This window comes from Gouania willdenowi, chromosome 8 (genome assembly GCF_900634775.1).
Source record: "Gouania willdenowi chromosome 8, fGouWil2.1, whole genome shotgun sequence".
Taxonomy (NCBI): Eukaryota; Metazoa; Chordata; class Actinopteri; order Blenniiformes; family Gobiesocidae; genus Gouania; species Gouania willdenowi.
In genome coordinates, this window is record NC_041051.1 from 19,295,744 (window position 1) to 19,367,832 (window position 72,089).

The following is a 72,089-nucleotide window of genomic DNA, read 5'->3' on the forward strand; positions in this document are numbered from 1 at the left end:
TATGTATATGTGTGTATGTTTGTTTATATATGTCTGCCTATATGTATGAATTTTATGTGTAGGGCTGAACAATTTTGGAAAATAATCTAATTGCAATTTTTTTCCCTCAATGTTGCGATTGGCGAAACCATACCGTTACCTTTAGCGCGAAAAACCGTGATGCATACCGAACCGTGGGAAAACTGCACCGTTGCGTCCCTAAACACTACGCAGAAGGTCAGCGCAGCAATAGCTACATATAGAAAATGTTTTCGATCTTTGAGTTCAGCTCATGTTTTTGCTCAGTGTATATTTCTATATCAATCTAAAAACACCTTTCTGACCCGAGTGGACACACGTGTTACATAACAAAGCAGTTTTGTGCATTTCATTCATAACCTCACAGTTGCCTGCAGAACAAGCTTGAAGACCTTAAGAGACTATACAGTTAAGTGGGAAACAACAACAACTACAACACACGATAATGGCTGCTGTGAATCCTGTCACTGCAGTCAGAAGTGTGAATCTGCGGTGGGAAAAAAAAGCAGCTTTGGTGTTAATTTGCAGTTTTATTCATCTGACTGACGGTGTGATCTTGGATCTGGATTTCTATTCCAAGTCCCGTGTCTTTTGCATGAATCTTTACTTTACCCTCTTTATAATCATTTTTAATCAATTCATTAAACTTCACGACACACTTTGAACACCATAAACTGAGCACTGAAATTCAGTTTGAAGAGGGGGGGGAAAAACAACATTTTAAATCAACATATTTTAACGGGCAAACATTCTTTAAAGAAAATCAAAACTTGACAGAATTGGATTTCAATCTGAAGACGATCTGCCTTGAGTGGATTCCACATAAGAGGAAACATTTGCCCTAAAGGTTTTAGTATACAGTACACAGATTTCAAGGGTGATACTGTAACACAGCGTCAGCTTTCTCACTCTTGTGATGTGAAACTGCATCATCAAATTAGACCTGTTTCATGGTTTAAAGTGAAGCTATTGTTGACAGTGGCGGTGGAAATAGTTCAGCTGTTAAACGTCTGAAAAATGCCTCAAGCTTTAACTCAGATCTGAAGCAATAATTTACATGTTTCCTATTTTCATAATGATTTAATCCTGATCATTTTAATAGGGTAAAGTGTTAAAATGACACTTTTTTTGTAATGTTTTATTCATTTTTTTTTTTTTTGGCATTTTATGTTAGTATATAACCTCATTTTTGATGAAGGATGAGCTTGTTCTTGATATATCGATGTGATAAAGCAATAAAGAGAATTAATTAGTTGTCTAATCTCTTATCTTCCAAATGAGTTCATGTTTTGTCAATATTTATTACACCTAAAACAACAGTTTAATGTCCTCATTGCATCATTCCTAGTAGGACTGAAGGCTGCCACACAGAAAAGAAAAGCAATAATTCCCTGCAGACACTGTGTCATCCTGTAAGCGCAGTGTTTGAAAATCTCCTCGTCATTGATATTACAATCACACATTCTGCGGCAGGTTGTTTGAAAAGTTTCAGGAAAGCCTGAAGCATGAATATTCTTTTGAAACACTAAAGATCAATTGTCTGCAGCGATCAAAAACTACAGTACGGCGCTCATTGCCTTTGAAGTGGAAGGCAGAGCCGCTGAAGGCCCCAGATTTCAAACACTGCTGATTCGGTGACATTTCCTCTCTCCTGCAGTGCATTTATTACGCTCCAATCAACTAGAAATAAAACAAGAATGAAGGACACGGTCTGGTTTATCACATATTGCCGTAAACCAACGTTTATTTATTTTTGAAGTTGTATCGGTATTGAATCTGTGTTTCCTTCGCTCTTTGCTAATTCCATTTTAAAACCAAATCAAAATAACAAACAACACTGTGGTTATTTTGTTTTACTGACTTAAAACCTAAACAGAAATACAGAAAATAAAAAAAAAACAGACAAGCAGCGTTTTTCTGTTTTAAAATTAAATCTTGCTATTGTTTGTGAGATATTTTTATAATTACTGGAAAACTATGAACGAGAGTTTTGTGTTTTAGGATCATCACACACAGTGGACCCACAGACGGGGGGAAGACTTTTATATGCTGCGTTTGATGAAAATGATCTTGTAGCATGTTGTCCACCTCACACCAATGACAGAGAGGCGTAATTTGTGTGTCGATGAGGTTTCGTTAAAGAGTTATTGATGCTGGAAGTCTGAATCTGTGCCAACTTTACCGAACAGTGTTACGTTCCAAATAGTATCCAAATAAACTGGTGATTGACTACCGACTGTGAGGCTGGTGATGTTAGAACTTCTACCATTTGACGCTTTTGCGAAACAATTACAGCTTATTTGAGGGCAGTAAAAATATATTTTTTAGCACGTTTTGATACCGCTAGCCACTAACGGCATCCGTCAACACAGACGGAAGTTGATCACAAGAAACAAAGAGCACCATTAGAGTCATTACACTGCCTCTGGTGCCTTTTACGTAACATCCTTTTTTGTTTTGATTTATTTATGTATTAAAAACGTTTCAATTCACCAGTTCATCACTAATGTGACTTACAGTATGTGTTGCTTCTTTCTTTTGTCCGGGAGTAAAAGTCCGCCCCCGTCTATGGTTCTGTCTGTGTGGTGAGCTTAAAACATGAAGCTTTCGTCCATAGTTTTCCTGTAAATATCCAAATATCACAGAAACAAAGCAAGATTTAATTTTTAAACAGAAAAACACTTCTAGATTTCTGTTTTGGTTTTAAGTCAGTAAAACAAAATAACCCATGATTTGTAATTTGGATTTGGTTTTAAAACAGATCAACCAAAGAATTGTATTGAAATGGCCTTGTCATTAACATTAATTAGTAAAACTCTACAATAAATTACAGTTATAAGTAACACCACTATTTTAAAGTGTGAAGTAAGAATTTGAAACTGTGTAAATATATATTTTTCCCTTACTGCGACACTCCAGTCAGTCTCACTCGTTTTATTTGAATGCCTATCAGGCCTTCCGTGCAGCGATATGTGCGACCTTTACATGATGAACCGTGTGGGCCTACAGATGTGACATATCGTTTTGTCTTGGGACTCTTTGGAGGAGAGGCTCACCTCTCCTCCAAAGCGAGAATGCATGACAGAGTTCTGCACTTTTGGAAAGGCCACTATCTCCTCCTCCGAGCATTTACCAAGCATCCAGGGCACTCCGTGTCTGTGTGGCCCCATGAATCACATCAGCTCACCCACATCATCACCTTTTATTTGCTCTAATGTGTTTTTAGCTTGAGGAAAGAGACACAACACTGGAGATGTCACTGTGACAACTTATTGTTGTTGAGTTTAGTTGAAATACTCTCTGTTACATCTCTGTTTGTGGATTTAAAGCTTTATAGGTGTAGCTAAGGTCATATGCAGGTCATCACATCTGCAATCACTGTTAAAGTGATACACAACCTAACACATGGATGCACTAATTTGAATGTCTTTGGCATCCATATTGCGCATTTCATTGAGATTTTTTTTTTTTTTTAAATGGGGTTGCATATACAGTACATTTGGACCTACTGTATGGTTATTAATGAGAATATACATTTCTTCCAAGCCTTTAAAGTGTGAATGATCATGGTACCATGATCAAGACCACTGATCCAAAATACATATTTGGTGCTTGACACAGATTTGTGCTCTCTTAGTGCTCACGTTTTTGCTGTTTTGTGTGTTTTCAGAGTAACTTTTGTGCTTTTTCTTTTTTTTTGTCATTTTTTTTGTGCTTTTATGACTTTTTTTTTGTCATTTTGTGTATATTTGAACTCATTTTGTGCATGTACTTTGGAAGACTCGCATAACTAAACCTGTTGCCCATATCTGGTTTACAGGGTGAAATAGCATTTTAATCTGATGTTTTAGTGCTTAGATGCACATCGTCCAGTCCCATGGATGTTATGTAGTTATTCCTAAGAAGACCAGGTACATCACAGTGGATGGATTTAAACATTGCAATTAACAGGAAATGAGGATCCATGCATGCAAATGTTCCTATATCTCCCAATGGCATATGCATGAAACATGTCCTCTGAGATACTCTGAGCGAAATAACAAATCAATAAAATAATTTCTTTATGTCCAAAGTATATGTTTAATATTTATTTGATTACTTAATAATTACTGGGCTGCTCTGCCTCCGCTCAGTGCAGACATTATAGTTTCATATCCTGCTGTAGCTCTGAGATAAACTGCCTCCCCTTCAGAGGTCTTTACCTTGCCTTGTGGAAAAATAAGCTCTGGCTACCCTTGTAACTCTGTTCAGGATATGCAGGTAGGAAAGATAAGACAACACATTTAAAATCACAGCTCAAAGGATTGTGCCACACTTTATCCCTTGCAAAGTTGCATATGTGAATTATGACCTGCAGATGAAAGAGACAATAAAGGATCGAAAACTGATATTTATTTAATACATAACTTCTTTACCAGGATTTGACTTCATGCAAAAGAAGAAAAAAAAAATCTACAGCACAAAATTAATTCACCCACAGGCCTTTGATTTGTGTCCGTGTCGCCTAATATCTTAATGCGAATCATTTTTCTTAAGGCTAGTAGTTCTACGTGTTTTTAATGCTTTTCTAGTTTTTTTTTTACACCTGATCACAAGCAGAACATTCTGCTTTTATTTCGTTTGTAGAAGAAAAGCTAAACATGCTGAACTCTGTGGACACTGCAAGACCCCTGGTGTAGATGCTGCATTATTATGCATATGCTGTGTAATATCATTTATTCTATGGAATAAATATGAATGTTCCTTTTTCATTTATATTTTTTAAAAAGCCTAAAATGAAGTGAAACTCTGCTGCAGTGCACACTTATGCATTCTTTGGTGTATATATCTATATATATTTGACTGGAGTGATACATCTTTAATTTGTAATTCCTTGACCTAAAAATATGCAAAGCCTCGTTTATTCATAAGTTTTAAGGCTGCCTGACGCATTTTCAAGTTCGACTTCTTGCTGTGAGACGGCAGCGATGTCATTTATCTTACGGCTGAGAAAAAACACATTTGGAAACCTTCAGCTTCTTACAGAAGTGCGTTGGCGTGTGGGAAAAGTCTAGCACTGATTTCCGTTTGTGTTTGAGCAGAAGTACAACTTCCCCAAACCAGAAAATAAAATCAGCTGCAAACTTAAGCATGCATACTTATTTTGACATCGTTAAACTTAATGCTAATTCGGAAAGTTTCTTTTCTTAATTTCGAGTGGTGTTCTAGCAGTCCAAACTTTCAGTGCAAAGCTTCACTCTGCCTGTTTCCTTTATTCATGCAGCAGATCAGAAAGGTGTCTGGATAGCCTCCAATCATTCTAAAGACAAAAAATAAACCAAAACATAATAATCCATTTCATCATTAAAACTTTTTGTTGACAATGTTTAGACATCTGTCAGGTTTGTTCTTTTGAATTCTCTTGAGTTTGATAACCTTCTAAGACAACTTGACGCATATTTAAAGGGATCCTCCACTGCTTTTACAAATGTGACCTTTAAAATGTCCTTATTAGAACAAAACGCATTATTTTTAGAAGAAGAGCAAAAAAAATCCAGATAATGAAACCACACCTTCAACCATTTCTGACAAGAACGTCGGTTCTTTGCAGCAGACAGATTCTTCTTGGGTCGACATTAATGAGCAGCAGTTGATCCTGGTTGCCTGTATTTACATGCAACCGGAGCTCTTCTTCTTTTCTTCATGTTGTCCACGAAACAGCAGATTTGGAACTGTCGCTGCCTGTGGTCACAGATTTTTTTTTGGGTCACGGATTTTGTTTATCAAATTTTGGTAAACAAGAGGTTTCCATCAACTTTTTTTTTTTACTTTTTACTGATTTTTAGAGCAACCCAAAGCAGCACAAGTTGTCATTTTGACCGAAACAGCTGCTAAATGATCCTGAATGCTTCACTCCTATAGAACTCAATGGATTGAGGGGTTGATTTGCAACATTAATGACGTCATTTCAACATGGCGGCGCACAGGCTCTAAAATGGTAAAGTAGTCCCATTTTTAAATGTTAATAAAATAAATATGGTGCAAAATAATGTGTTTTTTTAGTCATAGATCTTCAACTGAGTCCATTTCAAAGGTTTTAGGCCACATTTGTAAAAACAGTGGAGGATCCCTAATAAAATATAATAAAAAATGTGCAACTTAAAGCTGATATCTGGACTTTCAGAGGAACGTCTCGATGTCCCGCCCTAAACGGCTCCACTTCCTGCCACTGCCTCTGCCAAACTACCAGAAACCACATCTCGTCTTTTCTGCAAGGTCACATCAGGTTTCACTGATATAGATCTATGGGTCAGGTAAGAGCCAAAATCATATCTACTTGTTTGCTGTTGTGACACACGGCCTTGTTTCCGTGCACAGTTCCGCATTCACTTTGATTGACAGTCAAAACAGTCCAAAACAGGAAGTTGAAGCCTATTGGCTGGGCGCACTCGCCGATCGTTTCCATTTGTATAGGGGTCTATAGGACGAAGGAGGGACTTATGTACATTAATGTATATAAATGACCACCGGCAGTAGACCATAGTAAAAGACTAGTTAGGTATTTTTTCACATTTCAAAAGAATCATACATAAACATGGATTTCTCAGAAACTCCGGATATCAGCTTTAAGCAACCCTATTGCAATTGGTTTCTTTTAGTTATAATAACCCAGAATGCACATCCATAGGTGAAAACTGGAATATTTTTTTTTTAAAGTTACTCTTTGTACTTTTAACCAGGAATCAATTTGATTATCATTTCCCTGGTGCAGGCGACTCGTGTATTGAACTTCAAATGATTGTATGCATAGATTTTTTTTCCCCCCATCCTCCTGAAAATGTATTTCAGACTTAAAAAGCGGATGCATTTGAGCAATCAGTTCACAACGCAGCAAGCAACTACCCACAAGTAATGAATATTGGAGTTTAAGAGCCTCCTAAAGTGTAGATGGGAACACAACATCAGTGGAGAAGTGCTGAAATCGACAGATTGAGAAACCTTTTTTTTCTAAAATCAATGGCACAATACAAATGCTCCAATGAGTGACATTACACACAGTCAGTAATATTTTGTGTTTTTTTTTTTTTTTCTTTTACAACAATGACAGTTTGTTGGCCGATATACTTTAGTTTTCTAGCTTGTGTTTAATTACAGTGAAATATACTAAAGTGTTGCCCATTTTCCTCTCCAGAATACTCTAAGAAAGAGTCGAGAGTGGCTCATCCTCCCTCTGGCATTTTACTCACACCATGAAAACAATCACGACAGCCTCTAATTATCATGCCTTTGTAGCTCAGACAAAGCAGATTCAAATATCCAAACACAGGGATAGAGTTTTTTTTTTTTTTTTTAGCTTATTTTAGCACATTTTAACATAAAAAAAAGTGAAACGTGTCCATGTTCAAATCAATCTCCCACCTGAAGGGTTTCATGATTCCACAGCTGAGCCTATCTGCTTAGCAGGACACAAGTACTGAAAGTTTGGGTAACTGCTGATCATTTGGCAGAAGTCTTTATTGCACTTTATTTCCACTCTGGAGCACGCTGCCAGGCTTGTCCTCTGAGTTGAATAAGGACTTAATTATCTATGTAACAGACTCAGACTGACTGCATTTATCAGCCATGCAGGAGTGTGTGTCTTTATCAGCGTGCTCCCTTTTCTTTCCCTTTGGGAGTCCCTTGAGTTCAGTCCCGTACATGAAATTGACTTTCAGTGGCATTTTCACATTTAAATGGAATAGCTGTGGACTTGGAACAGTCCTCTACAAACGCTATGTTTCATATCTCAGGTTGTGCCTGACAAAATAGTGCTGACAGAAAATGTATTTTGTTTTGATCCTTTTCAACAAGTTAATGGTTTTGTTGTGTTCATCTGCTGCATGTAAGATACAGTACCTTCAAACAGTATATCAATGACAAAAAACATACATTTAACAAAAAACAAGCATGTATTTTTAAATATTATACATAGAATTGATGTACAATGCAAAAATAATTCCTTTCAGATGGCAAAGCTGTTATTTATATTTGTGTCACATCCACCACAATGTTAAAAAATCTACCTTAGTCCTGCTTAATTGTGACAGCAGATTTTGATTTAGTTTTATTCACAGTCTTTTGACTAAAATGCAATTTAGTCTTAGTAAAAATGTTGTCATCAGGATTATTTCAGTTTCAGTCAACTAAATGACATTAGTATTTTAGTTGACTACATTTGTTAAAGATATAGTAAAAATCAGCACAGGTAATGGTGTTTGCATCTTCACTGAATTTCTATGGTTTTCTTTCATTTTTGATCAAGTACTGCACAACCGTTACACAAACACACTACAACTGCCATGTTAAACACTTTTGTCATGTCTTGTTTATGCTGGGTTGATCTATTACAGTGTTTCTCAAATGGGGGTACGTGTACCCCAGGTGTACGCAATGGCATTCAATGGGGTACTTGAGAGAGAAAGAGAGAGGAATATTAACAAATGAAAGCATTAAAAATATGGGGTTTTATAACATTTTAAAAATTACTTTTTCACCTTAATAAGTCCTTCTCATAGTCCCTGTGAGGGTAATACAAGGGTTTATGGGGTGATTGGGGGGTCTAACATCCCCCCCTGCTGTCTCTGGCAAGAAAACCACACTTTCCTGCCTCCGACACGGTGGCAAGACGTACTGCTTTACGGCAGCCCAATACAAACACACTGCCGTCACGGCAACAGGAATGCACACACACTCGCAACCCAGCGCTTCGTCAGGCAGCACACACACAAATATCTATCCATCCATCCATCCATTTCAGAGTCTCTTTGTCAGCGCACAAACAAACACATCACACACATTTCCACACTCCCTTCCTTATTACTTCCACATCATTCATTTATTTTACTTGTCTCTCTTCCTCATATTGTTCACATGGTCACATGGGACTATATGTGTCAAAGCACCCTTAGTGTCACTGTTGTATTAGGATTTTTCAGTGATCGCGGGGAGAGCTAAGATACTTAAGTTACTTAGTTCTGCTTTAAAGCAATAACTGAAAATGCAAGGGTCGGCCTTGGTCCCACACCAGGCGGGAGTGAGCAGAAATGATCTATTCAGGAGGCACTAAATACCGTTTCATTTTACTTATTTACAAAGTGAGATTCTTTATAATGTGTGTTAACATAATTATGCTCTATAGTACAGAATACAGAAAGGGGGTATTTTGGCCAAAAAGGTTGGCTATATATATATATATATATATATACTGTATATTCATATTATTACTAAATTGACTGAAATCTTAAATAAACTCATTGTTTCCTGAATCACTTTAAATTAGAACAGCTTTTATTTTCCTTGAATGAAACAAACATTGCAAACAGGAATGTTTCTAGTGATATTTTCACTGGTGGCCTTTCAATCAACCATCTTGCTGTTTATTTCAGGTCCCATAAATAGTTGTTTTTTTTTAATTCACACAAGAAACATTTCATGGTATATGACACAAATACATTTCCTTGTCTTCCTTGATTGTGAAACAATGTGTTCGCTGCCCCTGAGGGTAGAAACCAACCTCAGCATTGTCCCAGGAGCCGCTACGCACCTTCACCACTGCTGCTTAATTAGTCGACTGTGTGCCTGGAGAGCTGTTCTGCACTTGACCTTTGTGAAGGCAAGGCAGCCAGTACATGTTCAGTAGACCAAAGGAAGTAAGGTGAGGGGAAAGGTTTTCATATTGGTTCGAAGGCTGTGTAGTGTGTGTGTGCTTGAGCGTGTGTGCGGCTATACATGAAATGTGCAGCGGTGTTGTGTTATCCTTGTAACACATTTGCCTCCTTTAATGGAAAGCTTTGCATTAGTGCGACATGGAGCTTGTCAGCCGAACCTCATCGAGCATGAAGAAAATGCAGAGACACTGAGAAAATGCCAACATACATCTGCAGATGAAATCCTTGTATGTTTGATCGTTCAGAGGTAACAGCTTAAAATACTTAGAGAAGCATGCTGATAGAAAATGTTCTGGTAGAAAAACCTTTTGGGAATGATTGCATATTCAAAAAGGTGCATCGATGCAGGTGGGGGGATTTGTCGCATTCCATTTCAGTATTTAATGAGATTTCTTCTGGATAGGGTGTTAAACAGCCAAGTTTCAAATCATCTTAAGGAAAGAAAGTCGGCTTCTCTCATTGTCCATCCGAGAAAAGGAACATCCTCATTATCCTCCATGGGTTTGGCTCATTAGGGGGATAAGGAGATGTCTCCATATGAATTGTTCACTGACTGTTGCTGCTCTCTAGCACCTAACTATTTTTCTCACCAATGAAACCGCCAAGTAAAATAAAAAACGGATAGATTGCACATTACAGAACTATAAGTGTTTTCCCTGCGAACATCCTTTTATGTTGTATTCAGTGCAATCGGCCAATAGCAGCGGTGCGTTCTGGAGTGTATTTTGTTGTGTTTTATTTTGGTATTCTCCTCCGAAACAAAGCTTTCAGCAGTAGGCTTGTAAACTTTGCAAAGTTTCAAGGTTGCAGTCTCAGCGTAGCATCAATAGGTTATTATATGAGCAGGTTTACAAGCTCTCTTATGTTTCAGAGTTCACAGGAGGTGACAGCAAACACATTTGAATGCTTCATCAGTATTTCTATTCCTTTTTTTTTTTTTTCCCCCACAAAGAAAAGTAAATGAGTTCACTCGTAATGGATTTGGGTGTACACTGTCAGACATTTCTGTTGAATGGCAGAGGTGTGTTTTATCTTTGAGGCTTTTCAAAGTTCATGACATTTATTAACAACTTCTTTGGTATTTATTCTGAAGGTTAGAATGGTCAGTCAGACCTTTGTTTCCCCATAATGAGGAGCCGAGACAATGTATACATCAATGACTGCGTGGTGATCCAAAACGCAGACGCTGCTGCTGAATGTTGCGTCTGCATCTGTGAAATGCGAGAGAGCAAAATCCCCTTACAGAGAATCGATCAGCAATTTTGTGCAAGTAAGCATTCCCTATAAAAAGCAGACAGAACGGAGATACGTCTTAGCAAAATGACATTAAAGCCACATTATTGGTGACAAGACAAAATGCCAGTGAAGTAAATACCAAGCCTTTATTAGAAAAAATAAAATAAAAATCAACCTCAAGTATGAATAAATAAGCATATATATGTATTTAGTATAATGACACATTTCATACTAAACCTTTAATTATTGAAGATGCATAGCAGCCGCACTTTTTTTTCTTTCTTTACTAGATTTTTTGCCGATAATGGGAGTCCAAATTTATCCAATTTTTACCAACTTGGAAACCCTGTCTTACAGAATACTGAGTAAAGTTTTTTGATTAATAGCCTAAAATAAATTGAAATTTTCCTATTCAAACCTATTGGAACGTGACATCTGATCCCTTGACAAAGAGGAGTTATACTTGATGGGTCCACATTATCACATGTCTACGGCACAGGGCGAAACATTTAAAACAATAAATAGTGAGCACAAACAATATCATTCAATTGCTCCCTGCCACGTCACTTGCATTCTGCATGCAGTTTGTTTGTTGTCCTTGAGTGGACAAATGTTTAAATCCCTCACAAAATAAAATACAATACATGCATGATAGTCCCTAAATGTATTATTGGAGGAAAACGGTTCACCAAAAAAAATGCCTCTCTCTGTGTGAATCCTGCCTTTTTTCCAGAGTAAGATGGGCTAGGCTACAGCACACACACAGGCATTTCCTAAGGCTTTGTATGCAGACATGGATACATTCAGTGTTAATAATCAATGAATAAAATTTGTCTGTCAAAGACAGACTTGAAAGCTTTTTCTTTAGAGATATTAGCAAGAAACTAAATTCGGAAATGTGTTCATGTTTATTTTGAAACAATATCTCTCTATAAAAGCAAGTCTGTCAACAGCTTGCACATAGTCCGAGTGTGTGCATTCATTATTTTGGACTTATTTGCTGTTGCAAAACGTTTATTTTAATTTTATTTCAAGATTACGGCTCCCAATTTCGATCACGTTGCGGTACTTCTGGTTCCATCACTGTGTTGCAGTTTGTTTGCAGGTTTAAAAACGAAGGTCAGTATTAAAATCATTTTGTACTGCTAAAAGTTACTTAAGTGTGTTGCAAAACCTTTATTTTCATTTCATTTTGAACGCAGGTTAGACCGGACAGGAGCACACAATAGTTCCCAGAAGTCATTGGCGGGTCAGGCAATTTGAATCCATTGATTCCGAGTGACATAACTGGGATTTTAGCTACTTTGTCATCAATAACTGCTTTGATTTACGGACGGGACATGAGAGGGGGAGGGGTGTCTGAGCCACACACACACAGAGCCATTTAGAGAGAGAGCTGCAACAACGGAAGTTCGAAATAGACTCAAATAGTTCCTGGAGGTTATTGGTGGGAAATGGCAGCGACTGTGCTTAAAGCGAACAGCGAAACATGCACATTTTTCCGGGAACACACCATTATAAACGCTGACATTTTCACCACATTTATTATCCATTTGCTTAAGTCCAGCGAACATTGGCGCACACTTTATTTATCAATTTGTCATGCGCATGTCCCATAGAATTAAACCAAGGAAATTGCACACGCTATTTTATTTTGCACCCGCAAATATACCCCTTTATAACATTACAGAGTACAGAGTATGTACACCTCTTTGTACATCCAACCTTTAAACACATACTAATTTGGCCATAATTCACAACTCTACTTAAGCTCCCACTATATGAACACATACTTCCGACGGGCACTGTACTAGTATAAATATAAAATATAAAAACCTCTCTCAACATATGTGCTTTAGATCTTGATTTTGTGTGCAAGTAAGAAGTAAAACCTTTCTAAAGTGGGTAAAATTCTTGTCCCAAACTTCTTGTGGTATAAAATTCTGTTTCCTCACTTAAATATAATGAATGACTTCAAATCAAAAGTTTTATTGGATCTCTGCAAGCTTGGAATTCCTATTATTCAAACATGAACAATTCCTGACAGTTGTGCTTGAAGGTACTGCAGAACAAGTACAACATAAAAAGGTTTCCGTATTGAACCATCAAGTTATAGATGTATGCTTCTTTCAAAATGTTATCAAAACTCATAATATATGCTGATTAAATTCCGTGGTATTTATTTGACCTATATTGAGGATATTTTGTCTAGGTTTCCCACTGGAAAATGTGGCTCCCTTTGATGTGATTGATGTTGTGTGGGCCCCTAAAGACTTTGTAGTTTTTAAATTGGGCTGTGACATTCTCAGGTTTGGGAGTAACTGGTTTAGCCACTGGCTAAAGTCAGAGTCTGATCCAATGAAATTATATGTGGTGATCACTGAGGGAAGGTCTAACAGGTCAGATTAACAATAATTAATATTCAACACCTGATGGTTTTATACAGTGTTGTAGGATTAATTTGTTGTTGCCTGTTAAAGCTCACTGGACAGGATGCTAGTCAGTCCCACTACATTTTGGAGACTTCATGGATATGGATGGAGTGAAGTAGTAAGAAACTGATCTATTTTTGAAATTTTTTTTTGGAGCGATGAGTTTAAGTTAAATTTTCGTTGGATTGACTTGAAATCATTGCTGACAACTTTAATTGGATGCTTAGCATAGAGATGTACTTTCATGTGGTCCTAAATCCGATACGTATCAGATTTTTTGCAATGCGACTGCATTCTGGACCGCCAAAGCGCTTTCCATTCGACTCATACGTCACCACAATTCAAACACTCCATTGTAAAGATGTATCAGCCATTAGAGCAAACGGCTATGGAGAGCAATAAACCTGGCTCTCTTTCCTTAAAGTTATGAAGTGCTGACTTCTGTTGGTCAGAAAACTTTCTCAGCGTGACACACAGTCCTACACTTGACACCTCCATATTTACGTTGTTACAGCAAATTTGCGGTTGACCTCATTTGGAGGCATGATTTATTGCTCTGGTTGAATGATGGAGTCCAGTCGGAGCATTGATGATTTTATAAAAAAGATTTATTATAAAACAAAATAAAAAGGAATAAAAAAGAAGCTTCCATCCTGATAGAATGAAAGGCAAAAGGCTCGTGGCAGAGCAAAAAGGCAAGACCCACTCTAACTAACAGTTTCACAGCTTAAGCTTTTATACAGATAACAGAAAAGTTCCCACCTGAGGTGAGGAGAAGGAGGGAGTCAGATGCCCAACAGTGGAAACATTTGAGGAAGATGAAGACGTGTATATTTTGAGGAAGATTGGGCGCCACTCTTATCTATCCTTGATAGTGTGTGTGTGCGTGCATATCTGCACGTGAGTTTGAGTTTTGGCCTTCAGCAGAGACTCTGTGTTGCACTGAGTACAATACGATCTGTACTGTTTAATCTAACATGATTCAGCTGTTCAAAAGTGCAAAGAGTAATGGAGTCATCATGTATTAAAACATGACAAATTGTACACATGAACACACATTTGACGATATTATGATGAATATAAAAATTGCCATAACATTCCCCACTTTTGGTCGCCATCAACGACCAAATCAAGAAACGAAATTATTATATTCCACCTTTGCTGTCTGTCAGGATTAACCATTAGCATCGTTATTGTCATACATTGGATATATTCTTCTTTTGTGAGGCACAGATATATCAAGAAAAATGTGGAAATAAACCTTAAAAAACTTCATCATTATTATCAATGGCATGAATCATCAAAAATCATCCTCTATTACCATCTAGATAAGCAAAAATCATCATTTACATCAAGGACATCACTCGTCTTCATTGACTGAGTTCAGTGGTGACTGGGGTCACCAATAGCTAGAAGAATAGTGGAACCATGGTTAGAATCACCGCACTTGATTGGCGGCATCATGAGTGAAGAACCTTGAGTGTTTTCCTCAATCGCAGCAGAAGGGTTTATGACTGTATTCCTGCAGCTAGGTGTGAGGTTGTCCACCCTCCACCTAGCTATAAGCCTTTGGTGTGGCTTATAAACAAAGCAAAGGAAGAACAAAATCCCACGTCGGCGGGGTCCTCAGGGCTTGGTCGAGGCTCTTGTTCTGGAGCGTTTTTTCAACAGAGTGTGTGTCTCGTGAAAAAGAAAATCAGCTCCTGTGATCCCACAAGGCAAAGGAACGCTTCTTTGTGCACCGCCAGCTTAGACGGTGTAGTTGTTATTACGCCGTCTCACTCAGTGGCCTTGTCGGTTCCCCCTTCGTTGTTCGGTCAGCCTCCGTCTCAGCATCAGCTGGTGTCGGCAATCATCTGCTTGGATCCATGTGGCCCGCTCCGCGACCTTCACTGCCGTGTGGGTCGTCAGCTGAATTTGGAAAGTGTCGGTCCACCTTCGGTCATTCATTTCCGGTCGGCGTGTAGATGATCGGTTGTTGTCTGAGGAAGGGTAGTCTCCACACACCTGGCAACCTCTCTTGGGATTGGTTGGTACCTGAACAGAAGAAAAGAGGGGGGGGGGGGGGAAAAAACCCAAAATAAAATAAAATAAAATAAAATAAATTTTAAAGAGTAGGGGTGTTAGGGTTAGTTAACTAACTAAATGAATAGTTAGTATGGCTCTGGTGCTCGGTTATAGCTTCCAGGAAGGCAGAAACAGGTCAGAGGTCAGGATCTGAGAGCTTTTCAGATCCTAAAAGGTGCTGCTGCACAATCACACAATGGTTAGGTGTGGGTTAGTGAGCTTTTAGCCATGCTAGCTCAATGTTATCTGTAGCCCATTCACACGTGAGTGGGAAAATATGAGGCTGAAAGAAAAGCAGGAAGTATTAATTCAATTCTCCTTTCCTGGAGCAAGGAGAAGCATAGCTGGAGTTTCAGTGATTCTCAAACTGTGGTACGTCTACTACCAGTGGTACGCTGATACCTGGTGAGAAGCAACAATTTGAGAACCACTGTTTACAAGGACATGCAAGTCAGACGGAGAAGTGTGGAGTCTTCTCAAGATGAACGCATACAATTGGGAGACATGGAGATGTGAGAAAGCTAAATAAGTTTAATCAAATAAATAAATAATGTTATTTATTTAAATTGTTTTATGAAGGAGAAATCTTATTCTATCCTTTATTTATTCTGAATAATGTTAACACTCCACACCTAATAACAAAACCTAATTATTTTATAGCGCTGAATTTGTCAGTTCATTTATTTCGTTATTTTCCCCCATAATTGTTATTTAAGAAGTAATTTACTTAATTTTTAAGCTAAATTGGTGGCAAAAGTGTCTCTTATTCTGTGTCTGAACCAGAGTTAAGCAAGATTATTGGCCCTTTAAGGTTAGACAGAATTAAAGTTAAGTTGAGTCAAACAATCATATTGTCTTTTTCTCTCTGTATTTATCCCATTCGTAGGAGTGACGAGCCATAGCACGGTTTGGAGAGCTTCCTTAAATGCTTGGAAGTTACTTAACATTAAACTATCTCTTATATCAATCAATTATCAAGAATTTCAGGAGGACCCTTTTTAAATCTCAGGCGACCCAGATTGGGCCACCAACCCAATGTTCAGAACAAATAATTTTTCCTTTAAAAGTGTCTAAACCCAGTGAAAGTGTTTTATGGTCTTGCATGCTAAGTGCTGGCGGAACAAGAAGAAAATGGTTGGAGGGTTTTGAGGTATATCATTTTCCCATGATAAAATATAAATCAAAAATCAGAGGGACGTTGGCCCTCTCCCTTCCATTTTTACATAAGAATACTTTTGGATTCTTAAAATCATATGATAAATATCATTGGAAAATCACTTATCTGATCATTTTGGATGTGTATGTCTTTTCCTCTCTCTTGTGTCCTTCTGCTTTTGTGCCCTCCAGCCTCCTCGACCTCCTCCTCCTCAGCCATAAAGGTCAAAGCTAGGGTCAACTGTACGCTCCTTTTGGAAATTTGAAGATCCGTCCCCACTTTCTCAGTTGGATTGGAAGTCTCTCTCTGGAATAGATATTATGTTAGAACATCCACAATATGTCATATTGTCACGTGTCTATTTCAATCTATTTCCCCTTTGCTTCCCAGTTATTGTTATGGACAATACTTCCCTTTAATTCTCATCCTTCATCAAAGAAGCAGTGACCAGGCATGACGGCTGTAGGAGGCAGGATCGGAGTCGAAAAGGCGGTGGCATTTTCTGTTCGGAAACACTCAGAAACAGAAAGAGAGGAAAACATTAAGACTTAAATGAATAATTTAAAATATCCCTTTTCTTTAGTTGGATTTGATTCGTCTCCTTTGAGTATACAGCCAGCGTCCTGTATATTGGAAAAAACAACACAAAAACAACAACTAAGACGAAGACATAGACAAGTGCACACAACAACGAGTATACACATACAACAACAAAAACATGGACACTAAGGTCAGTCAAGGTCAAAGCCAGTCATTCCACTGAAAGTGGTATTATATATTAAAAACGTCGTTTGGTGTTTTTAAACACCCAGAAAAATAAACTTTAAAACCTGGTAAACTTTTTAGAAGGCCCAAGGCCTAAAACCATAGTTCTTTTAACAAGCAGCAGTGAGATCTGAACACCCCACTACATGATTGGCAAAAACAGGGAGAAGATCTAGTGCATCAAAACCCAGGAGGAAAGGAAGGTGAAACAGAGGAACATGTGTAGTCAAACAGTCATTCATCGGTCAATCACTCAATGACACGTCCACGGCACATTCGCACTCACAACGCGGTTCTCTAAGGCATACGTAACGTGTCATCATTCAGTCATTCATGCGCCACACACGTTCATGCCTCAATTTTCACGTCCATGCATTCACAAGGTTTCGCTGCATAGTGTCTAAGTAGAATATAGGCCTCATCTAACCCACCAGCGGCGATAGCCAGTCCACCTCCTCTCTCGGGGTCAATGAGCTCTTATTGTCCCCCCATGCTTGGCAACCTTTTAGCGTTAATTAATTGCTTTTCACTGGTATCATCTGATTAATAAGAAGTACGCTCCTTTTTACTTCCGCCTTGGCGGAGTCTACACTTAGATTATTGCCCATGGTAGTACTGACAGTCTGCTATCTGCTGATCAGGCAGGAATGGCACGGCCGTGCACTAATAACCAAACTCAATCCCGGTCTGCAACCGGGGGAAAACTCGACCGCTGTTAGTGTCCAGAAATTTAAGAAAAAAACCTCTGAATCAGCAGGAACCTCAACCACCACTCTTGAAAATTAAGAGCTTGGGAAATTAACTCAACCACCATTAATTCCAGAAATTTAAGAAAAACCTCTGAATCAGCAGGAACCTCAACCACCACTTTTGAAAATTAAGAGCTTGGGAAATTAACTCAACCCCGGTCTGCAACTGGGGGAAAACTTTGCACAACTGCCAGGACTTTTGGGCACTTCTAATATTATTCAACATTGAACGGAGCACGCAACCTCTAATAACCCTCACTCTAAGAGAACGTAGAAATTTGTTCAGAACGGTATTCGGTTATCAAGCATGTATCAAATCAGGTGGGCCGCCATCCCCTGGCAAGACAGTATGACGCATGTTCAGCGAGTCAAGGATGGTGTCCAGGAGAGAGAAGCATTCCCCAGGAATTGTTCCGCCTATCAGAAAAGAAAAAACCCCCAAAGAGCGCTTCCCCTAGCAAGGTTTATCTTTTTTCTGCACATTAAACCAGGACTTCTTGTTTGAAGAGTAATTGTCCATGTACTCATAGCAACTAATGGGACAGTTTTCTCAGGAAAAATTTGGTACCCCCCCTGCTGTCGAGTGGCTTTGAGCCGGCAAGACAGTCCGACACGGTATGGAGGAGGCACGCAAAATAAAAACGATGAATGTTGAACTACAGGTAAAAGCCAGTAAATTAGAATATTTAGAAAAACTTGATTTATTTCAGTAATTGCATTCAAAAGGTGTAACTTGTACATTATATTTATTCATTGCACACAGACTGATGCATTCAAATGTTTATTTCATTTAATTTTGATGATTTGAAGTGGCAACAAATGAAAATCCAAAATTCCGTGTGTCACAAAATTAGAATATTACTTAAGGCTGATACAAAAAAGGGATTTTTAGAAATGTTGGCCAACTGAAAAGTATGAAAATGAAAAATATGAGCATGTACAATACTCAATACTTGGTTGGAGCTCCTTTTGCCTCAATTACTGCGTTAATGCGGCGTGGCATGGAGTCCATGAGTTTCTGGCACTGCTCGGGTGTTATGAGAGCCCAGGTTGCCCTGATAGTGGCCTTCAACTCTTCTGCGTTTTTGGGTCTGGCATTCTGCATCTTCCTTTTCACAATACCCCACAGATTTTCTATGGGGCTAAGGTCAGGGGAGTTGGCTGGCCAATTTAGAACAGAAATACCATGGTCCGTAAACCAGGCACGGGTAGATTTTGCGCTGTGTGCAGGCGCCAAGTCCTGTTGGAACTTGAAATCTCCATCTCCATAGAGCAGGTCAGCAGCAGGAAGCATGAAGTGCTCTAAAACTTGCTGGTATACGGCTGCGTTGACCCTGGATCTCAGGAAACAGAGTGGACCGACACCAGCAGATGACATGGCACCCCAAACCATCACTGATGGTGGAAACTTTACACTAGACTTCAGGCAACGTGGATCCTGTGCCTCTCCTGTCCTCCTCCAGACTCTGGGACCTCGATTTCCAAAGGAAATGCAAAATTTGCTTTCGTCAGAAAACATGACTTTGGACCACTCAGCAGCAGTCCAGCTCTTTTTTTCCTTAGCCCAGGTGAGACGCTTTTCGCGCTGTTTCTTGGTCAACAGTGGCTTGACACGAGGTATGCGGCAGTTGAAACCCATGTCTTTCAAGCGTCTCTTGGTGGTGGATCTTGAAGCACTGGCTCCAGCAGCTGTCCACTCCTTGTGAATCTCCCCCACATTCTTGAATGGGTTTTTTTTCACAATCCTGACCAGGGCGCGGTGATCCCTATTGCTTGTACACTTTTTCTGACCACAGTTGTTCCTTCCCTTTGCCTCTCCATTAATGTGTTTGGACACAGAGCTCTGAGAACAGCCAGCCTCTTCAGCAATAACCTTTTGTGTCTTTCCCTCCTTGTGCAATGTGTCGATGGTCGCCTTTTGGACAGCTGTCAAATCTGAAGTCTTCCCCATGTTTGTGTAGGCTTCAGGACTGGACTGAGAGACCATTTAAAGCCCTTTGCAGGTGTTTTGAGTTAATCAGCTGATTAGTTTGTGGCACCAGGTATCTTCAAAATTTAACCCTAACACAATATTCTAATTTTGTGACACACGGAATTTTGGATTTTCATTTGTTGCCACTTCAAATCATCAAAATTAAATGAAATAAACATTTGAATGCATCAGTCTGTGTGCAATGAATAAATATAATGTACAAGTTACACCTTTTGAATGCAATTACTGAAATAAATCAAGTTTTTCTAAATATTCTAATTTACTGGCTTTTACCTGTAGGCTGTCTGTCGCAAGCAGCTTCAAAAGGGTAAGGTACAGATTGTTTACGAGGGTATCGGTCAAAAATGTCAAGATGTAAACTTGGTTGAGGCTGCAGTCCTCAATCTCTGTCTCAATTTTCCTGAACTTGAGTAAAAACAAAAGAGTAAAAGAAGAATCGTTCAGAAATAACAAAGAACAAAAAACGTGTGAGCTCAAAAAAATCATGGCCAATAAAAGAATAAAAAATAAAAACTTCAGCTCCAAAAGCTGAAGAGGGCTCTTTCTTCAACGGATGTAACCATATCTTGCATTGTGGGGGGGTCTCCCCTCAACAAGAAAATAAAAGGAAAGAAAAGCAAACAAAAACAAACCTATTAGTAACACTATTTTCCTCCCTTTTGTTTGTTTTTTCTCATAAAGGCAAAAGCAGTGTAAATAAATGAGCAACATAATGAATAAAAGCAAAGATAAATGATGGGCACACATGGTCTCATGTGGCAAACAGAAGGGTTCTGTGTGAAGTTACGGTGGTCCTGTGTTTCAGCTCATAGTTATGAATGTGAGTGTGTGACTGTATGTCTGGTTTGTCTGCTTAGAGCACACCTTCTTTGAAGTGTATCTCAAAGCGTGTGAGAGAATAAATGAAAACAAAATAATCTAGCGTACAGTCAGAAAATAGAGGGGTTAGTATTGTCTTATCGAAGGAGAAGCTTGTTGGCTATTTGCTAGTTGTCCCCCCCCATGCCAAAGTTCAAGGCTAAAGTGATATAGCACTACCACCAAAGGCTGTGGTGGACTTCTTATGGCTTGGTATCCTCGTGGCTTTTGAAACAGTGTCTTTTTTTGGTGAAGATGTTCCAGCAGACGTGTGATCAGTCTGCAGTTGCTGCCCATCATTCAGGCAGTAATCGTGGCGTTTAACCCGCAACTCATTGGTGGGGGAGTGTCCAACCAACTCCGACGCACACAGGTTCTCAGTCTTTGATGATGGGGCAGGATGTGTTAATCCCAGGATTGGCATGCGGCCCATTCCATAGATGATGAACAGTTGACTTGGGACTGAGCGAGTTATTTCGTTGCAGCATTGCTTTGCTGAATGGGAGAGTTGAGTCCTTTGATATTCGATTTCCTTCTGAAGCTTGGTCCTTTGATTAGCATAAGGGTTGAAGGTGATTTCATTCATTAAGAGCTTTCATTGAAGATGTCGTTTCTTCAGGGACAACCGCAAAGCCAACAGAAACTAACAATAAAATAATAAAAAAAATGATAATGATGATAACAGTAATATTAAAATAAAATAAAATGAAATACTGTATTCATCTGTGTGTGTTTGAGTGTGTGTTGCTCATAGTCATTTTAGAGTGGACCCCAGATATATCAAACATGAAATTAAATGAAATTTAAAATAAAAATAAAAATAGTGTCTGTGTTGCAATGGCTTAGCACTATTCTGTAGGCAGAGGGAAAGGTGAGAAACCACAACGTTGTGTCTCTCTCTCTGTGTGTGTGTGCGTGTGGGTGTGCCTCCCTCTCTGTGTGTGTGTGTGGCTCTCTCTCTCTGTGTGTGTGTGTGTGTGTGCCTCCCCGTGCCCCACGTCCGCACGTTCAGCTGAGAAAAAAAAAAAAAAAAAAAACGCACAGAAAACACAGCAGCCGACTCTCGTCCAAAATGAAAGCATTAAAGCCAAACAACCAAAGGGAGAAATCTGATTCCATTTACACGTTTAAACAAAATAAAAACAAAGATAAAAAAGAAGTAAAACTCACCGAAAGCTTGCCGGTTCCATGGTCTGAGTTCACATCATACCAAGATTGTATATGCGAATGCATATATTATTTGTTTATTGGATTCTTCATCTGTTTGATTCCCATTATTAGTGTTTTCCTCCCTGTAGTCTTCACTACAGTTTAGGTTAGGGTTGGGGTTTTAGTCTATTTTTATATCGGTACAGAGGTGAACTCAGTACATGGCATCGGGGTGTTTTGGAAACTTTGGTTGCTTGTCTATCCTATGGTCAGGACCTCACAGGCTGTCTGTGGAGGTGCCTGAACAAAACCAAAGTAAATAATGACCAGCCGTCCTAGATGCCTGAACAAAAATATCCGAGCCCGAAGAAAAATATAGGGAACTTATAATATTAAAAAGCAAAGAACTTCAACCATTTGACCCTCTCTCATGGCAGTCTCCAGAATGATGAAAATCAATACAGTGCTCGACTGGTTGCCTTTCTATCAACACAGAGCGAATATATATATGTAAATGAAAATTTATATATATATATATATATATATAAAAAAGGCAGCTTTACCTTAATAGTCCGAATTGGTGTTTGAGGATCAACCGATGGTTCGTGGTCCAGTCTCTGTCCGAGGGGCAGACCACCGTGGGGCAGACTCGGAAGTCTCATGCCATAAAAAAACTGGCTTTGGGGTTTTAAGTGCATCCACTCTCCGGTGCTGGTCCACGGCAGAAGCCCCCCAGAGTAGAAGATGGATCCTGTTCGTGATCACCAATTTGTTACGGCAAATTTGCGGTTGACCTCATTTGGAGGCATGATTTATTGCTCTGGTTGAATGATGGAGTCCAGTCGGAGCATTGATGATTTTATAAAAAAGATTTATTATAAAATAAAATAAAAAGGAGTAAAAAAGAAGCTTCTATCCTGATAGAATGAAAGGCAAAAGGCTCGTGGCAGAGCAAAAAGGCAAGACTCACTCTAACTAACAGTTTCACAGCTTAAGCTTTTATACAGATAACAGAAAAGTTCCACCCTGAGGTGAGGAGAAGGAGGGAGTCAGATGCCCAACAGTGGAAACATTTGAGGATGATGAAGATGTGTATATTATGAGGAAGATTGGGCGCCACTCTTATCTATCCTTGATAGTGTGTGTGTGCCTGCATATCTGCACGTGAGTTTGAGTTTTGGCCTTCAGCAGAGACTCTGTGTTGCACTGAGTACAATACGATCTGTACTGTTTAATCTAACATGATTCAGCTGTTCAAAAGTGCAAAGAGTAATGGAGTCATCATGTATTAAAACATGACAAATTGTACACATGAACACATATTTGACGATATTATGATGAATATAAAAATTGCCATAACAACGTCCATAAACACCATACGTGCCTGCGGGGTCATGTGACACCTTAGATCTCTTCTTTGCAGGCGGGTCACTTCAGGGTCGCAATCCGTTCATATTTGAAAAAAATCGGAATTCTGCTTTAAAGATGCAGTCTGCAACTGTTATAAAAGTGACTCTTTTTCATACTTGATAAAACAGTCACTATGTAGACAGCTTTACATCAAACTAGTAGTTTGTGTGAAAAAAAGACATCGTGTCCCCCCTGCTGCACCTGTTGCCTTTGACAGATTGCCAGAATGCACCAAGACCGAGCAAAAAGAACCAATCAGAGCTAGGATTGTGTTTGATGGGCTGTCTGACAGCTGTTGCTCACAGTCCCCGCCCCTTTACCGGAGCCCAAGCGCAGTCTTTTTTGTAGTGTATGGTCTGGAGAAGTAGAAGATGGAATTGGTGACTTTTCTGCTTGAAAGGTAATTACTGCTGCTTGATTTACATTATGTTTGATTTGTAATTGTTACACTAGAACTCTGTGGTGCGTGTGTTGTTTGTGTGAGCGCAGCAGCCTCCGTTTGAGCTGCTGTAAGTGACACTGTGTTGTTGCTGCTGCTGCTAGGTTGGTGTACTGTCTTCACATTGAGAGAGAGAAGCACTGCAGTAATATGCTTTTAACAGAGCATTTTATATTACTGTGATGTTGCTGTCGGACTAACGTTAACTTGTTGGCTCCTCTGAGGGAGGGACTTTGGAAAGTTTGGAGGCAGGGCAAGAGAGCAGCAGGGAGAGAGGGATCTGAGAGTTGCAGACTGCACCTTTAAGACCTTTGGTGTGAACATAGCTGTAGGCTTTGCTATGTGTTTATTCATATAAATAAACAAACCCTAATTTATGTGTTTTTGTCATCATGATACATTAAAATTAAGACGGTATTTTTCCTTTTTTTGTATGATTATTCAAAGAACAAAAATACACATGAGAATTACGTTTTGTGAAATAACCTTAGATTTTTATCTTCATCCGTAAGCAGCTTTAGGTCTCAATTTTTCCAGTGTTGAAGTAGGGATCAGAAAAATGGGATAAAGCTCCTAACGATTAATAACATACAGGATGATATGTTTATGTAGTGTAGATGTAAGTGGAGAATTTAAGTAATTAAGTTATTCATAATATTTTCAAGATTTTGTACATGAAAGAGTCTCAGAAACGTTGCTAAATGTAAGACTTCTGCTCTTTATTGTGATGGTCACAACATAAACACAAATGAAGCTGCTTTTCTTTGTTTTATTTACAGCATGTTTATTTTTTTCAAATAGATTATGGCTGCCCTAGGGCATTTTCCCCCCAAGAAAATGGCAGGTTTGTATTGTTGTTGTTTTTTGAATGCAAGATAAGTTTCTTTTAAGCAAAATTTAAATGAAAATGGACACGAGGTTCTATGAAAATTACACCAAATAGTTTTTTTATTCTACACCTGCCAGTTGTCAAACAATAAATTATAAGATATGATATGATCATCGGGTGGAATGTTTCTGTTCTTTGAAATTTAAATACATTTGTAATTCAATTTAAAGTAAATCACATTCAAATGTTGTGACTGTTTCTGAAATCAGAGTTGATCAGTTTTGTGATGTTTTTTTAGCTTTAATCATAACATTTTCTTAAGATAGGCTTTCTCATTCTTCTGTGTGCCGAGGTAGCCATTTTTTTCTAAAGACCATATAGTCCAGGTGGTACATTTAGTCCCACTTAAAATCATGTCCCACAATTTCAAAGAATTTGATGTTAAATGGTCTATAAAACTCCTGCAGCTGCTCTATGACTTCCTGGTCGATCTGTACGTGAGTCCTGCCCTTGGATTTACCCAGGCATCGCGGCTGGCTGCTGCTCTCCGGTTTCTTCAGGCAGGGGAAACCTTTGGTTCGGTTAAAGTAAAAGTGCTTGTCTGTAATGATTCGTTTCAGTCCTAAAAAGTCCTGAACACGGCCCATTTCACCTGCTGGATCCGTGATCAGCCGCTCTCCGCTCACAAAGTGCATCTGCGACGGGCGAAAGTACTGGAGCCAGTTCTCCAGGTGCAGAATATACATCCCGATTCGGATTGCGTTCCAGGAAGTATCCACAATCCCCAAACTTCTGTTCTTAAAGGCCAGCTCTTCAAACGTAGGGATCTCTGGTTTTTTGGAAAGAGTCTGAGTATAGTCGGAGATGGCTCTGGTGACGGGGTTTCGCACCACAACAATCAGCTTGGTCTCATGGGACATACTGGAGATGCGTCTGGGGGCCTCTCTGGTGACAAAGTAGCTTGGAGTCTTCTCCAAAGTGATCTGGCTGTCGAGCGTACGTGGCATTAAGCTTCTGTGGAAGAAACATAAAGAAATAAAACACATGGATGAGTCAGCAAGAAGTTTTATTTCTCTGTTCAGGAACATTCCTGCAAGTCTAAAAGGCTATATGAGCAACATATGCGTTTCCCTGGCCCTGCGGGCTTGGCCCCCTAACAAACTACAGGAATCACAATTTAAGTCTAGCACTAAAAGAAGTACATAATAAATAACTAAAGAACTGAAATGTGAAATCTATGGTGGAAGGATACACTGAGTTCATGAAACAATAGAGCAAAGGTTCTCAAAGTTTTACTGTTGATGACATTTTTTTTTTTTATCTTCAGACCATCCAGCACCATACTACTCGTATCATCGACAATACATCTTGTGGCCATTTAATATCGCAATATCTTGCTGCACAATACTGTCTTCCCTTTAGCAATGAATTAAGCTTAGGGTTATTGGTTGAAGGGCGCACGGTGGCTTAGTGGTTAGCACGTCTGCCTCACAGCAAGAAGGTCCTGGGTTCAAGCCCTGGGTTTCCTCCGGGTACTCCGGCTTCCTCCCACAATCCAAAAACATGACTGTAAGGTTGATTAGAGTCTCTAAATTGCCCATAGGAGTGAATGAGAGAGTGAATGGTTGTCTGTGTCTGTGTTGCCCTGTGATGGACTGGCGCCCTGTCCAGGGTGTACCCCCGCCCAGCGCCCTATGAGAGCCGTAGATTGGCACCGGCAGACCCCCGCGACCCTGTTAAACGGGAATAAGCGGGTATGAAGATGGATGGATGGATGGGTTATTGGTTAATGGTTTTAATTTTACTTTGTTTTATTTCATTTTGCATTATTTTAACTTTGTTTTTAATTTCTCGCTTTATTTCCTCATTCATTGTCTTCTTTTATTGTCATCTGTAACACACTTTGTAAGCTATATTTTCTCTCTTTTTTGCCTTTTGTTGTCTCCAAGATCTGTAAAGCACTTTGTTTTTGAAAAGTGCTATATACAAAAACATTATTAATATTAAGTGCTAAATGTTTTGACGTTATAAAAACTATAATTTTATTCATTTTTTTAATTTTATTTAAAATAAAAGTTGTATTTTTTCAATTGATCGCACAAAAAGTTGCATCTATTGTCACAACTCCTGCTCCCAGCTTTGCTCTGGTAATTAACTAAACTCAGTTCACCTGTGTCTCACAGCTGCAACTAATCTTGTCCACTCAGGTGTATTTCAGCTTTGTCCCTCCTTCTATCAACCAGTTTACCCGTGTTTTCACAGGGATCTCTGCTTTTCCACTCACTCGTAGGGCTGAGTGATGTATGAAGATTCAAGATATATCAAGTATTCTATTTTGGCGATATAGAAAATTACGATTGCTTATATCGATATTAGTGATCGACCGATTCATCGGCCGATGTTCGTGGTTCCACGTGTTGTTGTTGCTGTTGTATTTAACGAGCAGCTGGCTCGAGGTTTGGCACGCGTGTGTGTATGTGTTTATCTCTCTCTCTGCTTCTCTCTCAGCGCTGCACTGAGAAGAAGTTTTTAAAATTTTGAGAAGCACTTTACTACTTGTTTGAATATTTATTCCTGTTAATGTTGATGCAATTTAGAACAGAAACTTGAACCGTTTGTTGCTTAATTCGCATCTGACATCACGTTATTTTCCTCTCCTAATAATTTGCATACCATTACAGTATGCTAGGGCATTATAAATGATGTGTAATTGTGTGTTTTTTTTTTTTTTATTCAGCCCCACCATCCAGCCCCCCAAGGGTTGGGTATGTGAGTGTGGTGCATTATAATTTTAAGATGACTTGTGACTGAGTAAACCTTTACATCAGCTACACTAAAAATGTATATGAATTTACTTAAATATTAGTACCGATGCAGCATTTATTAAATGGACTAAATGGACTTGATTTATATAGCGCTATATCACCACACTGAAGCAGTCTCAAAGCGCTTTACATAACAGCTCATTCACCCAATCACTCTCACATTCTCACACCAGTGGGACAGGACTGTCATGCAAGGCGCTAGTCGACCACTGGGAGCAACTTAGGGTTCAGTGTCTTACCCAAGGACACTTCGACACATAGTCAGGTACTGGGATCGAACCCCCAACCTCTCAATCAGAAGACGACCCTCAACCACCTGATCCACGGTCGTTATTACATGCAAAGCAATTCCTGTTGAGCCTTGTAAATAAAAAAAAAATCGCTTCATGTCACTTTTATGATTGCTTTGCTGCGGCAGACAAGCCCAATTTGAAGATATACAAAAGGCTTATACAGGAAGCTGCTCAGGTCTTTATAAAATATATTGGTTAGGCTGTGACAAACAATCCAGATAAACAAAGAGTGAATGCATTTATTGCACATTTCATGACAACGGGACAGCTTGTACTGCTAAAATCTGCATAACAATTATTATAATTCTGCTGCCAACATCACAGCTTTGAAGAGCACAAGCAAGTGATTGTGTTTGTCATATTTATCACAGGAGTTTTCTTTCCCAGAGTAATATGTCATTCTGCTTTGACACTTTGGTTCAATAGAAGTTGATTAATGGCCGTCTGCTGTTGGCTGTTGTTACAATAAATGCTTCATTCACCATTCTGAGATAGGCCATATTTCACACTTCTAGTACTCTCCTTTGGAAAGAGAAGTGACTCTGCTATGGTGTTGGCACAATAACTAAAATCTAAAATAGATCTTTAGAAATGATCTTTTTAATTCATGGTTAAACATGATATAGTGCCTGAACCTTTAGAGCATGTACTCACAACAACGGTGTGACTTCACTGATTTCCATTCTCATGATAAATACCAAACACTTTTTTTTATGATTACTGCAGGAAGACTTCGATTAAACCCTAACCTTTATAAAGCTTTCTCTGCCGCAGGACGGGGTGGCTATAGGTTACTTCAAAAGTCTTGGGATTATTGATTCATTTAGCTTTACTTATGAATCGTGAGTTGTTGGTTTGCTTGCCTCCGGGCCACCGGTGAACTATTAATCTTTTATGAGCGCAGCACCTTTTCAAGCAAACAGCTTGGTTTCACACACTGAAAAAAAAAAAAAATCTGGTGTGAATTCTTAAGGGAGTGCAAAATCTGAAAAGATCCATATTTGCCGGCTAAAGCTAGAACCGAAGCATGCTGTACATCAGTGTTTCTCAAATGGTGGTACGTGTACCCCTTTGGGTTCGCGATGGAAATGCAGGGGGCACTTGAGAGAGAGAGTGGAAAATTAACAAATAAAGTATTGATCCCACCCCAGGTGTGAGATGACTGTAAATTATAAAAACTATAGCAATAAATCTATTCAGGAGCCACTAAATCAATGTTTTTCAACCTTTGGGTCGCCTGAAATGTTTTAATTCATCAAAAAAATTAACCCTTAATTATTTATTCAATTTTTTTTTTTAAATTAAAACAACACACAATCTTAAACTGTATTTCTACATCTATATAAATCTAGAATGCAGTAAAAAATTAAGCTCAAACATGATGAAAAACTAATTCTTGATATCAAAATGAGGTCACGATCCAAAAAAGGTTGTGAACCACTGCACTACACTGCACTAAATACATTTGATTTCCACTTATTTACAAATTTAGATTGTTTAAAATGTGTGTTATCACTAGTTCATTCCATCATTCTGCTCTATAGATGTTTTCAAATAGTTTTCTAAGCAAAATGTTGGGGTCGTTTGAGAACCAGTGCTGTACACTGTATGGTATAAAAAGTTGACTTACTGAAAAAAAAAGATGCAAACTCGTTGCGTTAAAAATGATAATTTAGGTCGACTTAGATCAATTTGATTTGATTAATTTATAAGTTATGTTTACTTAGTCAGTTCTAATTGATCTAAGTCAACATGAATTCACTTTTTTAAGGTGAGTTTGCATATTTTTTTTTTTTTCAAGTAAGTCAACTTTTTCATCTATACATAAGACAGTGTTTCTCAAAAGGGGGTACGTGTAACTCTAGGGGAAAGCAATGGCACTGCAGGGGGTACTTGAGAGAGAGAAATTGGAAAATAAACAAACGAAAGCATTAAGAATATGGGGTTGTATAATGTTTATTTTTAGTTATAAATGATTAACAAAATAAAGATGAAGGAAATTATTTTGATTAGAATGAGCTGATAATACAAAGGTCAGTCTTGGTTCCACACCAAGAATGAAAGAACCGGAAATGATAGAAACTATAGAAATAAATCTATTCAGGAGGCATAACTACTGTTACATTTTATTTATTTACAAAAAGAGTTTCTTTAAAATCTGTCTTATCACTCATTCATTCCATCATTATGTTCTATAGTTGTTTTTTCATTAAACTCTCAGCAAAATGTTGCAAAGGGGAGGAGGTATTTGGATTCAGAAATAAGAGAAGTTGGGTACCTGAGCCCAAAAAGTTTGAGAACCACTGGTGTAAATAATGCATATTTAAACAGTTACACAAAACTGGAGCCTCTGTTTTACGGTCATTATGTTTAAAAGTACAGGACAGAAGGTCAGGACACGGTTTGTGTAGATATTTCCGGGAAGTAGCGATAAAATAAATCTCAACGTGTCTTCGTCAATCAGATAAAATTGCCGAATGTGCTTGAGTTATTGATCTTTGAAGCAGAGAACTTTATTTACAACCAGTGAGTCTTCAGCGGTGATAAATGTCAAGACACCAAAGATATACATCTCTGTTGAATGGATCTGTTGAGGGTGAGTCGGAATAATTTGCATTTAAACACATTGATGTGTCTCACACTGCAGCCACGAGAGAGAATTGGATCTAAAAGTTGTTTGAAATGCCAAAGCTGATACTTCATGCTCTCATACCTTCTGTCCTGCATGCTGTTCTTTCATGGAGTACCTGTTTTTGCATAAAAAACCCCCCATTTTCACATGCCTCGTGTCAACACTCCCCACGTTTACACTTTGGAATACACATTTTTGTATACAAGGTGTTAATATAAGCAGCACACATTTCTAATCCAAATGAGGCGAAGGTACGTGTTGAGGCAGCCTGACTCCAATATCTGCTCAGATTCTGGCCTGAGATTGCTATCCAGCTAGCATAGCTTTTAGCATAATCCCTGTTTTTGGAAACAACTTTACACCACACACACACTCAAACACACAGACACGTTTATTAAAGGACATATAAGTGATAGATAACCCCTTTGTGCAAAAAATCAACAGCAGATTCTTTACAGTGATCTACAATTCATGGTCAAACTTTAGGTCGAGTTGCATTAGAGCCTTGACTGTGACGTTTTAATCACACTAAGATAATGAAATGAGGTTTAGAATATCACTTCCATACTGTAAATTACACCGAGAGATAGAGGATATCTTATTCAATTACAAGCTTCATATTCTGATGCTGTGATGGAACTTTGTGGACAGATGTGTATTAGACATAAACACTGTTTTAGTGCCGGAGGAACATAGCAAGCATGGTTAAGTGCTTGGAGAAGGTACAACGAGTTTCCTCCACAGTTCAAACTGGAGTGAGTGCTGTCTCTAAAGGTTGGATTGTCTGTGTGTGTGTGTGTGTGTGTGTGTTACTTGTGTGCGTGTGTGTGTGCGCGTTACTTGTGTGTTTGTGTGTGTGCGTTACTTGGGTGTGTGTGTGTGTGTGTGTGTGTGTGTGTGTGCGTGTGTGTGTGTGTGTGTGTGTGTGTGTGTGTGTGTGTGTGTGTGTGTGTGTGTTATGGCTTTAATAGTATATAGGAACATGTCTATGGTGATTCCTTACTTCTAAATAGATGAAGATTATAAAACAGAGAGAGGCACCTTTTCTAACAGCGGGGGCCACATAAATGTAATATATATATATATATATATATATATATATTCATGTCAGCATTTAGAATAATAACCGATATAGGCATTTATACAGGAAATTATAAAAGGTTTTTATTGCTGTTTAGCATATTTTCCTCAAAATGTGCATGTTCTTTTGGCCATTCGGTGTTTTTTGACTAATTTTGTGTATTTTAATTGTCTTTTACATGATGTTGCAGTCAATTTCTATATTTTTCAGGGCTTTTGTCATCGTCTCATGTGTTTTTGAAGTACATTTCTTATTTTTTGCTGTTGTTTTTTGTAATGTTCTGTCATTATGTGTGTTCTTTTGAGTCCTTCTGGATATTTTTGTGTTTTTATTTTGTATACTTGCAGTTGTCTTGTGTATTTTTGCTGTAATTTTGTGTATGTTTGTGTCATTTTGTGTGTTTTGCATTGGGGGCCGCACAAAATTAGACTGAGGGGTACATGTGGCCCCCGTGCCATGGGTTGTCCATGTCTGTTATTAAAGATCTTTAAAGCAATGCACATGCACACATTTTTTTAAAATTTCTATAGACTATTATCTTTTGAACCAATTCATGAAACATAAATACACTTACATAATTGTGACAAAGTTACATATTTTGTATCTGTCATGCATGATCTTAGGCAGGCAGGTAGGTATACAATATGTATGCCCACCTGCCTTAAAATATATTTTTAAGTCAACAAGTTTGCTTTATTTATTTATTTAAAAAAAAAAAAATAAAGTCCACTTATTATTCTTTACAGTGTATGTGTGAAAATGAAAACACAAAACTGAATGTAAACAGGAACCATCATTTAGGTTCTTCATTTGTAGGGGTCAGCAGAGGAGTGTGCAGCAGCCAATAAATGACATTAATGAACAGCAGATATTGTGCTAAAGCTGTCGGCTATCTCTCCAAATGCTGAAGCTCTATTGATGGCGGAGGTCAGTAGTGCAAGCAAAAGTCCCTCTGGATGCTGGTACATTATTCTATAACGATTATTATTTCATTATTATGATATCATTACTTCAGAGTGCAGAGGATTCCTCATTAAACCTTGAAAATGTGTCCACTGCACATTTCCACTGGGAGAAGATGCTAATGCAAGAAAGTCATTGGAAGTGCATCAGATTGGCTGATGAGAAGCAATGATAAGATTACGATTTGTAATGGTAACAATATAAATATAAAACAAATCTGTTTTAATGCAGCAGTTTTTATTTACATAATTGATACTGATATTTTGGGTTGTTACATTCTCCTTTATTCGAATAATATAAACAATGTAAATTTTTATATTATCTTAAAGGTAAAATAAGTTTGTTAAAATATACGGTAACACTTTACATAAGCGTTTACCTTCATTAACATTAGCTAAAGCATTATTAAGCATTAATTAACAGTTTATTCATATTTTAGTAATCATTATAATATATTACCTAACATTATAAACATATCACTTAGTGCATTAATAACCAGTTATTTAATGTCTACTACACAGAGCTAATTAAAACATTATTAAGCATTAATAAAGGTTACATAAAACTACTTATCCTTATGTATGCATATGCAAACATTTGATATATTAGTAATGCGTAATAACGTCTCCAGTAACAATTTATTTAATAAATGCACAATGCCTCATTAGCATCATTTAACCATAGTTAACCATCAGTAATTGTTTTTTTTGTTTTGTTTTTGTCAGGTTGCTAATGTTACATAACACCTTACCTAATGAACACCATAAATAAATTATTACTAGAGACATTATTACATTATACTAATATATTAATTAATGCATATTAAGCATGCACACATAAGGATAAAGAATTATATTATGCAGCTTTTAATAATGCAGTTAACATTAATTGACTGTTTATTAGTGCATTCACTGACATGTTCATTAATATTAGGTAATACATTATAATGATTGATAACTTATTATTAAACTGTTAATTAATGCCTAATATTGTATTAATTAACATTAATTGAGGGACCCTGATTGTAATGTGTTACCAAATATATTTTTTTAATCAATAATCAATAGCATAAAAAAGGAACACTCGTTAACCATTAATTAGTTGCTTATTAGCATGCAAATTAGTAACATATTGACTCTATATTAGTCATTATTAAGTACTTAATGTCTTATTCTGCATGGCCTTATTATACAACCAGTAAGCCATTAGCTAAGCGTTTTCCCTTAATAACCTCAGAATTATTACTTATTAGTAGTAAGTAAGGAAGGAAGTTGTTGTATATGAATTCAATGTACCCTAATCCTAATCCTAATCCTAACCATAACACTAATCCTAACCCCAAACCTCATCCTGTTTGGACTGTGAGACGGCCGTTAAGTGTATAATAAGGCATCAATAAGAATGAAGCATTAATAAATACTTAATAAGGCATTAATAAGTACTTATTGATGACTAATTAAGAGCCATTATGTTACGAATGCTAATAAGCAACTAATTCATGGTTAATAGGTGTTCCCTAAACTAAAGCGTTACCAAAAAAGGTTTTTTATCTTTAACCATTGAAGATGTAAATAGTATTTTTCTAGGTAAAAGTTTGAAATGATATAATTGTGTAAAGCGTCCAAAAATAGGAAGAGCAATGTCTGCATCGCTGCTAATAAATAGCAAAGGTTTGCTCGGCCTTTTCCAGACAGGTGGGTCTTGTTAAACAACTTGAACTCCGAAAGAGCAAAGCAGGTTCATCACAGATGCAGACCATCAGATTGAGTAAAGGTCAGCTTTGAATCATCTCCATGTAAACAATCAATGAAGTGAGAATTTATTAATGTCATTTCACTCAGTGTGAACTTAAAACTGACAGCGGCGCATTGTGGCTTTGTGCATTTTCTTCAACACAATCACAGGTTTTGTCGATGCAAATGCAAAATAGGAGTCAGTCAATCAAAAGGAATCCTGAATGTGTCACATATCATTACCATACGAGTTGTTTTCCAAATAATGGTTTTGGCATGCTATCAAAATTTAATACAGGACAACCATATCGCTAGTTATTTTGAGTTATTTATGTAATGTTTATTCAGAATGACTGACACTTTTATGGACTTTGTGGAAATTACCATTCACATTTAACAACAGTTAGAACAGTTTAGTGAGCTGGAACACAAATACAACGCACTAGCAATGGAGATTTGGTTTGAAGGCTTAGGGATCATAATATTTGTTTAAATAATTATGTTGTTATATGTATACGTTAGTCTATTCTTATGTACAGGGCATTTTCTTTACTCTCTGCCAATATTATGATTAAATGAAAACAGTTTACAATTTATGAATTTAGAGAGAATGGCATTGCTGGTCACCTTTTTAATCAAAAAGTTTCAGTTTACCACTTTGTACACATTCCTTTTTTTCATCAAAGCACACTTATATACATGAAGAACATAAATGAACCATAGCAAGTTGTCGTCAGTTTAGTTTTTAGTGGAGTTGAGGGACAGTGGCATGTATAGTTTCAGTCAATCTCAGTTCCCTGTGAGTTCCCAGTTCAAGTCTTGGTGGGGCTCCCTTATCCATGGTATAAGGGGAAGGGAACGGCCATAGGCAGAGTTTGAGATTCTTGCCAGGGGGGCAGCAAAAAAAAAAAAAAAATTCGCTTCACGAATAAGGAATGAAAACAAATGTACCAAATTAACTGTTTTTATTATTATTTTTTTCTTTCTGTAACATAACATTTGAAAGCTGTATTATGGACCTGCCAAAATAAATCAAAAATGCAGCTTCAAATATTCAGCACCCACTGTAACTTAAAGGTCCCATGTCATGCTATTTTTCACCCATCTCCATTTGTTCTAAGAACCCCAAAAACATAGTATTTGAGGTTTATTTTCCCAAACTCGCCTGTTTTCCAGAGTTTAGCCTCTGAAAAGTCACTTTCTGAGCAACACACACAGGCTGATTTGCAGACTACTTTTGCATATTCATGAGTGGGCGTGTCTATAGACGGGACACGGCCCGGCCCGCCCTCCTCCCACCCACTCCGTAGCTGAGCTCATGCTGCTTTATAATCACGAGACAGAGCGCGGAGCGGGGCGTTCGCCGCTACATACATAGACTGTAGAAAATACATACATAGCACTGCGCGAAGGACACTGAAATGCTCACCTTCGTGGGCGTGTCTGTTTACATATCAATCACGGCAAAGAGCTTCCTGGAGGCGGGGCTTCTCCAGCTCAGCGTGAAATTCGTCATCAAAGTGGGAACGCGTCATCAAATTGGAGCGAGGTGTTTGGGCTCACCCTGCAGTAAGAAAGGAGCAAATCACCCTCTAACTAACGATTGAGGGAATTATTGAAAAAAAACAAAACACTTTAGGCGTGTGTATGAAGCCCAAATAGCACTTTTATGATGTTTAAAGCACAGAAAAGTCAATTTGGCGTAACATGGGCCCTTTAAAGAATGAAAGAATAAAGTTGCTCAAATTAAGCAGTGTAATTATTTATTATGTTGTACATGAAATATCATACAACACTAGATACATGTGCTTTAATAGGGGCAATACACTGTAACATGGAGGGAGAGACTTGCTGGTAGTTTTAATCACTAAGTTAAACAACAGGTAGGAGACAATAAAACATTTGTAAACTTTAATAAAACATGTGTAATGCTGACATCAGACAGATTTGGTTGTTTTGAATCTTTTTTAATAGACTACAACTCATGGTGATGGATGATTCTCTATGTAGCACCGATTTGTTTTTGCATTGTTTGATTTACTAAGTGTGATGTTATTGTTTGTCTGTACACCCGGTGCACAAACAATCTATTTATTATGACATGAAATGAACAACGGCACTTCATAAAGCTGATCAGCATAAAGAAGCATAGCAGATTTATAGATGAAAAAATATGGTTCATGCTGAGATTCTAATGCTAGATTCATTATGTTTTTTTACCTTCCAGAGTTAAATGTAGTAGAAACATATTCCTCAAATGTCACATTGAAATCCATTATCCATTCATGAAAACTTATAATTTATCACAGTAGGTGATGTGTGAAATCAGCTGCAAACCTAATCATGTCTACCTTTAATAGCCGCATATTGTGGTGGCAGACAATTGCCAATAGTAATATTTTTCGTGTTGAAGCAAAATGGATTTTCTGAAATGAGTCCATTCATCACAGTGTGAAGAGTTTGTGCAAGCAAGGGACGCAGAGAGCTACAGAATGAACTTAACCTCCCGCTGGAAGGCAAATGTTTATGATTGCAAAGAGTCAAAATGAACTGGGCCGTTTAACAATCCACACGCTCAAAGACTGACCACAGAGAGGCCCATATTAAAGTATCTAAAGCACGCTGCGTTTGTCTGCTCTCTGAAGCCATTTAACCATAAAACAACTTCAGACTCAATTATAAGGAAAAGTGTCCTGGGCTCTTCTTGTTGATGTGTTATCAAAGCAAGAAGTCCACACACTATTGGTCAAAATTTAAAAAAGGAAATTCTGAGCTTTTATCAAAACCTTTTTTAATATTATTGTTTCAATAAGATATCTTTACACATACTTTTCAAACATCTGGTACAAAAACCTAAAGCTCGATGAAGCTTTTTGCTGACTGAAACCATTTCAATTTGGTTTTTTTTTTTGGAGGAAATTTGATGTCAATGCAAGTGTTAGATTTAGTTTTTCTGATTTATCTGGGGTGGGACCAGGGGTGGAGTGGGACAAAAATTCCGCCCTGGTATTTTGTGTCCAGACCAGCCCACTACATTGTCAGCGACACCAAGTAAAAGCCGTTATTGAGTCAGTGATGCTCAACATGTGGCTCTTTATGTCTTCATTTTAATTACATCCACAGAAAACCATAAAAGGGGGAAACTTTTTAACCCCTTTATACATATTTCTTTTGGCCATTTTGCAACTTCCTGTGTCCAATTTTTGCCCCTTTTGAAAAGGTTCTTACACTTTTTTCACACTTTTGCTTCCTTTTGCCAATAAATATAATTTTCGTCCATTTTTGCAAGTTCTTTTTGACACTTTTATTGCATTTTTGTCCTTTCTTTAAATGTTTTTAGTCACTTTTCATCCAAATAAGCTCATTTTTGCCCAATAATAACTCCTTTTTTCCTCTTTTTGGTCCACATTTTTGCACTTTTTCATTTAATTTTTTGCCACATTTTCCCCATTAAAGCTACCCTTTGCCATAACTTACCACCTGGTTCGTCTGTATTTGCCCATTTTTTGGCCACTCATGACTGCTTTTGACCCATTTTAGTAACTTTTCACTTTTCTGCCACTTTTGGACCATGTTTGGCCACTTGTTACCATGTCGCCCTTAAAAAAAAAAAAAAAAAAAAACGCACCAGCCCACTTCGGGTCGACGGCCTAACGGTCCGAAGCTTGGTATGCCAGATGGCCAGTCCACCCCTGAATGGGACAATACACAGAGATCAGGAGCTGGCAATCTTTGGCACTTGTGCAAGGGGTTGCACTCTGCAGCGTGTACACTGGTACTGCTCAGTGTTATAATGATCCTGGCTTTCTGTGGCCTGATTTCTTGATTTTGAGTGACAGCTCCAGCCGTAGTCCCTCGCACATTCCCAGAGGCACCGGTGCTTTAGAATTAGTTTGCGATGGCAACATTGACTGCTAAAAAGCCCAAAACTAGAGCATCTCAGCTCTCATGGACACAAGACAGTGCTGTGTGCACTTTATGTTGCGAGAATGTTGTGTGCCAAAGTGTTAAGCATCATTTTGAGACTAAGCACGAGAAAACTTTCAAAGACCAAGCAGATAAAGTGGAATTCATTAAACGTGTTGCTGTTTTCAGATGTGACAAAAAAAAAAAAAAAACTAGCTCACTCAAAGTTTTTGCCATGGCTGAAAATCACAGGACAGAAGCAAACAATCGCGTTGCAATGAGGCTTTTCTCGGTTTCTCCGATGCTCTTTTTTACATCAGCTAGAAGTGCTAGCAACATATTGAAGAAATGGCTAAAACTGTTCGAGTTCAGCACACAGCTGGATTAATAGATGCTACAGTATTCAGCATTGCACTTGATGAAATTGTGAATGTGAATGACATTGCACGTTTTCCAGCAAAGTTCCTTGAACAACAAATGTGAGCATTTTGAGGAAGGAGGGACAGATATCAGAAAAGTATACAACGGTGCCCCCGCCATGGTTGGGAGACAAAAGGGAGCTGTCAAACTGATCAGACACCAAACCATGAAACTCAACTGCATAGTACATCAAGACAATCTCTGTCCAAATATGTCAAATTTGGATTTTAACGAAGTTCTGGCTACGGTGGCAAAGATTGTGAACTTTATAGTAAAGCGATCACGCTAACACACCAATAGTTTCAGTGCCTGCTGAAGGAGATTTGCGTCGCATTCAAAGATCTCCCTCTCCACTCAGCAGTGAGATGGCTGAGCTGTGGAAATGTTCTGGAGGGATTTGTCGGCTGCTTTGTCGGTAAGAGGGAAGTCCACTTTCCACCACTTCCGACACCTGAGAGAGCTGTCTTCCTACCACACCATTGGCAACACGGACATTTTGTTGATTATTATTACATTAATAGCTGTTGTAGTATTATCAGGATGGCTTGTTCAACATTTCACGTGATTTGCAGAGGGGGTAAAATCCAAGACAGTGAAGTAATAAATTATATTGTTTAAATTCGCTTTTCGGCGTTGCACTTTGTTGACGGTCCCTCCTCACACTGCTCTAGAGCCGCAGCTCTTTGACAGCTTTGGGTCTTTTTCAGATCAGCAGACGGACTCTACGGAAGAAAACAGTTGTGTAGTACAGTATGTGCTCTGTGTTACAGTGAGTAGATAGAGGTGTAGATCGTGCTTGTACCACTTTTTTATCGCGAGTTATTGAACTAATGAATCCAAATGTGACAATGTCTTTCTAACTTTACTGACGACATCAGGTGCACGTAGTTTGTGCTGCCGATAAAGCTGAAGCCTTGCTAACCGTCTTTTTACAGTATGCACACTATGTGTAAATTATCTGTAATAGCAAGGCATAATGCTATTTAATGTGAAAAAAAAAAACCCAACAGATTATTGTCTGATATCAATCGCAGGCCTCTAAATCGAAATCATAACGGAATGAAAGAGATGATTTACACCCCTGACTAATAGCATATAAAGATCCACTCCCTTCCATCCAATCCCATTACCAGGCTGCATTATAAGGTGCTTGCACCGGGAAAACGTTCCAATGCAGCGTGATTCACATATTGCCTTCCTAAAAATGCTGTCTTCTCCAAAGCAGCTGCTGCTACGCCATTATTAAACCATTACCAGATGAATTACAGATGTGATGACATGTGATCATTAATCACTGGTTAAAAAAAAAGCCTGTCACCTTAAAGGTCTATTAGGAGTTAACAAAGAGCAGAGCAGATCTAAGGATTACTGAGCCTCCTGCACGTGATTAATTCAGGTGAGAATTAGAAACATGTCTCCTTCGTGCTGAGTGGTTTCTTACGTCAATGTCTTTTATTTAAATGGAGCTAAATTGGTTGAATATAGAGAGGCAAATATACTGCAGTAAAGCCTCCTTTGACGAAATATGTCATCAATTTATTAAACTATCTATGGCGGGACATTAGAGTCCTGCAGCACAGGAAAATTGGATGAACCAGAATTCACTGATGTAATTTCCACTGAAATCCTTTATTATTTTTCTGAAAAATAACAATTATTCATAGTTTTGCTGGCAGAGGGAAATGATTGACAGTGGATCTATTTTCTCGAAAACACATTCAATTGATCTGAACTACGAGCTGTCATCCTATATTGGCAAAGCGGAGAATTCATAGAGGCTGGAATGAAGATGTAGATAGGAAAGCTGATGAAAGCATTAAACAGCACCCATAAGGATCACTGCTCATTCTAGGGATCTATCCCTAATTATACAAAATGAATGTTCTCTGGTTAGCTTAGTAATAACATTTACTTCTAAAGGATGCTATTTAGGGGAAAAAGTGTCCAAGTAACTTTCTGTGGTGTCCAACTGCTAAAAGCAACTTTCCAATACTTACTTTTCCAACACAAACAGATACTCCAACAATTATGTTTCAGAGGAGATAAAAAAACTCCAACTGGGTTTCACTTTATGGAAACTTAAAAGTAAAAAAAAAACTTGCCCAATAGGTTTCTTGTGTTAAGATAACTTTTTAGAGTCATCTAAAATACTTCTTTTTTTTTTTTTTTTTTTTTAACATACTTCTAAGCTTGATAACTTGCTTAATGACTGTTTAGCCTAGAAAGAAAACAAAGGCAAGGACCAAACTTTTGGAAGAAAAAGGATGGATGAAAAGTAGGCGGTGGTTATTTATTTCCTCCTCATTTTAATAATTCAATTGCACTTTACTTAATATCGAATGTGCTGTCAGGTTTTACTCAAAACAGAAGTCAAACATTTCAACAGCTGATGAATGTTTGTGATGTGATTAATAATCGGTTGGTCATTGAATCAATACTTTAATGATGGGAATCAAATCAAATTAGAAAATATGGCTAATTAACTAGCTCAAGTTCTTAATTTTACATAAAAATGATAAACATTTGCATGTTTATTTGGATTTGTTGGTTTTTTCTTAAGAATTTTATATTTTGATAGCGCTTGAATTGAAAACATAAATAAATAAATATTGTGCATACATGTTGTTTCAGGGATTTTGCACTTTTGCGTCATGACCCAAAACTTTAATTATTACTATTATTTTTTTTTTGAACAAGTTATTTCCGAGCTAAAACTAATTGAGCAAAAGTTTTTTTTAAAAAAACTAAAAAAAACAACAACAAAAAAAAAACTTTTGACTTTCTTTGTGACATTGATTGTCTAGCTCAGGAGTTTGCAACTTTTACTCTCATAGGAGCCATTTTGCCTCATCTCGCCCGGATGAAAGTCCTTCAGGAGCCGGAAATAAATAAATAAATAAATAAATACCTTCTCAATGAAGACAAATTAATGTTTTTGAAGGGCTACAAAAAATAACTTGAATTTTTTAATATGATCACTGACAGTTCTCAATAAAAAAACAACTATGATTACAAGAGCAACAGATTTTTTCAAATACAATTATGTCATAATTTTAATTACAGTAATTATCAATTACAATTATGATTGACCCCAACCCTGGTGTGTATGCACAATAGTCCACTTCATTTTTCTCATTGATTGCTGAATTCCTACACTTAAAAAAAAAAATCGAATTTAATGTGGAAGTAATCCAAGTAATCAGATTACATTACTCATTTTAAGTAATGTAAGAGATTAAGTTACAAATTACATATTTGGGCATTTAATCTGCCGCTAAACCTAAAACTCAAGAGACTTATTGGTGATTTTTTGTTTTATCATCTACCTCAAACCTTGTGATTTGTCAAGCCAAAATACTGATGTGCACTTTATTTCAAAACAGCTCTCTTGAGGAACCTTAATTTCCCCTTAAACAACTGAAGTTAAGCTAGTAAATCACGGGCGGTTAAAGGACTTCTATCCTCAAGGTTTGTGCGTCTTCAACAGTACGTGAGTTTTCTCGCTAGCTTCAGCCATCAGAGCGTCAACTGTGCACTGTTTAAGGGAGAGTAAAGGTCCCTTAGGAGAGCTCTTCTTCTCTGCTTCATTGTCTACCGCACAACCTCAGAGTTAAACATATTTTTTTGGGTCACAACAGTTTTTATCCTTTTTCGGTAGACAAGAGGGTTATATCATAGGGCTGGGCGATATGACCTTTTTTAAATATCTCAATATTTTCAATAATCAGGTTGGTCAACACAAGCTAATTGTTAATTTCTTGCAACATACCAAGCATGCACATTAAGCTGGCATGTTGGCAACTAAATAAATAAATCTTTCCCCATATAAATAAAACCTCTATATTCTTCCAGTTTAGCTATCTTACCAGGGATTTAAAACTTAAGATTAGCCACAGGTACAAGAAAGTTGAGGGTCTGCAGATGTATTAGGTTAACCAACTGTATTATCATAATTTTATTTGAAGTCAATGTCATTAATCATCAATCTGTAAGAAATAACAATTCATTATTTTAATTTTTTTTTTTAAAGCTATAGGGAGCCATTGCAAGAGTCAAAGAGCCACTTGAGGCTCCAGAGCCGCAGGTTGCAGACCCCTGGTCTAGCCGTATAAGATTCATAAAAGATGCCTTTGTGGAGGCATCTCAGCTGACATGAACAGCGATATCTTGAATTCTCATCGATATGGGGGACAATCTTACTGGTATATTGTACGTGTAGCCTACAGCAATGTTATAGTCAAGGAGAGTTATAAATAGAGAGCAGATGGATAGCATACCTTTAGAGGTTTTTACGCTTTTCTTTAGATAAAGAAAAGGAAAAAGGATGGACAGGCAGACAAGAAAAAGCTCAGACAGGATTTGATGTGCGGTCAGTAGAGACACGCTGGGTTCACCAAAAGGGAAAGTTAACAAGCTGGCAGTCTCTAAACTTAAGTTAAGGAGAATGTGCAGAGTGACGGATAGATTCAAAGTCACAGTGGCTTCAAAAGCGGGTGGCAACATTTAGAATTTCCCAAAAAAAGGTTACGTGGCTTCAAGATCCTTGAGCAATACTCAAACTTTATTAAAAGATATCTCATAACTTTACTTTATAATACTGAATGAAAAAGACTCAAATAAGCCTAATACTCTATTTCCCCTCCAAGAAAGGTATGAGCAAAGTGAATACCGGTAAATAAAGAAAATAGAATTTATCTGCAAAATATTACATTCTGTATCATCAATTCACAGAGTGTCTGATTTACTAAGATCCCCCAAAAAAAGACTGCTATATTAAATGAGGGTTTCACACTCATTTGGGAGCACAGGCTCTGATAGAGACATCTAAAATTACAGCAAACACGTGAATATAACCAGGAGAAACACAATGTAAGATGCTATCTGTGAGAAAGTCAATGCTTTTGCAGAAAACAGCAGATGAACATATAGCTATTGGTTAACAGATGAAAACAATGTGGGCCTCATAGATCAATAAATCAAAGATAATTTACTCACAAACACAAATGTCAAAGAATGAAATTGCCACGCAATTTATTTGCCTTCAGAATAAATAACGTGAAGTCAAATTTTAAATACTGTTTGTTGACCAACCGTTGTGTGACTTAGTGTTGTTACTTCTACCAATGTCTTGTTCAGATAAACAACAGATCACAGAGGTTAGTACTAGTACTCTTAGCTCAAAACAGAGGAAAAAACTGAACGGAAAAGTTTAATGGCTTCTCGGCTTTCCTTCACGACGTAACTACTTATGCTATTCACATAGAGAGTTTCACAAGATCCGAGGTTGTCAATGAGTGGCCACGGTTACATGATGTTTTTAAATTCGGAATTATTTATTCCGATTTAAATCATTCGGAATTAAAGTGTTCTGCCTCGTGTTTACATGGAAATGGTCATTCCCGAACAAGATTTACATGGAAAACAGGTTTATTCGGCTTTATTTATTTCCGCTTTAGGTCTGGGGGTTGGGAAGGCTCTGATTGGACAGGGGGAGAATGTGACATATCATGTCTATCACGAAAAACACAAACCTTTTATTGTCGGCTGTAACACAGAAGACCACACATGAGAACTGTTTTCACCTTTATTTTGATTGTAGTTTTGAAGCAGCAGCTCAACAGTAACACATGGTTTCAGTTTGGAAAATAGTCACCAGGAATACATTGCTCCCTGGTAAAGATAGTAGCTCTAACAACAAGTAAAACGATAAACTGGTCATATTACAGCGTCCTAGTGCCAGCCATCCGGTGAAGCCTGCTCCGTTTACCGAAGTCAATGTGTGTTTCATAAGTCTGTGTGTGTCCGTGTGAAAGTCAGCATGTTTATGCCTCCGTCCATCCAATCTTTTCATTAAATCCATGTCTTTTAAGAATCTTATCAAATAGTCTAGGCTGGAGTCCGGGCCATCGCCAACTTGGAATATGTCGTCACCAGCGCATCATCGCCGCAAGTCGCACATGCGCAAAACGATCTGAATTAACTTAAAGCAGCTTTAACCAAGTTAAGTGTTTACAAGAAAAAGAAATTATCTAATTCGGAATAAAAAACAGAGTAAAACAGCCACCTAATTCGGAATTAACTTTAATTAATTAAATTAGCTTTAGGAATTATGTGTTTACAAGGTCACGTTTAAGAGAAATTAAAGCTACCATGTAAACGTGGCCATTGTCATTTATGACATAAAATCCTATTTTTCAATCTCAAATAAATCATGTAAAACAAACTTCAAGGAAAAATGAGCACTTGAACACAATGTAGGGCGATAACAACTAATGATCACAACAGAGTTTAGGTTTGGAAAAAAAATGATGTGAGAATTTTAACTTTACAGTTTGACCCACATAACACCTGTTATCATTGAGGAGGTGGGGTTTATGACTTATACTGCAGCCAGTCAGCAGGGGGTGCTCTAAAAAAAAGCTTCACTTCCCCTTGAGCGTGCGTCGTCCCTTCTTTTTACAGTCTGAGTGCTATCAAGTTAGCACTCATTTGTATGCACTTAAACCTTTAGTACATCAGGCCCAGAGTCTTATACTATACTCAACACAAAATGTCCAAATGCTGGTCCTGACATGGTTGTGGATGCAAAAGAACTTGGTTAAAAAACGTTGGTCATTTAAGATACAGGCTTAATGGAATCATAAAACATCAAAAATTCCAAATGTTTCATCAATGGAATAAGTCAGAAAGGCTGAAAACAGACAGTGTATCTCTTGGAAACTTCAAGTCAAGAGAAGGTCGAGTTAGTTTGCCAAACTAAAGGGCTGATAGAAAAAACAAAAATTACAAATTATACAAAAAAAGTAATAACAAAAGAAAAAGCAACATCATCAAAGCATCTGTGTGGACAGGGTGACCAGGCTTGTTGATTGCTTACTGCAGAGCTGTAGCAGAATTGGCTCCAACTTTGCATTTAAATCAAACTGTTTTATTATTGACTTTTATTAAGGCACATTCTCTCTTTTTCAAAAAAAAGAAGTGGTTTTATAGTTTAAGTTTATAGCCTCTGAGATCTGAGCCACACCATGATGAAGGCAGCTTATTAATTATGCACGACAGTCCAGTGCTCTATTTTCAGGTTAAATGAGAACCATCTAACTTTCTGTCCTCATCAACCGCCTTGATGATACTGTTCCTGAGCTCCCTGAGCCAATTAATGTGGACTTGCAGAATATTGGTGGCTGCTGCCTCAACCGCAGCATCAACCCCTTTTAGAGAAACGGGTAGTAGTGGCACCTACTCCTGAGAAATCAATAGAGCAAAGATGCCCTTTCAAGTCTAGGCGCTGGATAGGAACACGTTTTTGTTTGATCTTTATGATTTCAGAGAGAATTGGAAAACTATGAGAAATTGATGGCCATTTTGATGGGTTTGTGAGGCCTTGTATGGTTATGAGAAGAGCCTCACAAAATAAAAAAAAAATAAAAAAATGAAGCCAAGTGTTCTTTTTATGAGGCTCAGTAATGAACCCCGCACCATACTTCTTTCCAGCCCAAATGGTCTGTCACACGCTTAATATAACAAGACAGAGAGTGCAGAGCAAGTGGCAAGTGCACTCAAACTTGGTGTCACATGTATGTTTAACATAAGAGAGTCTGAATGAATCGGCTTTTAAAAACCAAGTGTTTGAAAGACGTTGATCTCATTCATCTTCAGAAGTTCACTGTGTTAACTTTCTTTGACGCATTGCTAATTACTTACTGCTATCTTGTGTTGACAGCAGAGTCACTTGAATGTGCTAATGAAGGAAGGGAGGGGGCTAATGGGTTTTGAAAAAAAAAAAACACCTTTTTCTTTAAGTTTTGTCATCGCTCTTTATTTTGAACTTCAAGCTCAAAGTCATCAGTGAGGGAATAAAGAAAATGTATCAAGCATTAAATTGATTAAATGTAATCTATTGCATGAATCGGATTATATAACCAATGGGGTCGTCCGGTTGAGTTAGATTATAAAGGACATTAAAACCTGACAAGTTGGGTTTTTTTTTAAACAAGATTTTACAATATAACTCATTTACAGACAACAATGACAACATCCAACTTGACTTTAGCATATGCTCCCTAACCAGTGGCTTGTAGTTTTCTAACATCACCCAGGATTTTTACCAGCTCAAATATTGGTTCAGTTATTGGACTACTGCATTGGTAAAGGTGTAAAATAGATTTCAAACTTTCTAAAATAATATTGATGAATGACATTGTTTCTTTTCTAGTTGTCCAATGCACGACCTTCTGCGCAACCGGCAACAGCAATGCCATTGAAATGCAGTGTTGTGACTTCAACAAGCCAACCAATGTGACATTTAATCACTAACTGAGTCTTAAAGGATCAACAGCTCTTGCTGTCATGGAAAAATACCCGATTTTTAATTTTCCATTAATAAATTATCTAATTATCTTGATGAAATAACGTCACACCGAGAGACAATTATGTAATCCTCCAGCTTTGCATTTTTCCAGTTGTGAAGCCTCTCATATCTAAGTTAAAATGTTAAACAACATTGGCTTCACGCTTCAGTCATTTAGATCATCTTGTCTTGCAGTAACTTCATTTGTTAATTAAAGTCTATTCATGAACTTCAGTTCTTTAACGTGATGTGATGTGAGTGGTTGTCGATACGTAGCAACCTCTTTGTTCAGTGTCGGTATCAGCCACCGTGCAATGACACTGCAGTTTGTGCAGTTTGTGTTTTGAGTTCAGTTAATTGGTTCACCTGTTTAGTCACTGTTCTAGGCTAAACTATAATGATGTAACTTGTGGTTCTAATATCTTAGAGTCTCGGCTTGGTAAACATCTATCATAGAGAACTAGGGGTGCACCGATTGCAATTTTCTGGCCGATCACAGGTTTTTTTAAAAGCCTTAACTGCCGATTCCGATTTTTGCCGATCCCTCATCCGAGACCTCTTTGGGCTCTTTGCCAAAAAATCTAGTGCACAGCAGTATTTTGGATTTTAAAAATAAAGAAAAGACAGTGGTTATCAGTACTGTTGCTGCATTCAATTCAATTCAACTTCATTTGTATAGTGCAAATTACAAAAAAGTAATCTCAAAGCACTTATCAAAATATAAAATTCATAATATCAATATACCAACATTCTATCCGTACGTAGCGCCCCTCATTGGGCAATTTAGGTCACATCTTTTTTTGGCCAGTCTATGTGACTAAGACTAAACCTAACCGTAAACCTTTACCTGACCCCAAAAATTGTTGCAATATAGGGTTATAACTTAACCCTAACACGCTACGTACATGTACTTCAGTAAAAGTACCAATAGCACCGGGGGTTGTCCTACGGCAACAGTACGAATAGACATGGCAACCGTACGAATAGACACTTTCTAAAGAAAAATCAGAAGGTTTGAGGTAGATGATAAAATAAGAATCTACGCTACTTGTAGTGCAAAAAAAACAAGTTCCAAATGCAGCAGCAACGTGCAGACATGACTTGGTCGGCATGGCCTTTCAGTTATCTCACAGCAGAAGGAGACATTGGCTGACTTTAAGACCTTTGTGGGGGAAATTATCAATGGAAAAGATTGACTTTATATGCAAGGCTCGACTAATCGCCAATCCCCCAAAATTAGGGAAATCGGCGGCCGATAGATTTGCGCATCCTTATAGAGAACATGTTTAATTTACCACAGCGGGAGCATTTTTTTTTTTTTTTAAATTTCATTACGTTTGAATCTTTTGTAAACGGCAGAAATGCTTCCATTTATATTAATCTAAACCATAAATCATAAATGTTTTCAGATTTGAAACACCAACAATCTGGAAATTTACTTAATGTATTCAAATAGTCATGTTTGCAGAAGGCATCATGATGGACAGGTGCTCATACACACAATGTGCTGCAGCTCTGCTGTTTCTTTCTGCAGCATGAGCACGATATAGCAACAAAGCGTTTTCCTCATTCTCTATTTGGGATGGAATGACACGGACCATACAATTATGGGAAGATAACCGACAAGGCTGACTAAGAAAAACCTCAGAGACATTTGTTGAGTTTAAACATATCCAATGAACAGATTAAAAAAAAAAAAAAAAAAGAAAGAAAAAGAAAGAAAAAAACCTTTTATGGATATCTATCTATCTATCTATCTATCTATCTATCTCATTGATGGGCAACACTATCACAGTGGGGACCACAAAAATGTGATTGTAAAAAATGTGATTTGAAGAAAGAAGCTTTTTAATTTATTTATTTATTTTTCTTCAGTCTTTAGTCATTATGTGTGCTTTTGTTGTCATTTTGTGTATTTTTCTGTCATTTTCTGCATTTATCTTGTCGATTTGTGCTTTTTGGGGGTCACTTTCTGTATTTTCCTGTCATTTTGTGTAATTTTGTTAACAGTTTGTGTGTCTTTGGAGCTATTCTGTAATGTGTTGTTGTTGTTTTTTGTGTTTTCACAGTCATTTTTTGGTTGTTCTGTCTGTCTTTGTTGTCATTTTGTGTTTTATGAATCATTTTATCTTTGTGTACTCCATTTTGCTCTTGACTTGTGTGTTTTGGGAGTTATTTTGTGTATTATGTTGGGCTTTATATTCCTTCCGACTTCTTGAAATACGATTTTGGGGGATTTGTCATTAAACCGAGGGCAACATGTGGTCCCCGGGCCGCCAGTTGCCTATGCCTGATCTATCTATACGTGTGTGCAGGCTGTTCCATCTGAGTCTGCTTAGCCAATTGAAGCCCTGAGATAAACAACAATGTAAATATGCATAAACCAACTTCCGGTTACTTTATACAACCACTAAACGGAAGATTATGGACAATCTTTTAAATCCAAAACGTCAAATATATACACACACAAAATGTATTTTCAAACCTTTAAAAGAAAAAGAAAAAAAGGAAAGAAATAAAAGCAACAAAGGTAAAAGTGAAACATCATTATGTCATCAAGTTACTGAGTATAGCAGCTTGATGACATATTGCTCTGTGATCCAGGATCTTCAGTAAATACTGATAAGCACTAAGAATAAATACTCTTTACTCACCTGTACCAGTCCAATCCTCTGTCATAGTTCCTGTCGAAAAAGTGCGGCTCAGTCCCCAGTGCGCGAACATCTGGATGTATCCGGATGAACTCCAGCACTGCCCTGGTTCCTCCTTTCTTCACACCAACTATTAACGCGTTGGGAAGCTTTTTATTCCCATATTTTTGCGCGACACTCATGTTTCTATACTTGTTGTCGGTCGGGACAGCAGCTTTAACCGGGTCTCTCGGTGCTTTCTGTGCAGCTGTCTCCAGCAGAGCAGAGCGGACCTCCAGAGAGGCGCAGATCTCCGGTTTCCCCAGAAGTTTCTTCCCCGCTGCTGCGCTCCCGCTGGGCGGACACCGTTTCCCATCGTAGCCCTGGTTTGTCATGATTGTACTGCGACAAAATAAAATACTATAGAATAAGTATGTGCAAGACAGCGACACCGTGAATATAAAGGCAAATCTGGCGCTGGATGTGTTCGCAGAGGAGATCAACCTATGTGCCATGTCTCCATGGGTTCAAAGCGCAGCATGATCCTCCATCAGAGTCCTCTGTCGGTCTGCGGTGCGAGTCTGCCGGGGACACACACGCACTGCTGGGATGCATCAACTGCGCACAACTTGGATACAAATAGTGAAAAGTGTAGTTATCCACAAGTGATCACTGCCATCCAGGGAGTTAGACAATGATGGTGGGCTTAAGCATTAAGATAAAGTGTCCCATCATCATCATCATCATCATCATCATCATCATCATCATCATCATCATCATCATCATCATCATCTTTCAGACCGCAGTTCCTTTGCTGGGATGCTCAGCTCTCCTCCCTCTGTCATAATGAAGTTGTGAAGATGAACGCACTCAAGCTGCCGGCCAGGTATTAATAATTAATCAGCCCTCTGACGTCACGCATACTATCATAATTCATCCCGCGTTTATCTTTTAAAGATACATCACGCATGTTTTTAGCGACTTTTTTTTTTCTTTCTTCTTACTATTATACATTTTTCACAATAATGATAATAAAAAATCACCACTGCATGGCGTTTAAATAAAAGCAATTTGACACATATTGAATGCAAATAATTCTGCAAACCAAGACACAGTGCGAGAAATAGAAGAAGAACAACCTTTAATGGCAATAGCCTAAAAAAGGGGATGGGCCCCTAATCGAATTGGGCAAGACATAACCGTAATCTACGTTGAATTACCTTTGAAACAATATATAACACGACTATGTTCCCATGAATTTGGAAATGACCGGAAATGGGGGTTGGGCCCCGAGGCCACATTTAAAAAAAAAAAAAAAAAAAAAAAGGGCTCCAAGCATCTCATCCAGAAGTGGGGGGGACAGAACGCTTAATGTCGAGATGGAAACTCATCCATTGAAACTGATCAGAATACATGAAAATACACGGAAACCTTTGTTAACAGGAGTACAGCAGTCCGCCTACCTGCCCGTTCATAACAAGCAGTTATAAGCATCTAGAGACTGGTTTGCTTTTAGGTTTTCTTTTGTATATACACTGGGTTTTTCTATCAGATATTTTTTGCACCGAGTATGCGCGCACGTCAGTTGCGTGTCCCATGTTTGTCCCTAAGCCTCATTCTCCAAGTTGAAACTTATTAAAAACCAGTTAAGGAGCACAGTGGGACAGGAGAGACTGAGTGGACTTGCCAGGTTGTCCATAGAGAATGAGAGAGCAAAGGAAATGAACATACAGAGCACCGTGGACGAGTTCGCCAAGCGCAAGGCTCGTCGTATCAGTGGGGTAATTCAGGAACCCGGCATACAGTAACTGAGTCAAATTTCATAACGATCAGTCAATTACGAACAGAAACAAGAATTAAAAAAAAAAAATGCCAATATTGGGAAATATATATGGTTTCAACTTTTGGAACTGATCCAGAATTAGTTTATTGATCCGAATCCCTTCCAAAATCTAATGGAATCTTCCATGGCTCAAGGTCTATCTTGAGTTATTATTTTGTCAAAGTCTGTTGAGTGCTTTTGACATAATCCTGCTAACAGACAAATAAACAGAAAGACAGCTCCTCAGCAAAGGTAAAAATGCAACAAAAAAAGTCTTTCTTTGACAACAAATGGCATTGAAACTCATTAACCATCATTTTCCCGTCTTCCAACATCAGAGCTGTGTCTGCTAAAGATAAAATAACTCGTTCCTCTCTGAATCCTTCAGACTGTTCAAAACTTAGCTGTGTAAAAAAAACATGCAGCCCTTTCTTCTCCTTTCTCCCCCCTCACAATTTATTTTAGAGATGTGCAACTATTATCACAGGGGCCACACACCTGGGATCACCTGATCTGAGGACCACATTATCAACTCTAATGTCAGCATTTAGAATAGTGACCAATCTGAGCAACAATACAGGTAAGATGTGTGTGTATCTGTCATTTTCTCATTTTGCATTGTTAATTATGTTGTACTTTTGTTGTCATATTTAACTTTTCCGTATTTTTGAAGTTGCTTTGTGTGTCCTTGGAATAATGTCGTTTATCTTTGTTGTCAGCTTGTGTAATTTTGTGGTCAGTTTGTGTTCTTAGAGTCATTCTTGTCAACGTTTCCTATATTTGTGTTTGATTTTGTTTATTTTTGTTGTCCTTTGCGGTAATTGTCCTTTAACGTATTTGTTTTCGTAATTTTGTATATATTTTTTTGAGTCATTTTGTGCATTTTTGTTGGTTTTTGTTTTGTGCAAAGATTAAACCGAGGGTTGCATGCATTCGTGTGTTTTAAATGAAGTATATTCATTTATTTTTGTTCATTGTCTCATTGTTTCCCCTTTTTTTTAGCTTTATTTTGTAATTAATTACATTAGCACACAATTTTTTTGTGTTATTTTTTTTTCTCAGTTTAATTCATAGGCTGGATTTTGCACATTAGACATGTTCTCTCCATATTTGGATGCTGTTGCTCAGGCCACACCAATTTTCATATACAGTAGAAGAAGCATGCTAATTGACACTGGTCAAAGTAAAATAGACTGAATTAGAATTGAATTGCATTAAATTGTACTTCATGTAGATGTTCTCGGATCAAATTTACTATGAACATGTCAAATTTTTCAAACATTTTTTATTCTGTGGTGAATTAGTACTCTCTAGGGAGCTGGTTTGCATGTTGGACACCATTTAGTGTTTTTGCTGCATTCATATAATAATCACACATTTCAACTTGTGTTGCCTGTGTGTTACCTTTTGTTGCAGTGCACCTCGATGCCACCATTGGGGGAGATAATATGTGTTTCTTTCCTTTTGTCATCCTCTCGTCTGTCTTTAACAGATGACGATGCTGAGCACAATTGTATTTGAAAGAGCCTCTACATTGTTTTGCTGTTGATAAGATGTTTGCCATCAATCTGAAACAGCCCGATTCATCAAGGCTGAGTGTTTGTCTTCACATGTCGAGTATTTTCGGTTCGCACACACGGCAGCATCAAATCCCTGTGAAGTGAACTTCTGTGTTGATCTTTGGTGTTGCTGGGTGTGAGCTGGGTGCACAGTGGGGTGTAACGTTTTTTCTGCTATTTCAATGCAGTAGGTAAAGCGTGTTTGTGGAATATGAGAGAAAGCTCTTTTTAAAATGTTCTAATAGGGATCTCCACTCAGTACACACACACACACACACACACACACACCACCTATAGCTACCTCATTTAGCCTTTTCCTCATAGAGAAGTCTCTATATTTGCAGTGATTATGTGTTTTACAGATCTATTCTGACGCTCAGTCAAAGCATCATCCATGGTTAAGATGTTAGAAGTGAAGAGGTTCAGTGCAGTTATTTAGCAGAAAAGAGCTCTTGCCTCCAGGCAGAGGTTATACTAGAGTGATGTACAACAGTGGATTAAGCCACAGTTTTTAATAGAAATGTAAATATGCATGCATGCCCTTACTATATTTGCAAAACAGTGATTAAAGACAGAGGTAAAGGTGAACTCTTTCAAACAGAAAAATACATTGCAGCTGTCCTTAACCTACAGTATTCCTGCCTGGCGTAAAAAAATGTCATATTTCACATTAAACCATGAATGTATTCAGATTAATGATGATGCAGAGTAAAAATACATGCAACCAGTCAACAACCTTTTTTTAACATTATTCCCCTGAGACAAATTTTCACCCAAAATAAGAGTCAGACTTGCCTATAACAATCAAACATGCAAAAGGGTAATTTAATATATTATCTTTTTTTTAAAAAAAACAAAAAAGACACACAATAAAGACATTTGCACTCATTAAATAATATGGTGTTTGACTCTGGGTCAAAGTTTAGGACCAAATCCATTTGATTACATATTTTATTTTGGACACGCAAACACCCGTTATAAATGATTAAACATGAATCTTTTTTCTCCTTTTTTTCCGACCACATCGACCTCACATGATCCTGACCAACACAAAAACATCAGTGTTGAAATATTTCCAAGATTTGTAACCCTTTAAAAACAATATTCCCTAAACTCCAGCACAACTGCTAAGATGACTTAGGCTACGTTCACACGACAGGCAAAAATGGCCCGAATCTGATTTTTTCAAGGTCAAGTGACAGGGTCAGATTTTTTTAAATCAGTTTTAGACCACTTTCATATGTGGTCCTGAATGAGAAACAGATCAGATTTTTTTCAGTGTGACCTCAGTGTGAACCAACCTTGCCTGCAAGATGGATTCTCCTGGTGTTCACAAACACCAGAATCCATTTTGTGCTGTTCCTGCCTTTGCTTTTCAAATCCGAACCAAAACGGTTAGAACCTACTGTATCATGAAGCAGTGTTGTGGTTTAGGGAGGGATAACCGGGTGTGACGAAGGCAGAAGAGTTGAAGCAAAACTGGTGCATGCGCAGTTGCGAGGAGAGGAACTCGCTGGGCTACCGCTATTAGCACAGCTCTGAATCAAAATAGAAAGATGTCGACACAGGGTGATGGGTTATGTGCCCTTAACTCGCATACTCATGTTGCAAAAACCGCAAAAGTCACTCAACAACAAAAGGGCCGCAGCATTACGATCCCAAAAGATAAATTTCACCAGCGTAGCCTTGTTGTTGTTGTAGCAGCGTCTCTGCGGCACATGCCAATGACGACATCATCATGTGTTACCGTGTGATTGGCTAAAACAAATCATGGTGGACAGGCACTTTGCCCAATCAGCTTCAAGCATTCCGTTCATGTCCCTCCTTGGTTCCGAAAGGATTCGCCAGACACAGACCAAAATCGATGTGGAGAACTCGAGTTAGAGGGAGGGCTACACATCAATCTGGCTCTTGCCAGGTTAAGTGTGAACAGCCAAGACGGTTTTAATGCTCGTTTGATATGTTGATGTAACTTTAGTGACACTCGTCATCATTTTGCCCAGGGGGAGCCTTTCAAAAATGGACAATAGCAATGATGAATCAAGTCAATAAAGGGGTCTTGGACCTAATAAGAATATGGGGTGACACTTCCATACAAACCGCTTTAAGGCTCAGACTGTACGTGGTATGTGTTTAAAAGCATGTCAGCACAGCAAAAAGCCAAAACAAACAATTTGGCACTTTTTCTTTATCCTAGTCCTCCTCAGCACCTGATCATTCATTCTCCGACTCTCACTGCACAAAAACTTTGAGACAAACACGAAAATGCTTACTTCCTCAATGTTTACATTTGTGCAACAGCGTGCGGTATCTGACGTCATTTTTACAGTTCTTTTGCACATGTGGGTCAGTCTGGCGCCGTAAACAGTTGCCAGTGGAATCTGATACAGGTCACACTTTAAATGGGAATGCAAACGGCTAAACAAAAAATTGGATCTGAGTTAGAAAAAAAAATCTGAATTGAGCATTAATGCTTGCAGTGTGAAGTAGCCTTGAAGGCTCTTGCTTTGCAATCCTAAATGAAGATTTTAATAGTTTTCCACCCAAAGGAGCATTGCTATGGAACTTTGTCCACCCTAATTCAAATAGCAGGCAGATAGTATACTTTAAAAAACAAATAAAAAAACCCAGAAGAGGAAACATGGATGTGTAATCATTGTTTTGGACCTGGCTACAGGACATATAATTTATAAAACAATTGTCCAAGCACAGAGCCGGAATCCATTAAAGAAAGAACAGCGTCTGTTTAAGGTCATGACAACTTGTACTGTGCCATAGAAGCCAATGCACTTTGAACACATGAGTCAAATATAATCTTGTTTTAATCTAATCACATGGCTACGTTTACATTGTTTAACTTTGATTGTTCGATACATCAGCCGTGCTGTCAAACAGAAGTAATGATCATGCCTCTAATATTTGTTACTTGCTGTTATGGCCTAATTAACCTCAAACATTTTTTTTTTACGTGGATGATGGTAAAGCTGCTAAACTGCCAGCTGTGCCCCGGCTGAAGCTTGTGTTTCCAGCAGAGAATCCAGTCCCCAAGGCGATAAATAATCTTTTCCTTTCAGGCTGCTATAAACCACTGACAATAAGGCAGTAGCCAAGCTTCTGCAGAGCAGCAGCAGCAGCAGTAGCAGCAGCAGAGCCCCCTGGGGTAAAGAAACACCTTCCTCTAATGCCAATGACAGGGTTTCTTATGATAGGATCGACATAGCAGTGTGAGGCGAGGACACATCAGCCTCTGCACACACCTAATATGAAATAGTGGATGCTACATTAACAAATGATAGGAATTGTGTTTCTAAAACCACGCCAGAATGAGGACAATGATTATTGTCTCTGGGAGAAAAACACAAGTTTGACAGGGAGGAGTTTCAGAATGTAATCATGTGTTGTGTCAAATTTTTGTTTTTGCTGTCAACACCCACACTTTTTTGTTTCCTCGCTAATAAATGTGATCAAGAGCCAGCATGGCTGTGAGACCCCATTGTTTAATGTCATGAGTGTGTTTATCACTCAACATTCATCCATCAATCTTCTATGGGATTTTAGGGTTTGTTCACGTGTGCTTACTAAAAGCTTGTAATACAATACACCATTAATTTACAATACTCCATTGTTGGCTGGCTCAGAGATACGCAAACACATCCAACCACATGTTCATTTTTCTAGCAAACCAAACTGGGCTACGGGTGGAAAACTACGATAAGAAACGAAAACCAAGCCAGAAAACAGAACGTAATAAATGTGCCTTTTAAAAATGTAATAGGTCAATAACATAATAACAAGCTAATAACCTAAGTCCTGAAATGATAAAGTTATAACGTTTGCCCAAGAGCATAATCCCTTGTTACGTTATTGGACTAATTAAAATAAATCTTTGTAAATGTAATATCTGAGCCAATAACGTAATAATAGGTCCTACGTTTGATGTTAAAGTTCAATATAAGGCCAACACGAGCCTCCATACTTACCAGTACATGTCCACGCTGGGAACGTTCAATCGCCTCTCAGTCTCAGAGAGAAACTTGCAGTGAATTTTGAACTGTTATTGTTTATGCAGATAACTGCTGCCAGTGTTCAGCCTGGGATGTGAACAGATTTACCAGACACAAAGTTTTAGAAAACCAATAATCAATTATTTATTTATGAGAAACAGGAAAACAGCATACTTATCATTGACGCAGCTGCGGCTCTCTAATGGCCAACTTACAAGCGTGAAGATTCCCAGCAGAAGAGCCTGGAACTCTTGTTCTCACGTGTTTTGTCCAGTTGTTATCTCTCAATCCTGCCACATGGCATAAGGCATAACTTTCAGCCTTCTGTAGCAAAGCGAGCAGGCTTTTTCCACTGCTCTCTGCATTGTCTTCTGTCTTCAGCCGCCAGGTGGCGTGCACTCTGTTTTAAGCGTGTTGTTGAAACGCAACTATCTCAGCCTCAGTGGTCATTACATCACATGATTTGCAGAAAGAATAAAATAATCACATTTGTATTAATCTCATTGACAGTGTAGACATCCTCAAGTTTGTCTCCGAAGTTGAGTACAAAGAGAGACAAGAGGTGTTTGCCAAGTCAAAATATGATTTATACTTTTCATTATACTTTTAATTTGTATACATTCAGATGGGGTCTTCATTAATTTGAATTACAGAAATCATCTTAACGTCAGCAAAAAACACTTTGTTCAAGGGCATGACAAAAGCATTATACATCAGTCTATCTGCATAGATATACTGGGCACGTGTCTACCGAGTACAAACATCAGCTAAAAAACTAGATTGAGAAGGACAACTTGTTTGTGCTTCTTATAGATGCAATATGTAATACACATTTGGATTGTAAAATCTTAGGTACTTTTTACTTTTGATTAGAGCAAATCTAATAGGTGTTATCATAAAGTTTAGTTTTCTTTACTTTAGATGATTTTTAGTAAATTTTATCTTCTACTACTAATTCTGATGTTCTTATTGTTTTCTATATTGTTTTATTATTTCCAGTGGCATTCTAAACATGTAAAACACTGATTTGCCTTGCGGGTTGTCATTTAACTATTCATTTCTAGGTTAGCTTATACAATCATCATGGGGTTAATCATTCTAAAATGTGTGTCATATGTGTCATTGTCTTTATTTTAACCTGTGTTTTGGAATGTGGTGTATAGAATTATCAAAGGGGTTAGGTTTCTTTTAAAAGCTTTTGTAATGTATGGCGGGCTGTTTTCTTTGTATGAAGTTCCTTTCATGTTTTAAGACTGATTGGTTGAATACATTTTATTATTGCCGTAGATACATAAAACAAGGTAATATGTATGATTTATTCATAATTATTCTGAGATTTGAACTCTTGTTAGTCTATGTGGTTTGGCCTTGTTTTGGGTCAAGTCACATGGCCTTTGGCCAGTAAGAAAAATTACATTTTAAAAAGCTCAGATTTATTAATTTATTGGTTGTTATTACATTATTTGTTTCTACAAACCTGTATAGAATTTACTCAATGAAAAAGCTGCCAACCTTTGCAAAAACAGAAAAAAACATACTAGTTAGAAATTAATATTTTTTATTTTCATTTTTTACAAATAGTAGCATTAATATGTAATAAAATGACAAAAACCCATTTGCAACAAGGTATATATTTCATAACGTTCCCTGTATGGCGAGTATATTGTGGCAGTAGGGTATACCAAAGCACTGCAGTGTAGTGAAAGTTCACACTTGGCATAAAGAAGGTTAGGGTTGGGCTTTATGAGCGTCTCTGTTGATGGGAGAGTGAGGCTGGAATTGTGCACAACTTAAAAATCTAAATGAGTCAGTTGTTTCCACTTTCACATTTGTCACAGTTGTCTTTAGACTTTAATGCATTTATAGATATTCTAGTCTGGCATCAGGTTCTTTTAATTTATGTAAAGCACTAAATTGCTTAAAGAGTATAACTAAACTCCAAGGTTTTGGCAGAAATGGCTGGAAATAAACAAAAATGCCTTGATTATGGGCGGAGCTGCTGGAGTGGTCAATACTCGCCCCGGGCTATACTATAAATCTTCAAAAAACTATCTATGCTAAGTTAACTATCGAATCAATACTTACTGTATTTATCTATTAACAAATTTCGTCAACAGGGGATAGTTTTTATATATACCATTCTTAGCCAATAGCAAAATTAATAAAATAATAAATGTATTTATTATTATTAATTATTAATAAATCTAATCTAATCTAATCTAGTCTAATCTAAATTTGATTGTAATAATGAGTTTTGACCCATAGAGGGCAGTCCCTCATACATTTTTACAATAAATTACACCAAATTAAAATGTTTTCACTAAAATGTCAAGAGTTGGACTGGGATGAATAAACAACACTACTTCATACCCATATATATTTGGTCTTGGCAGAAAAAAGCAGTTTTGGGGTTTCGTTACTATTTAAATGTAAGAATCTATATTTAGTTCTTGAGTTTTCATTCAAAGAAATAAAAAATAACACTGTACATTTTTATCCACATCCTCTGAAATGTATTTATTTATTTGCTTATTTAAAGGGACAATGCATATTAATAAACATCTAAATGTAAATATTTCAGAATTAGCCAATGGCTACTTTCCATCTATAGTCCTTGGCAGATTAAGAAAATACAAAGACCAATGTACAACATTAAAGACAAAAAAATAAAAAAAAATCATCACACAGATCATCCACACAATTAAACTTGAGACATCATCCTCTGTTATACGTACATCCAATGGACACGGCTCATGAAAATGATCCAGCAGAGATAGAAGTGTGAGCTGTCATAAAACAGATGTGAAATAATGTGGTTTTTCTCTTCTATCCACTTTATGGGATCATTTCTGTATACACAGGAATACTTTGCTTATTTGTTAATTACATAAAGAGCTAGAGGCTTGTTCTTTTATTAACCAATTTATTAAATGACCATAGCAATGATTATCACAACAGTGATTTGTACAAAACTGAAATTAATTATTTAAAGTGTGAATCACATTTATTTTCTAGCTGAGTTTTCCAATCTGATTATTCATTTTCCCTTTGTTACACTTCAAACAAGCCTGTTGCCGTTACCGATTATTTTTTTTAAAAATAACCAAAAAACATAACAAAAAACCCCTCTTTTTTCTCTGCGTGTGTGTCCATTTTAAAAATGACAAGAAGAACCAAAGCAAAGCAGACATCAAAAGGCCGATGAACAGCAGGTTTCCTCTCCCCTTGTTCACAACAGAGTAAACTAATTGCAGCTGACATTTTGCTGGGAGGTTTTGTATTGGTATGCATTTTCTCTTATTTGTTTCCTCACAGGGAGAGAACACAATGTTAAAATGCCACCTCACCCTGCTGGTCAATGAGCATCTCGACATTTGTCAAAAATCACCCACGGGTCTCAAAAGTGATGTCAACACTGCACTGCCAGATGCTTCTAAAAAGATCTTATAGCATGCTAATGTAATAGGGAGTTTTTTTCTTCCCACTGTCGCTAAATGCTTGTTCATGGGGATCTTGTTGGGTTCTTTCTTTCTTATTACGGACTTTATATCTTGTTAAGTGCTCGGAGAGGACTTTGTTGTAATTTGCTCATTATAAATAAAGTTAAGTTGAGTTTAAGGCGAGCATACACTGTGCGATTTTTTCCAGCTCAAACTGTACAACTCAATTTCAGATTCCCAATGTGCGCAGTTCTTGTTCTCACACTTTACGTACCAACACTCTGATATGATCTGACTGCTCGAACTGTACGTCCATACACGACACGTCGGGGTCTTGTTTCTGGAAATGCGACGTACAAATTAGAAGAAGACGAACTCTGAAGCGTCGCCATTAAAACAGACAAAGAAGAAGAACCCGGAAGTGGAGAGACATTAGCAAATCTCAGCAAAGAGAGCTTTGAAAAAGAAGAGGCAGCGATGTGATGGACCAGGAACTGGTTGGACAGACGTGGGCAGTACAGTCCGTCAATTTTACAATGGTTCTACGGTGTTCGCACATACGCAGTAAGAGTTTAAGGGAAGCCGGTCTGTGGCACTGCTTCAACAGTGCGTTACCCTTATGAGGACCGACTGGATTTCCTCACCACCATATGATTGTTGATCGGGAGCTGGTCGTGAGGTGTTAATCGTTTATTGTGATCCCATGTATACTTCACGATGCTCGATGCACGATTTAGCAGAGACTCAGCCTGATACCAAAAATAGACGCAGAAGTCAAAAATCGTCTCAAAATGGGCCAAAAATCTCATATTCCCCCCATAAAAGGAACCTTGAAATGCAATTCAGATTCAACTTTAACGTGAAAAAGAAAAATAACAATTTTTTTCAGACCTCAAAAACAGTAAAAAAAAACCTTTAATATCTGAAAAATTCAAACTATAATTCATTTATTGACTCTTATTTAAAGTATAACATGTTTTCACATCAGAAGGACAAGAACAGTTCACGGAACACACTCGGAGGGGCCTTTAAATGCAACTATTCAGATTCTAAACTGCCCCAACACAAATTCTCTACTCCAGCTGTCAGACTCACAATCTAAAGTGGCGTGTGATAAACAGTGTTGGGAACGTTACTTTAAAAAAGTAATTAGTTATAGTTACTCACTACTTGTTCAAAAAAGTAACTGCGTTAGTAACTAAATTACTCTATAATAAAAGTAACTCATTACCAAGCAAAGTAACTATTTGCGTTACTATTAAAAAAAAAAAAAAAGTTGCTCTATGTCAAATAATTCACATTTTTTAGATGCGTGTGTCGTGAGGTGCTTCATTAATTTTGCGTTGCTTACAAAGGATGTCGACAAAGTCTTCACTCCTGGATATAATGAACACTTCACAATCACGTTCTTGCCTTTGACCACAATTAATTTAAAGTAGTGTTTGTATCGTCACCTTAAAGATGTCAACCTTTCATCAGACTGATCCACGCTCACCATCTCTGCTGCTTCATCCAATCTGCTCTGTGTGTGTGTGTGTGTGTGCTGGCACGTCGCCTTAGCCAATCATAATCGCTGACCTTGTTTTTAACCTGCCTCCTCTTGCTGGCACATGTGTAAAAACACTGGCTCTGATTGGCTACCATGAAACATGACGCCGCCTAAGCCAATCATAATCGCTCACCTTGTTTTTAACCCACCTCCTCACAACAGCTGAGTCAGAAGCCGGGGATGCTTTCGGAATAACATTTTATTCAATCAATGCATGTAACGCACCGCATTTAACGTTCAGTAACGATAACGGCGTTGTAACGGCGTAAAAAGTAATTAGTGAGATTACCCCCTTACTCAAAAACAAACGCCGTTACATAACGCCGTTATTTTAAACGCCGTTATTCCAAACACTGGTGATAAACGAGAACAAACTCCCTTTTCCCACACAACATTTTTTCTTTTTAAAACATTAAACATTCTCCTTTATCAGAGATTACCTCCTTTACTCATCTTTAAATGCTGCAGGATCTCACTTTTATATTTGGACCTGTACTGCCTACGATGATGAATACATCTCATGACCACTCGATTTTAAGCTATTTTTAAAATACAAACCATTACCTTTGTGTCATCTTTGACATATCACGTCATCTTAGAAAATGTTTTTATTTATTTTTTTATGTGTGAGTCCATTGTCTTTAACAATGATTTACATCAGCTTTATTTTGATCCCACGAGATGGACGGCAGCCGTCAGAAGATGGTCTTGTTAAAGAAGAACAATTTGGTCTTCTGCCACCATCCCTTTGCACAGATGCTTATCGATTCAGATAAGCCACAGGGTTGATGGATTTTATGTTTTTGTATTTGGTTTTCAAAGATAAAGGCAATTGTTTCTGTGACTGATTGATCCAGCAGTGTGACCAGGTCTGTTTCACTGGGGTAGCCAAGGTGAGTCAGTGAGGGACAACTGTCAATGCTTCTGAAGGAAATAAAAACAAAACATAAACTTGTTTATGAATGCTGGAACATTCTGCCTACACCTGCTGTGTGGTAAAATGTCTAATTTTTGGGCACTGTTCAACAAGTTGAGAGTTTGCTGTTGCGTCTATGAGTCTAATCAAGTGCTGTCAACTGATGGAGTTAAGTAAAAGTGGCAATTTTTCAAAATAAAGTTAACAAAACATGCATAAAAACAAAATAAATGTCTTTTCTTTTAATTCATCCATTGCTGCCTGGCCTACTGACCATTGGTTAGGGACTACACGTATAAGGCTTTTGAAAGAGTTTAACACATAAAACCATGCATAAAGTAACAAGGAGAATTGACTGTGATATCCACCACGACTAAAATCCATTTATGTACAGTGCTTTGAAAAAGTATTTCCCCCCTTCATTATTCCAGATTATTTTGCATATTTATCAAACTTAAAAGTTCCGGATAATCAAGCCAATTACCGGTACACGATCTCAAAAAGACAACCCAAGTAAATATAAAATACAGTTTCTAAATGATGATTTTATTTATTAAGGGGGAGAAAAAAAAAATCAAACCCACTTGGCCTGATGTGAAAAATGAATGCCCCTCTGAACCTAATAGCTGGTGATGTCCCCTTTTGCAGGAATAACTAAAATCAAGCGTTTGCATTAAGTACTGTGAGGACAAGTCTTTTTTATTGCCACAAAGGAATTTTGGCCCATTCTTTTCAGAACAGTTTTTAATTCAGCCTCATTTGAGGGTTTTTGAGCATAAACTGCCAGTTTACGATCACGTCCATCCATTGGATAGAATTCTGGACTTTAACCTGGCCACCACTTCATTTGGTTTTATTTATACCATTCAGAGATGGATTTGCTGGTATGTTTTGGTTTGTTATCCTTGAGCCCTAATGTACAAACTGAATGCAGGATGTTCACCTTCATAATTTTCTGGTAGATGGCAGAAGTTTTATCAATCAAAGCAAGTTGTCCAAGTCCTCGAGCAGTGCAGCAGCGCCAGGAAATCACAATGCCACCAACATCCTTGACTGTTGGTATGATGTTGTTTTTCACAAATGATATTATTTTTAGGCCAGGTGTAATGAGCCCTACAACCAAAAAGTTACATTTTTGTCTTGTCGGTCCACATAATATTTCTCCAAAAGTCTTTGGGATCATCACAATGCTACTTGGCTAATCTGATACGAGCCTTTGTGTTCTGTTTTGTAAGCAGTGGTTTTCCCCTTGGAATTGAATGGCATTTTTGGCCAGTATCTCTATTAAGGTTGAGTCATAACACTAACGTAAACTGAGACCAGTGAGGCCTGCAGTTCTTTGTATATCATTCTGGGATCATTTGTGACCTCCTGGATAAGTTGTTATTGCCCTCTTGGTGTAATGTTGGTTGGTTGACCACCGCTTGGAGGGTTCACCACTCTTCCCAGTTTTTCTCTATTTGTGGATAATGGCTTTAAACATGGTTCTCTGTAGTCCCAAAGCCTTGGAAATGGTTTTGTAACCTTCTCCTATATTTTAATCACTTAGTTTTTAAACTTCTTTGGATCCTGTTTTTTTTTTGTTAGATCTTGTAGCCTACTCCCCTTTATCGGACAAAGTTTATTTAAGTGATTTCTTGATTAAACAATGTTAACATTCAAGCCTAGCCTGGGTATGGCCAGTGAAAATGTACTCAGATTTTCAAAGACACAGTTGACTTATATTTTTATGGCGATACCAGTTATTATTTTTTTGCTTCTTCTCAGCGCAGCGCTGAGTGAAAAGCAAAGAGAGAGGGAGAGAAACGAACGCACGCACACACACACACACACACACACACACACACACACACACACACACACACACACACACACACACACACACACACACACACACACACACACACACACACACACACACACACACGCCAAACCTCCAGCCAGCTGCTTGTTAAATACAACAGCGACAACAACAAGTGGAACCATGGAACATTGCTAAGTTAAACAGTTAAAAGATGCTTTGAAAGTTTAAAACTTGGCGTTGGGGTTGAATAGCATCCTTCACGCCCAGCAACAGGAGTGGCCTGTTGCAGCCGCTCTGCATATAAAGTGGATCGGTAAACGCAGCAGCACGCATGGACCAATGGCGATACACGTAAAACACACAAAAATTGGCCGATGAATCGGTCGATTGCTAGTTTCGATTCCCCCCCTTTAATAAATAAAATAATAATTTAGAAACTGCATTTTTGACTTTGTTTTTGTCAGATATTAAAATTAGTTGCTCTAAAACACGTAAGTGTGATAAATATGCTTGATAATATGGAATCAGGAAGGGGACAAATTATTGTGTGTACTTGAACAGGCGTTCTATCTTTCCAACTCAAACCCTCCAATCCAAAATACTGAGCTTGCATGTTTTATGGCAGAGCCAACACTGATGGATACCCTGTTAATAAATGCATGCAATTCTTTTTTTATGTCAAAAAGGAAAAAGGAAGCACAAACTTACTTTCCTACATCTACCTGCTGCTCAAAGAACACTCTTTGATTTTCCAGGTGAGCATGCATCGCAGTAAACTGGACAACCAGGCCCGTGAGTGCTGTCGGCACAGGAAGCAGCAGCTCCGCTCTCACCGTCTTACGAGAACACAGGACGTTTGTAGGAAAAGTAACATTTCTTTGGTATTATGTGCAACACATTTTTATTACACAGCGGTAACGTGCAGTGTGGTGAAGCTATTCATGGTGTTTGAAAAATCTTTACAGGCATCTTTATATCAATTCAAAATCTTGGTTTGAAGAAAATAATTACAACATCACTAACCTACTGTAGTATGTAATCTACTTTACTTAATTATAAACTGTATTTGAATACGTTGTATTATGAAAAAAGATATAAGGCACTAAACAGCGATTTCTGAACACAGCTGCCTTAAAGATCCTCAGAGTACTAAAGCATATATATTATTGAAGTGTAAGGGAGCATTTTTAGAGTGCTCAGACTTTCTGCCCTATCCATAATTTATATTCAAATCCTTCTTGGTGCTCACTACATATTCAGGTCTCATTTAGTGTCATCCGTGCAGACCCACAACCGTTATCCTTTAGGAAGTATGTCTCAATTAATGTCCTTAGTGGGATTTGGGGGAGGAATTAAAAGGGAAAGTTGCTTCGCAGTGTCCATGGAAACACTGTGTTCCTACACTTAAGGTGGAATGATTGCTTTGTATAGTATAGTGACTGCTGCGCTTTTTTGTTTTCTATAAGACAAGGTATTAAACAAAGTTGAGGCAGAATAATGATTACTGTGTAATGACTACAGAGGAAAATGCTGTTAGAGGAGTGTGGAGCTGCAGAGAGGGTTCATAGCAGAAACTCTTCACACAGCTAGAGGAGTCGGTGTCAGAGGAGTTAGTGGATAAACCTTATAGATGGATGGAAATATGGGTGAATGTTGGATGGAGGGTGGTGGGGGTTAGATGCTTCAATCATTCAGCATCTTTGGCTGCACCAGCATCTCTGGGGTGAAGATGTAGAATACAAATATGAAGTTTAAAACCCAAGATGGACATTTGTTAAAGCTGCTTGGTCCGTTCACGTAGAGATGCTACAAATCTGAGTGCGGACAAATGTCTTTTTGATGCATTAGATCAAACGTGTGGGCTTCTTTGTTTTTCTCATGGCTTAACGGACTGAAAGCCTTGAGAAGAACAAAAAAAGGGTAAAATAATAAAAATTGTTTTCTTCTACCCTCGGACAATTTGAGTAAAATCAAACAATCAAAGAGAAAGCTGGTCTCCCAGCTTCCTCTCACACTACCTTGGTTCCCAGAGGTGAAAGTAATGGATTACAAGTACTCATGTTACTAATAAATAATAATAATAATGATGCATCAATTTTATATAGCGCTTTTTTGGACACTTAAAGTCGCTTTACAGAATTAAGGGATTATTCTTTCACTCCGCACTTAGTGGTGGTAAACTACTATTATAGTCACAGCTGCCCTGGGGCAGACTCATGGAAGTGAGGCTGCCATAGTGCGCCGTAGGCCCCTGCGACCACAACCAACACTCACTCACACACTACATTCATTGAGTTGCTTTGAGGTAATTTTACTTGTACGTAAGTATGTTTTAAAAGAAGTAAAGTAATTTGTTACATTTCTACACCCAACCGTTACTGAGTAAATTATTAATTTTTATGTTTTAAAATTATCAACGTACATCATGAAACTACAAAAAATGAAATGACCAGACATTAACCAAATGCATCACATCATAGACAACCATCCAGATCATTTTTTACAGATGCCTTTGTGGAAAATACATTAAGTTCCAATTGTGGTAGATATGGTCTCTTCCTTTTTAAGTTTGTACATGAGATGTTTACTGTAAGGGAACCTTGGCAAGATGTATTCCCAAAAATAAACGTGGGGGGTGAAAGTAACTTGTAACTTTTACTGAGTACTATTTAATTGAGCTACTTTTTACTTGTACTTGAGAACAATTGCAATACAGTAACACTACTTCTACTTGAGTAGGATATACCAGTACTCTTTACACCTCTGTTGGTTCCTCCAGTTTTCAATCCAGGATTTAAAAAGGAAAACATAAATAACAACAAACATAAAGGAGGATTTGTCGAGCAGCAGCTTGCAACACAAATACTGTAATGCCTCTCTATTTATCTTGTCAGAGGTGATACATAACTAGCATTGATGACTCTCTGAAAGTCCTTGGTTCAAATGTCAGCTTCAGATTTTCTTTGCAGAATTCTCTCGATAAGCATGCATATTTGACACAAACCCAACAACATCATAGGTTTCATTACAACCTTTCTGTGATGACATCCAGTGTCTCAGCACAACATTTGCAGGTATATATATATAAAAAAAAAAAAAAACCTTTTGTTTAATGTTTTCCGAAATCTTATTTTTTAAGGCTTGTTCTGATATTGGTGTGGCTTTTTCTACTTCCTTTTACTATTACACATTGCACAGATTACTGGGGTTGGTATAAAGATTTTGACACAAGTGCACGTCTTGGTAAAAAAAGCAATAATTCACCTCCTTTATTTCTGAGAAAGCAGTGATTCACCTCCAGCAATCTTTCAATTGATCTAAACACATCCACACAGAATGGTTTATAGTGGAGTGTCGTGCAATGCAAGTGAGCTGAAGGCATGCCCCGACAGAACCCAACATCCACCTGTTACTCTTACACAGTGTCAGCCCTAAGCAATTTAGCGCCCTAGGCAAGATTCTAGGTAAATTCCACTTCCATTTTATATATCCTTACACAAGAATCTAAATATAAGTTCAATTTAATTCAATTCAAAACAGCTTTATTGGCATGGGAAAAGAGTTTACATTGCCAAAACAAGTGTGACATAGAATGATGTACACACAAAAATAATAAACATTTTAAAATAGCTCCATTTGTGATGTGGAAAACAATAAAATAGAATAAATTGAAATAAATATCCTTGTCTTTGACCATTTATTTTATTTTTTAGAAAACAAGAGCCTGATTTATTAATAATAATAATAATAATAATAATAATAATAATAATAATAATAATAATAATAATAATAATAATAATAATAAAATATCTATGTCCAGTTTATTTACACACATATATATATATATAACTAAATCAAAATCAACACTAAATATTATTTTAATATATGTAGTCCAAACAAAATGTATAGAAACAGAGTCAAAGTTGTCACTTTTGGGCTGTGAAAAGTATTGTAAGATTTGTGGAGTATCATTAATATTCTTCTTTTTGATATTTCATGTCAAAGATTAAAGCTGTGCTCCACTGCTTCATAGTTTTACACTTGAGTAAAATCCTGTGTCTATTCTCACAACCAAATCCAAAGTGATGATGAGTGTGCTGTATTTGTACGTGATCCTCAGACTGAGCTCACTGACATCCCAAAGATGAAACGCAGCGTCCTGTTTCACATGGTGCTAAAGCCCTACACATTCTGTTTGAAGAAGATAGTATAAGAGGATAGAGAAGATGGAGCCGACACTTCCCGGGGGTGCACGGCACGCTGTGATGGGACCGGCCTGCAGTTGGAATTTTTTACCTCTCTGTTGGTGTTAATGAAGATGATAAATATTCAGTTATTTTTCTAGTTGTTTTAAATGTCAAAGTAGATTTAAGTACTTAAAGGCACACTGTGTAACTTTTGGCCACTGGGGTGCTAGACTTGTAACTTTCACGCAAGCGCCCCTAGTAGCCACAAGTGCCTCAGCACTGTCACAAAAATCAATAAACAGTCAGTCGGGCCATATTTTGATTGTGTATGCAGACAGTAGTTGACCTGTAACTTTGGGATAAGGATTGGCTCTAAGGGCTGGGTCAATCGGGCTCTGGTGCGAAGCGGAGCTGGGGTATGGGCTGGAGGAGCAGCCGTCGTCCTCTTCTCCCCGGCCCTCCTCGCCACGTCGGTGGTGGGGAGAAGAGTGCGGCATTGGCGACTGCTACTCCAGCCCATACTCCACCTGTGCGGTGCTTTTTGAAGCACAGTGGTTCCAAACCTTTTGATCTTAAAAATGTCAGGCGGCCCCAAAGACACTTATTTCTTCTAGAAATATTTTTGGATCATGTTTGTTTTGCTGTGTTACAAATACAGAATATAGCCAGGATTAGTGACAAGTTGAGCCAGCTCAGATATATTTGTAGTGCATTTTCTTTTAAATAGATTTATATTTGAGAAAGTGAAAGTATAGAATACAAGATTGTGTGTTGTTTTAAGCCTTGCTATTGCCTTACCTTTGTTTTGAGGCGTTTAAAATTTTTTCATCCTTTATTATGCCTTACTATAGCCTTACCTCCGTTTTGATGTATTTGAAATTTTTTCACCCTTTTTTGGTTTTCAAAAAAAGGTTTGCACGTTTTTTTTAGCCTTACTTCTGTTTTGAGGTGTTTTGAAATTTTTTCACCCTTTTTTATGCCTTACTATATAAAGCCTTACCTCCGTTTTTTGGCGTTTCAAATTTTTTTCGCCTTTTTAAGCAGTGGGCGGTTGTCGTGGCCGAGCGGCTAAGGCGGTTGCGAGAAATCCACTGGGGTTTCCCCGCACAGGTTCGAGTCCTGTCGACAACGATGAGTTCAAATTTGCTTGGTAACATCGTTCAAGCACCCAGTAGTTGGGATACTGTCACTTCACAGGTTTTTTGTGCTGAAAATTTTGTCATGGAGCCAAAACAATTATCTTCAGTTTCTCTTTCTGACTGTTATTAACCAGTGCCTTACTTCAATATTTTGGTTTTCAAAAAAAGGTTTGCATGTTTTTTTAGCCTTAATAGCCTTACTTCTGTTTTGAGGTGTTTCAAAGTTTTTTTTCCCGTTTTTATTCCTTACCTCCTTATTTTGACATTTGAAATTTTTTCTCTCCCTTTTAAATGTAAAGAAAATATTTTTATTCAGTTATTTCTTTTATCAATTACTAGACATGTCAGGCGACCCCATTTAAATTCCAGACAACCCCGCCACGGGTCACGACCCCAAAGTTGATTTAGTGCCTTCAGAATAGATTTATTTCTATATGTTTTATCATTTCCGATTGTCCATGTTTTAATCAAGATCATTTCTATCATCATTATCATAATTATAATTTTTAACTAAAAAATAAACATTACAAAATCCTTATTTTTCATGCTCACATTTGTTAATTTTCTACTCTCTCTCTGTCAAGTCCCCCCTGTAGTTCAGTCAGGTACACCTAGGGTACACAAACCTCTGTTTGAGAAACACTCAGAAGATTGCAGAAACAACGTTGAAGCGTAAACGTTTCTTTAAAAAAGTTTTTTACTTCATTATCACCATGATTTCTCGTGTTCTTTTGTTACACAATTAAGACAGTGATTCACTTGACGTAATTTTCATCCTGCTTTCAATGTCGTGTTCCGCATGATATGAAGTTGATCCAATTATTGCCGTTATTGGCAAAAACATTAACATTGTTTTGGCAGCGACTTTAAATCCAGAAAAACACCAAAAATGTCACAGAAATGGCAGTGTTTTTTGGGGTGACACTGGCATCAGTAGTGGATAAGAACAACTTTTGGATGACTTACAGTTTTGAAAAAATATGAGTTATTTTCTCAGCAGACAGAAACAGTCAATAGGTCGTCTTTGGGCATCAAACACACTATAGCGAAGGCATCTAAAGCAAGGAAAGAAACATGTCTACATGGAGAATAACTAACAGTGAAGAAGGAAAGAACATTTTCCTCACTATCGCTCCTTCTTATATACATAAAAATAAAAAATAAATCAGGCTCCAACATGTACAGAGATATACATCCAATCTGAATATGCATTCATCCAGCTATCCAACATTTTTCTCATATGAATGATTAGCTGCTTTGTATTTTTAGGCAGACATGTTAAATAAATATAGTAAATAGGAAGTTAGGAGGTGGCGTGTCGGAGCAGGGCCACAGATAGCTGAGAGTCAGTGGTGCTAATGTGAGGTCTGAGTGTGTAACCTCCGTCTCACTGAGCTCTGATTAAAGAATGATTTATCGGCCTGCTGGAGAGCCCTCTCAGCAATCTGTCTCCTCAATGAGATTTTTTCCATTTCGAGGAGCTTTGGTAAATCAAGCCATCTTTGAGAGGATCCCTGCTGGACAATGTCAAGGTGTCTCCGAGAAGGAGCGATTAAAAACTATGATCACCAAATCACAGAAGGGAAGGGGAGTGAGACGTGGAGGGGGTTCACAGATGCTGACGGATACTTTTTGTCAAATAGAAATTGGGTTCTGATTTTTGGCGGAGGATAAATCAACTCATAGATGTGTGCATTTGTCGTTTCCACGCATGGATTATCAGACAGATTTGAGCCTCGCCTCTCTTGGGCTCATTTGCATATGGCAAGGAAAGATTTAAGATGTTCTTGATTCTGCAGCTGATATATAAAAAAAAAAAACTTAAACTTACATGTCTTCTTTATTTGGTTGATTTTGCTGATTGTTTACAGCTGTAATGTTGTACTTGCAGCTACAATTTCTTGTCTTTTGTCATCCATTAATAAACCTTCTAATTACTTGCAAGGTTCAAAGTAATACATGTTTAAATACATGTAGTATTTCTCTGGCTGCTATAGTTCCTTATTCTGGTTGCAACTTCCTGTGTGTTAAACAGAATGCCAACATCATTAT

The 72,089-nt window shown here is 37.8% G+C and overlaps 1 protein-coding gene across 1 annotated transcript; it reads right to left on the minus strand.

Moving 5' to 3' along the window:
• Positions 1–25,101: 25,101 nt before the first annotated feature.
• On the minus strand, positions 25,102–50,239 carry hs3st2 (heparan sulfate (glucosamine) 3-O-sulfotransferase 2). The gene is made up of 2 exons (XM_028455247.1): positions 49,642–50,239; positions 25,102–25,801 (listed from the first exon to the last, which is right to left on the minus strand). Exons 1-2 carry the CDS (start codon positions 50,130–50,132, stop codon positions 25,183–25,185), a joined length of 1,110 nt encoding a protein of 369 aa, XP_028311048.1. The 5' UTR covers positions 50,133–50,239; the 3' UTR covers positions 25,102–25,182.
• Between the last annotated feature and the right edge of the window lie 21,850 nt (positions 50,240–72,089).

Excerpts from the sequence above, each read along its gene's own strand:
- hs3st2 (XM_028455247.1), bottom strand. The coding sequence starts at position 50,132 with ATGGCACATAGGTTGATCTCCTCTGCGAACACATCCAGCGCCAGATTT. Across the intron at positions 25,802-49,641 it reads AGAGGATTGGACTGGTACAG|AAGCTTAATGCCACGTACGC; the intron begins GTGAGTAAAGAG and ends TTTCTTCCACAG.